At 37.0% G+C, this 61841-nt stretch overlaps 2 protein-coding genes and 1 pseudogene across 2 annotated transcripts; 2 read left to right on the top strand and 1 right to left on the bottom strand.

Moving 5' to 3' along the window:
- Positions 1-2720: 2720 nt before the first annotated feature.
- LOC145776648 (3-galactosyl-N-acetylglucosaminide 4-alpha-L-fucosyltransferase FUT3-like) lies at positions 2721-10175 on the top strand (annotated as a pseudogene).
- Positions 10176-22557: 12382 nt separating this feature from the next.
- On the bottom strand, positions 22558-49098 carry LOC145776647 (4-galactosyl-N-acetylglucosaminide 3-alpha-L-fucosyltransferase FUT6-like). The gene is made up of 3 exons (XM_082587880.1): positions 48839-49098; positions 25483-25599; positions 22558-23335 (listed from the first exon to the last, which is right to left on the bottom strand). Exons 1-3 carry the CDS (start codon positions 49096-49098, stop codon positions 22558-22560), a joined length of 1155 nt encoding a protein of 384 aa, XP_082444006.1.
- A 4193-nt stretch (positions 49099-53291) lies between these two features.
- On the top strand, positions 53292-59194 carry LOC145776646 (3-galactosyl-N-acetylglucosaminide 4-alpha-L-fucosyltransferase FUT3-like). Its single transcript, XM_082587879.1, has 5 exons — positions 53292-53444; positions 53755-53859; positions 54206-54279; positions 56536-56652; positions 58441-59194. The coding sequence occupies exons 1-5, from the start codon at positions 53292-53294 to the stop codon at positions 59192-59194; spliced, it is 1203 nt and encodes a 400-aa protein (XP_082444005.1).
- Positions 59195-61841: the final 2647 nt, after the last annotated feature.

Genomic DNA, 61841 nt, shown 5'->3' with positions numbered 1-61841 from the left:
CGCCGGCGAAAGCTTTATCAATAAATTATTCAAGTTTCCAAAGATGACTGAGTTCCCTTTTAGTTAAGTTAAATAATAACTACACCAAATATATATAAATAAAAAAACATACCGTAGCCTATAGCCTATTCAAGCGGGTGGTAAAAATTTTGGTGTGCAGTGCCTGACTACTGACTATGCAATAATGCAAGTACAGCAAAGAACCCACTTAGCAAGCTCTTTTGTTTGATAAGGTACATGAGGTGTAAGGATGAAGATTTTTATTAAACAATTAATAAATATGGAAAATGCGCAATTAAACACTGCAAATAATGAAATAACCCACCTGAAAAGCACAATGTAGACTTTACTAAAAATAGCACCTAAACGACCGGGCGCCACAATGCTCCGCACCTAAATATCTTGACACCACAGTGTGCGCGCCTATTTGACCGGCGCCTAATTGTCTGCGCCTAAAAGATGTGGACCCACATACAACCAGTTTAACAACTACATAACAGTATAATGTGCTATTACTGTAGAACTCTGATGTAATGGACCAACACTCTGGTCAGTTTTTTTTCTCCAAGGCATTGGGATGTAACAGAGTCTTAAATTCATTTTGAAGTAAATAAGCGTGAAACTACCTTTTTCAAATAATTTTTAAAAAACACAAAAAGCCCAAAAACACCCGGGCTTTTAAAAAAATATTTGGCGGGTTAGGCAATCTCAACCTTGCTTTTGCTACGCTATGCCCCCCCGGACAGGAGAATAACCAACTTTTATGATTTAATTTAGGGTGCTTTTAACAGAACATTTTTAACTTAAAGCATTAAATCACCACTTTGGGCCCGTAGTTTGCACACAATACACTTAGTTACCTTTCCGGGCCCTCTTACTACATTACGGGCCCCTCGCAGGACTAAAGAATAACAACTTTTATGCTTGAATTTAGTCGTTTAGGATGGTTTTAACCAAACATTTTTGCGCGTAAACTATAAAATCACAATTCCGGGCCCCCCAGCAATCACAGGCCTAGGCCCTCAAGGGTACGCCGTACCCTCCGTACCCCCCTCTCATAGGCCCTGCCAGCCACCCGCACTTGCTGTTGTTTCTCTGGGCAAGAAACTTTACGATAATTGCCTCTACCCAGTGATCGATTTCGAGTAATGGGTAGTACCAAAATTAAGTCATAAGTAGAGTAGACAACCAGAAACAGACATTGTCGTCGGCTGCAGCGTGGGTCAGGTCACTCAGGTGTATGTCGGAGGGCGTACACCGATGCATAGCGCTCAAGTCCGCTTTCCCGCAATGCAGGATAAAGATAAACAAACAAACAAACAAACTTTATTAAGAGTCGCGCACTCAATAGGCTGCCAGGATTTTTGAAAATTTATGAAGCGAAATGGAATCTGATTTAAAAACTTTTTTACTGTATTGTGCAGTGAGGTAGCTTTCAAAAGTCAAAGCTTTAAAAAGACTAGCCAACTAACGTTGAAACACGAAATCGTGATTTTTCCAACAGAATAAAATTCAGTCTTGGTCCACCATTTTCGCAATAACATCTAGCTTTTGAAATTATGTCAAATGTCAGATTTGCTTGAAAAACTAAACGAATTTAATTTGCCCCCTCTTAGGAGAAAACATCAATATTTTGCATTGAAATCTAAACTTGATGGATTCCTCAAAATATTGAACATCTGGAAACCAAAATTTCAAAACGATTTATCTAAAATGTTCTCACTTCGCCTACCGTTCCAACCTAAGCAACATTGAAACCGTCTTGAGACCAGCTTTAACCAATATTGAGCAACGGCTGGACTTGCTTTGTGGCAGAAAGCAGTCACACCCATCACACTGAATAAATGTGTTTGCTTTTTTGTTTTGTTTCCAGTAGGCCGCCCATAGGTTTCGTTGTTATGGTCAGAAATAAATTAAAACAAATTGAAATGAGAACGGTAGCCTAAATTGTTTTTGGCTTTCGTTAGATTTAATTTTAAGCTTTTCAATAAATATCACAAATGTATATTTCGCACTGTTCGTCGTTTTAATCGTAAGGGGCCGCGAAACATTTTAGGAGATTAAAATGGGTCGCGAGCAAAAAAGTTTGGGAAGCCCTGGTCTATATATATAGCCTATAAATAAGATAACGACAAACTTCTGAAAGTAAACTCGTGGATTATGCAGCTATTTAATGGTAAACCCACAAAGGAGGAGAATTTATTCGAATTGTGGGCAAATTTAACCAGGAAAAAATTCATTCCAATAAATTGATTGTATAAACCTTTTTCTTCTTTTGAATTTTCAGGCATGGGCTAAAAGAGGAAAAAATCTATGCTACTTTTTCACGGATGCCTAAAAATTCATCTTATGAGAAAAAGTGTTTTCCGATTTAGTTGACATGAAATCTGAAACGAGAAACTCTACACTTATTAATATTACTGATTGTTTAACAATAATGATACAATAATAATGGAAGCAATAAAGAACAGCTAACGTTACTCTATGTTTACACGGCTGAAATTACAGTATATAACAAGAAAAAGCCACACTAAATCAACTTTGCTTTTTTCTTTCATCTTTTGTGTTGTTACCTAAAAATACTTTTTTATCTGCCTTGAAATTATAATTTCAGTAATAATTGTTGCTTGTTGGTAGTGAATATGATTTGTTTCACTCTAAAAGCAAAAAAACCTATTTCATTCCTATGTCTCTGGATTTGCGCGATAACAATCTATTTTATGACATATTCGTATGATGTTGGAGCATTGCGTGAATTCCCAAAGGTTTTAAAATACAAGAATGTCTCATATGCAAGCAAGACATCAACAACTTCAATTAAGTTTGATCCAAAGTTAAAACATCAACTCGAAGAAGCTTTGCACAAAGCTCAAGAAAAGGTGATGATGATTCTTGTGTTGTTATTAGATGTTAGAGCAGGAGTTTTGAAGCTTTTTTTAGCTGCGTACTTTTTCGATTTATCTACATGTACCTCTTAAAAATAATGTAGCAAAACGTGTATATGCAATTGAAAAGACAAAACACAACAAACTATCTGTTTACACTTACGCTACAACCATTATTTCACACATTTGATGCAATGAATGAGCTTGGCGTTTCTCCACGACAAATCTATTGTGGAAAGCGTTTTAGAATGGCACACAAATAAATTTTGTTCAAATGAAAGTCTAGCACGAAATTTGTTCTTCATCATCCGCATGCTTGAAAAATCTTCTTCACAACTGTAAGTTCTAGATATGACTTTATCATGAAAGATTAACACTTTTGCAAGGAAGAGACTTTAAATATATCTTTGGCTGTTTAATTATGCGCTTATGCAATAGCTACAGTAGAAACGATTTTAATTTATCTGCAAATTCTATCATGAAAGCAAAGTTTCTTTGTAGCAATAAATTTATCTCGCTGAGTCGAGAAAAAATATTTTTCAGGTAAGCTAGTTTTGCCAGCCATTTGCAATCACCGAGATTTTAAGTGAGCTAGCACTGTTCTCTGGACACAGCCATCTCACTTCGGTGTGAAGCAGAAGTGTCGTGCAGCAGCACTGACTACTGAGCACTTGGCAGAACAAACGCAATATTCTGATGTTTATCGAATTAGCTTTAACAAAGCTTACCAGGGCTACAACATCATCACAGGGCAAAAACAAAGGAAGTTTTGGTGGAAGGATTTAATGATTTTCTACTTATAATAGCTTTCCAATAACAGTGATTTATTAATGTCTGGCAGCAAATCATGAGCATGCGCAGGGTGGTGCACTTAGAGTTTGTTTGTTTGTTTGTTTGTTTATCTTTGTCCTGCATTGCGGGAAAGCGGACTTGAGCGCTATGCATCGGTGTACGCCTTCCGACATACACCTGACCCACGCTGCAGCCGACAGCAATGTCTGTTTCCGGTTGTCTACTTAACTTATGACTTAAATTTGGTACTACCCATTACTCGAAATCGATCACTAGGTAGAGGCAATTATCGTAAAGTTTCTTGCCCAGAGAAACAACAGCAAGTGCGGGTGGCTGGAGTCGAACATGCAGGCTCTCGACTGCGAGCCCAACGCGCTAACCACTCGGCCACTGCTGCTGCCACTTAAACTTTTTCCTCGCTAGTCGCAAAAACTTTTATGTCGTCAGTTGTGAGAGCAGCAGGCTACGACTACGATACAAGTATAATTAATACGACAAAACTAGCATCATATAGGTAACAAACTAAACTCCACGGCAGACAGGAAGCAAAGAACACTATAGGCTATCGATTCAGCTGCTTCTCGTGTCCAAGACCAATGTCAAGCATCGGCTACCAAAGATATTCCATCTCTCATCTGTGATACCAAAGACACTTGCATACGATACTAAAGACTTCTATCGAACATTTTTGAAGCCAACGTGACCAATTGAATCACCAATTATATTGACTAGCCTATAACTTTTTTATCATGACAAATATTATCTAAGTGACAAATTTCAATGGAAGAAGCAAATCAATGGAAAAAGACATCATGCTTGGTTTGGTGAGCGGAGGAAGAGGAAGGGGGCGCCCGAAAACAAGATGGCTTGACACGATTGTAAATGACAGTGGCATGGGAGTGCATGAATTGAAGGAGGCTGCGTGGGATCGAGAGATGTGGAGAAAGATAACGTATAGAGTGACCGAGAGTCGTAAACGACTGAACGGATGATGATGATGATGATGACAAATTTCAATAAGCTTCACAAATGGCTACCAGACTCCTTTATCTATTTCAGAACCTGGAAATTCATTTTGAACACTCTAAAATGTGTAATTATTAAACGATTCAATTAGATTTGGTCTGTATTTTCAGGTATTCACTATTTTGATATGGGCTCCTATGTTTGGAGATAAAAGTCCTATAGACATCGATACTAATAACTGTGGAAGGTGTCTAATTACGTTTGATAGATCAAAGGTGAGTGATCGTCTGTTAACCAGTATAAAGCTATTGAAAAAAGAATTAATTTTAAAAAAAGAAACCGACAGGTGAAAAAAACAAAGTTAAAAATCAACTTTTTATGCATAGATTCTAGCAAAGAACATTTCCTAAACTTCAATTGTCGGTAAAAAGTAACGCGCTGTACCGCTCTTGCTACTAAAATCAAAAGTAACGCGCGCTCCGGCTACTCAGCTAGCGCTAAGCAACACTTTTGTCTTCAATTGACACTATAAAGCACTATTCAAGTATCTTGTTAAGTCAAAAAAAAACTTTGAAAACAAATGAAATAAACATTATTGCTTTTAATCTTCATCTTCATTAACAAGTTTTGTAAAATTGTAATCTTACAAAACAAAGCCCCGAAAGCCTTCTGTTGTTTCATTAATTTCTTTTTGAGGAAATTGTCCTTCCCATCAGAGTTGTGGAATCGGGCTGTGTAGTAACTTATACGTCTCCGACTCCTCGGTTTATAGCTGACCAACTCCGATTTTTGAAAGTTGCCAGGTTTATTAAAACTTTATCCTTTTGCATAGTTTTTAAATTTAATTTCACTAAAGTTGTGATCAAAACTGAAATGGCGACTTTTACCTAATCTGACACTTCTATTTTCTGGTAAACGTTTGGAGCGCAATATGGAGAACAAGAAACAATATTTTGAAAAAAGTTTACAAACAAAACCTTTATTGTTCATCGTTTTGTATCCTGCCCCCTTTGAGGGGCGTGAAGATTATCCGAGGGAACGCGAAGGTGGTAGACTTTGTACTAGTAGTCTATGCAGCTGTACTGTACAAGTCGTGAACAAAATGTTGGTAACACCTTAATTTAAGTTCTTTAGTTTCCATCCCAGATATTCTCGCGGTTGTTGTTTAGTCTAATGTTTGGTAACAATAGTCTATATACTGTATACTGTAGCTGTTTGTGACAATCTTTTGTGTGAAAGTGGCTGTTTTGGACTTGTAGCCTAATTGTAAGTGTGAAGACACAAGCTCTGAACAAACTTAACTTGACATGCGATGTGTACTGTCTTCAACTAAACTACAAATTAAACTGCTGGCTTCGAAAAAGCAGCTAGGCTAATGATTTATGTATGATGGAAATAAACTTTGTTTTAAAATTCAAGACATGCAAAATTTACGTAGTTTGATTTTAATTTATAACTTACGAGAAAAAAGCGGCACACAGTTTTACAAGTGACGTCAAGGGGGCTTGGCCAAAAAAGCTTAAGAACCCCCTGTCTTAGGCGTTACCAAATGTAACTTTCTAGGTGGCCGAACCTGATACAAAAGCGGTGGTTTTCCATTTCCGCGACTTCACTTTAGCCACAATGCCACCAAATAGGTAAGCCATGTTCATCTGACTGATTTTGCAAAATGTATCAAGGTAATACTGTAACCTACTTGAAAAATACGTACACTAACCCTTTGAGTGCAAATGACACAATGCAAATGATTGCATCTCGTGCAAGCCCGCAACCAGGGGGGGGCATTGGGGGCATTTGCCCCCCCTGAAATTTTTTGAAAAAATGTTAAGCGTTCTATGCAGTATGAAATGTACTAGCCTATCACAGGTACAGCCATACTGTAGAGTGTAGACTATCGAAACCGAAAGTAGGCTACGCTGGTTGGAAGCCATGCTAACGATTTTGTTCGATAAATTAGGCTGGCATCCTCATTATCTGTTTCGTTAGCGTATACATAATGTCAGCATCCATCATCACCACACAAAGCGTTTAAAAACAACTAAATAATTCGAGATCAAAAGCAGCTGCGATAGCGTGGTGAATAAGCTCTGTATACATACCGTAGCCTATGTAGATGGCCTTCTACAAGAATAGCAAGGAACATTTCATGAGCATTTTAAAACAGCTGCCCAAATTCAACTCATTGTGACTAGAAATGTCGCTTCAACGAGGTATAGTGACATTGACAATACAGTACAATTTTACAAAGGATACATTGACTGCGAAGCCATGATAGATGAACTTGCCAGGTTGAAAATTAAGTGGGAACGAATTCTTGAAAGTGAAAGGCTAGCAAGTGCGATTGATGCGGTGTCAGCAATAGAATCCCAAAAAGAGTTTTATCCAAACATTTACAAACTCTTGATAATTTTGGCTACACTTCCAGTCACAACCGCTTCTGCAGAAAGAACATTTAGCTGTCTACGACGCTTGAAAAGTTACCTTAGAAGCACTATGGGGCAGGACAGGCTTTCTGGACTAGCTCTCATGCAAATCCATCGTACTCAAATTCCAAGCGCGGAATTGGTGTTAAACGAACTTGCCAAATCAAGTAAAAAGTTAGACATTATGCTCTAAATTAAAATGTCATATTGCATTTGCAAAGTCAACTTCTTTGGGCCTACAAACATAAAAACTTGTTGAGCCAACAAAATGTTTCAGGATTGTAGTTTGGAATTACCGTGTTGAGTTTATTCATATGTAGGCTATCTGTTTGTTTGATGTAAATATATGTTATTGATAAATTTATGACTCCAGTCGTGCCAATGCTGTTCGTAGCCTACAGATGTTGTATTTTATTTGTAATCGACTGAACACATTACTGTATATCGTAATTTTCTTCCTTGGGTAGTCATAGCTAAATGAGAAAAGGTTACAAAGGCTAGTTTTCTTTAATGCTGTACTAAACAAAAACGTGATTGACATAAGTTATGACCACTGAACCGTAACATGGTAGTGCCACACACTCTTGTCCCTTATCAATAGGCGTAGACATTAACATAAAAATGTCACAATGCATCATTTTAATGTTTGTTATTTGATAAAAATTAAATGCCCCCCCCGAAAATATTTGCTGGTTGCGGGCCTGATCTCGTGCATGGACTAATTCCCAGGCACCAACATTTCAACACAACAATCGGAAACTTTACTCTGTCAATCTCTGTAACCGACACTGCGTCAGTGATTCAAAGCTTCTACAAGTATGCGAATTTGCCAGGAACGAAATATAAAAGGCTTTGTTAGTCAAAGGATAAAGATTCAAAACCAATCAAGTATTAGGCTATACGTGTCTTGAGCAACTGTCTCTTCTTGTGCGAATGACATGACGCACTGCTAAAATACAGGTATGTTTGATGCTGTTCAAATGCTTGATATAATTATAAGAATTATTCTTCTTAAAATTAAATGGTTCAATCCTACATCCTTACATTGCCAATACTTGTATTCTTGCCAAGTGTAACTTTGGAATGGCTCAACAAATTTAGACTATGTAAATTCATAGAGTAAAAGTAAAATGTCTTGAAACAGTTTGTTGAAGTTTTGTCTTTAAATTATTCTAACTGTCCGCTTCATTTAAGCGTCATCTGCACTTGTGTAAAATTGATGGAAATTGCATTTTACAGGAGACCTGACCAGCTGTATACTTGGTGGAGATTAGAAGCTTCTCCTGCTTTGTATACTCTCCGCGGGATGACTTTAAATAATCTGGATCGTGTGTTCTATCTCACCATGACGTATAGGTTAGCAAAAATCATGTTTTAAAATTTTTTTTTGTGTATACGCACGCTATAAGCTATTTGAGTGGGCTAATTTGTTGAAACAACTACTCTTTAACACGTTGCTATAAAATGAATGCCTCACATCTTTTACTTCAACAGCAAACTTGTGTAAAATAAATTATCATACAGCAACTATGTGTAGCCAGATGTATTCGTAGCCAATGTTTTTGTTTTGATGAGCCAAATCAGGTGTTTAATTGTTTAAGATAAATTTTCGTGTAACATGTATTTGTTAAAACATAATCATTTTCGTTTTTCACTATTCTGTTGGATTCCCTACTCCAGTTTCTTGTAGGCCTATTTGACTTCTGAAAAAAGTATTTTGTTGTGATCAGTTTCTCTGATGTTGAAAAACTGACTACACCTTCCACCCTGTGCATTTATCTTGCTAGTTCCATATCCTCTTTTTGTATGTCTGTCATTTTTTTAATGCATTCATTCTTTACATTAACGTCTCCCATTTTTATTATGTAGTGATTTTTATTCTTTTCCGTTACGTTATGTATTTCCTGATATGAATCTTCTACTTTTTCGTCATGGCTTGTGAATGGTGCATATATTAGTATTTTTATTTTGCATTTTTAGTACACACTTAAAGACACAATATATAAAATGCGCCTAAGTTAAATATACTGATTCTCTCAAGCTGCATCAGGCCAATAAATCCATATTTATTAACAACACGCAAAACAGAACATTCATCAATGAATCACAGCAACCAACATCTAAATGAATCTCCGCATCTGAATACACCTATTATGTTGAATGTTGTCATGGAGTTCATCTCGACTGCAACTTTTGAGGTAACACGATTTAACAAAAAAAGCAGAATTTGCTACGTCGTTGGGAAAACATGCAGTATAGGTAAAAAAACAAACTTAAAAATTAAATGAGTAGTCTGTGGATATTAGAATAAATGTTTCTTTATTTTACAGGAACCACTCTGATGTATATTATCCGTTTTTCTTCACTGCGAAATCTGTGATGGATTTTTTACAAAAATCTGGCTCTGGTAATCCACAAAAAGACATTGATGACCTGATGTCAAAGAAGACTCATCTTGCGTTTTTGGGTGGTTTCAAATTGTGCTTCAACTCCGGCTGTGAGAAGGCGGATGCAATATGCCAAAACAATTATAAAAGCTGGTCTGGCGTTAGACACGTTTGGAGGTTGTTTTCATAATCCACTTAAAAGTATGGGTACTGCAAAGCGTTATAAATTCTATTTCACATTCGACAACGGTTATCACTGTAACGACCACATTTCCGAAAAGTTCCACAACGCCATGAGGAATGATGCTGTCCCTGTTATCTTTGGTGCAAAGAAAATCGACTATGAAAAGTTTGGTCCTCCAAATTCTTTCATACACACTGACGATTTTGAAACGCCCACCAAACTTGTGAAATATTTGAATTATCTTAACAAAAATGACACTGCATACAAAGAATACTTCAAATGGAGAACAATGTCACCTGAAGACATGCCTCATCCGCACAGAGCTTGGGGTTTCTGTCACTTATGTCGCATTTTACACGGCATTAATGTGGATAACATTTATAATCCAATGTACAACGAGCTCTACTCCGACATACCTTTGTTTGGATACCCAAAGAAACCTCGCATTGTGGATTCATTGCCTAAGTTTTTTTATGACACAGAAGACAAAGAATGCTTACCAAATTACTTTGAAAAAAAATCATCACTGAAGACATAATTATCCTGCTTATACAGAGACACTCACTGGCATGATGAAGAAATGCTACTGATGTAAAGGCAAACTTGATAGTGAAGAACAAGGCAATGTATTTTGTGGCCTATTTCAATACAAATTAACACTCAAACTGGTATTGGACATGTATTGAACCGAAGATTCTCAACAGGTTCTAAATTTACTCCTGGTAGGCTAAATGTAATACAAAAGGGGGTAAACTTAGTAAAGCAACATTAGTAGAAAGAAAAAGTTTAATAAGAAAAAAAGTAAGCAAATTGGTTAGATTACATCAGAGTGGTCCTAAATTGCAAGCATGGAGTGCCACATTAAGACTTGAGGAACACTTTACAGCAGCCTAGAAAAACGAGTTTCAGTTTATTTGCGACTTAAAACGTGATTGTCAGCTATTAAAAAAATACAATACAAAACGCATGAAGAAAGGTTTTGATCCTGTACGTTATAATATATTTTGACCCCCAAAATAGTTTTTCATCAAGCCGTGGCGTCCAAACGCAACAGAAGTGAAACCCCGAATGAGGGTTTCTGAACATCACTCAGTGGGGAAAGTTTGATAAAACACTTAAAGCTTTTCTTCCTTATGTTGTTACCAATACGTCACCAGCTGCCCGACTATTAATTAAAGGGCGGGGAAACCCAAATTAACTTTGCGAGTTTTTTGTTTCAGCGTGATGTCATTGTGTACAACATGCGTTTTAGCAATAAAAAAATCCAAATTTTGTTGCCCTCGTCTCGCTAAGGCTGCTTTTGTTTGATACCCGTTTGCGAGGTCTCGTTGCGCATCAAGCTGTGATTCTGTTCGCTGTGACGTCACAAGGTACATATAGTTGTGGCCAAAAGTTTAAGACCAGACTTGATTTATGACGATTTTTACATTACTTCAAAATACTGCATCAGATATAAGATGATGCATAAAGATGATGCAACTGAAACAATATATGATGCAGTATTTTGAAGTAATGCAAAAATCGTCATAAATCAAGTCTGGTCTTAAACTTTTGGCCACAACTATATGTACCTTGTGACGTCACAGCGAACAGAATCACAGCTTGATGCGCGGGAGACCTCGCAAACGGGTATCAAACAAAAGCGGCCTTTGCGTGTCGAGGGCAACAAATATTGGATTTTTTTTGCTAAAACGCATGTTGTACACAATGACATCACGCTGAAACAAAAAACTCGCAAAAAGTGAATTTGGGTTTCCCCGCCCTTTAATACGTCTACCGTACGTCCTCTTATCACCCTTTTCAATTGAAATAAACTGCACACTATTACAGCACAAATATCTATCACTTATAAAAGCACTCGTAAACCATAGAACCTGTTGATGCAAACTTTAAAATCAACATCAGCTTATTGCAATCTTGTAATTTTACTCTTTCATCAGTTGTCTATAGTCCTGTAGATTGCTTCATCCAAACTAAAACTTTACTATTTTTTTGTTATGCGCAGCTGCGGTTTGACGTGTTAATCTGTAAATTTTTATGATCCTATTTTACCCTCAGGCTAATGTTAATTGGCATCACATGAAATCATGTTACGTACTACAATGTTATTAGCAATATCGGCATTTGTCCAAGTTTTTACACTATAGGCTATTACGGTGTTTTTTCTACTGCAACGTCGTGTCCACCGTGCAATAATTTGTTTCAGTGGGCCAGAAATAGCTTCAGTTTCAGTTTATTTTTTTGTCTTGTTGGCGAAAAAGAAATACACAAAAAGCAAAAACACAATAAACACAAATAGTTCGCACAACAAGGATGGCAGCGAAAGACCAAAAGGTCACCAAAGTCAGCTGCCACCCAAACATTTAAACAGAAGACCCAAAATTAAGAACATTAACACATATGATATATAATAAAACAATGAAAACTATTAATACTACAAAAAGTGCTCAATGCCAAGCAAAAAGGCAAAGCAGATTCTATTTGAATAAGACCTTCTGATGATCCGTTAGGTGAAACAATTTGTAAAGGCTTCAGATAGTAATAACTATATTTGATTATGATATATAATATATAGCACAATACCAGCACTTTACATAATACATTAACAATGGAATAACACAGGGCAACATAAAAAAAACTGTGTAGAGAAATAAGCGGATGATACGTTTCAGGAGTGATCATTGTACAAATTCTTTAATAAACATTTATATTTAAATTTAAAAACATTATAAGACTTTTCTTTTATTTCTTTTGGTACTTGATTCCATAGTTTCACTCCATTAAAACATAGCATCTTCTTACCAGAGTTTGACGATGTAGAAGGCAAATATAAATCATTCTTTTGATTCTGACGGGTTTTATGATGGTGAATTTCGTTTACAAAAATAAAGCAGCCAGCAAAGGCCCGGGGCAGCATTTTGTGCACATATTTGTACATAAATTTTGCAGTCTCTAATTTAATAATATCGTCAATTCTGAGCACATTAAATTGGTGATAAAGAACAGTTGTGTTTGTTGACCTCGGCAAAAACAAGCAGGATCGAATGAACTTGTTTTGTAACACTTGTAGTGGAGCAAGCAATGTAGAGTTTGCTCTTCCCCAATTTATAATCGAGGAGGCTATTGGATCTTGGATTGAAACAAAGCATAATATAAAGTTTGTAATATTGTTAAAGGGGCAATGTATCTCAGCTTAAATGCTATGCCGCAGACCTTTGCAAGCTGCTTTCTAAGATTAATAATATGACTATCCCATGTCAATCGCTCATCCAAAGTTACACCTAAATAGTTTATACATTTCTTCCTTTCGATGGATCGGCCACTGATGGACAGACTAAAATTTTCTGCTGCACTTTTTTTGTTGCAGAGGATCATATAAATAATTTTACTATAATTTAATGAAAGTTTATTGGATTTCATCCACACATCAATTTTTACTATTTCTCTATTGACATTTTTTTGGAGAGATGACAGGCATTTATCTGACATATGAAAGTTTGAGTCATCAGCAAAAAGTGTAGTTGAAAAAGAAGATGCATTTGGAAGATCATTCACATAAAGAAGAAAAAGCAAGGGACCAAGGATTGACCCCTGTGTGACACCACATTTAACAACATTGAAATTAGAATTCTTACCGTTAATTTTTGTACTTTGCATTCTATTTGTTAGATAAGATGTTAAAACGTTTAAAAACTTGCCACGAAAGCCATAATGGTGAAGTTTTTTTAAAAGTATGCCATGATCAACTGTATCGAAAGCTTTACTTAAATCAACAAAAACTGAGCATGTGTATTTGTGATCATTCAAGTTAGAAAGTAAATCATCATAAATTTTTGTCAATGCTAAGCTTGTTGAATCATTTTCACGAAAACCATGTTGAGCTGGGGTTAAAATATTATATTTATCAATAAAATTCATCATCCGTTTATATAAAAAATTTTCAAAAATTTTGGCAAAAGTTGGCAATAAAGAAATTGGTCGCAAATCTGTAAAGTGTAAAGGTGTTCTTTCTTTTGGTACAGGTATTATCAGACTCTTTTTGAGTACATTAGGAAAGATTTCTTGCAATACACATTTATTCAGTACTTTTGTTAAAAAAGGACATATAATTACATTAGCCATTTTGATAAATTTAGAAGGTATTTCAAAAATGCCTGAAGCTTTATTTGCTTTGAGGCTCCTTATAGCATCAGATACTTCTATCTCATTTATATCAGGAAAGCCAAAAGAAGAACATTTTCTGTTAAACATGAATGATTCAAAATTTACATTTAAATTTGGAATTTTAGCTGCCATTGAAGTTCCAATATTTGTGAAGTAATTATTTAATAAATTAATGAATTCAATAGAATTTGTTTTATAGCTTTTATCATTTATAGTCATAGTTGAAGGAAGCTTTTTATTATTAGAATTTCTTTTCCCCTCTATCATCTCATGAATGATCTTCCATGTTTTCTTGGAGTCACTTTTTGTTTCTTCAAACTTTTTTTTGTAATGTTGATTTTTCAGTGATTGTTTCAAATGATTCAGCTTATTGCAATATGCTTTGTATTTCCTCTTTGCTGATTCATTTTTATTTTTTATCCAATATCTAAATAGTCTGTTTTTTGTTTTAATAGATTTATGAATGCCGTTTGTTATCCATGGTTTGTTAGAGAGCTTAATTTCAGTTCTCGACATGTTTCTAAGTGGTGCATGTTTATCCAGTGTTACTTGAAATCGCATAATAAAAGAGTGCATCAAGTTGTCTGCATCATCACAATCAGTATTTACTTCATTCAAATTAGACTCTAAATCGCATAAGAAGCTGTCAAGACAAAAGTTTTTTTAAGCTTCGAATTTTTTTGGTGGGTGAATTACACACTACCTTTTTATTTTTTACACATAAGAAAATAGGTAAATGATCAGAGATGTCATGTAAGCAAATGCCATAGGCATTTTGGTTACAAGTTATGTTTGTGTAGATGTGATCTAGTAGGCTTGGATTAGATTCTCCACAAAATCTAGTTGCACTTGTTATCAATGACTGGCAGCATGCAGCTTCAAGGGCTTCTTTATAATTTAATACTGCAGGAGACTTTGCAGCCTTTAACAAGTCAATATTTATATCTCCACAAATTATGTATTTACATCGAGAGTTTTCTAATTTGTTTAAAGAATCAATTATTTTGTCTTTGAATGCAGAAAAAGCGTAACTAGGATGACGATATATGACTCCTACAATAATACTTGGTGAGTTTTTTTTGCACAATTTCCACCCAAAGATTTTCACAATTGGGTATATCAATCGAAAGGTCTTTTCGCTCATTAAATATATTGCCTTGTTTTAAGTGAAGTGCAACACCACCAGCACTGCTACAAGAATCCTTATGTAGCATGACATAGCCTGGTAAGGAATAATTAAGGAACGAGTTAGGACCAATTTTTGTTTCTGAAATGGCAAGAATATCAGGAGAATGATTGACAAGTTGATTAAATTCTTCAATGTTTTCTTTGTTTTTCCCTAGACTTCTTGTATTAAAGTGAAACAAAGACAAACTACTTTTGAAACTAACAGTTTCTTGCAATTGTTTATAGTTAAAATATTGTGTATTTGGTTCTGGTTTTAATTGGTTTGTTATATTTTTTGAGCATTTTGGTTGATCATCCTCAACATTTGATTCCAGGCAGTTCCTGTCGTGTGATGTGTTGCACTTTACTTCACAATCAACATCAATATTAATTAGGTTTAGCAAATCATTATCAGAAATTCTTTGAAATGGTAACCCATCCTGTAAACAACTTGCACAAAAAAAAGTTTGGTTACTGTTCACAAGCATAGAAAATTGTTTAGAAGTTAAACCAATGCATTTTAAATGTAGCCAATAATCACAAATCTCACATTGGACAGATCTTTGCTTTGGTTTACATAGTTTGATACAAACTTTACAAGAATTTTTGGATGCAATAGCTATCAGAAAAGGAGATTTCAGGATAGAATCACCAATTTCAAAAAATTTATGAGTTCAAGTTATGTATGAGTGGTTCATAGTTCAACAGTTTGAAATCAACATCAATTTTCATTTTAAACAAATCATCAGGAGTTTCAATAACATACCATCTGTCTTCGCTTTCTTCAAAAACAATTATCTTTCCATTTTTTGTATGACATTTGGAAAATCTTTCATCACAACAATTTTTAACATAATGAAATAATTTAGCACGCAATGGGGTTAAATCTTCTGTGACAAAAGCACTTGGGATCTTGTTAACATTTCCTTGCTTCAGGTTTTTTTTCTTGAAGATAATTTCATTTCTTTTCTTGTATGACACGAAACGTACAATAATTGGTCTTGTTTTTTTTGAAATTTGTTGTTTCCTGCCCAAACGGTGTGCTCTTTGGATATCCTCCTTACAAAGGTTGATGCCCAATTCTTTACTAATTTTTAATATAACTTCCTCCCCATCATCACCTTCTTCATGCGGTTCTTCAACATTAAAAATTCTAAGGTTTTCTCTTCTCCCATACTGATCTAGTGAGTGAAATAAGTGAAATAGCTTGAAAAGCTTGAAAGAGTGAAATAACGACAGTTTTTATGCCAATGTAAATGTGCCTGATGTAGCTAACCAATCCAAGCAAATAGATTGGTTTTTGAATTAATAACTACATTTTTGCAAGAATAATACTTACTATTGTACAAATTATCACTTTTTGAACTAAATGCACTACAGAATCAACTATAACGTTAATCCGAACCGAAACAGCAATGTTCGCTGTTAAGGTCATGCATGTTAAGGTCATGTAAGCTACTGCATATTTTGCAATATTTCTGCTATTCGATTTTTACCTAATTATAATCTTTCATTTTTGCCTTAAAAAAATAGGCCTATTCACGACACAAAATTCTGTAGGCTAGGTTACATCATTATAACATAGTTTGATGCCCTTCCGTTCCAATGTTCTTTGTATAACGGACACTTGTATCATTACTCGATAATGAGCTGATAGATGAGCATTATAGCTGTAACTTATTTTATCTTAAAACTTAAAAAAATGGCCTTTCAGCAATAAAAGTGCCCTTTTTTTATAATCTTGCCCCCCCCAGTCAAAAGTCGTTCCGACGCCCCTGCTTGCAAATATAATTGCAAATATATTTGCTTTTCATCAAATATAGTTACTATAGTCTCTAAAACCCTTACAGCCTGTTTCACCCTAAAAGGCGATCATCAAAATGTCCTTTTCTAATAGAAATACAATTCTATTTGAATAAGAACCTTCTCATGATCTCCTTTTTAGGGTAAAACAGGCTGTAAGGGTTTTATAGACTGGTAACTGGCCTGTATTTGATGTAATTCGCTCTGCTTGGCTTTGAGCACTTTTTGTAGTATTTATTGTTTTATATTTGCTTTTCGTAATTAATCGTTTTTGTTGGAGGGGCGGTAAAATGTTGCCAGTTCATGAAGGGGGCGTTGGGCCAAAAAAGGTTGAAAAACACTGGTCTATGTGGTTTACAATATACCTCACCAAGAAACTATCTTCTTTCATTGAACAGCATTAGCCTGATTACGAAGCATTTCCATCGGGCACTTCCATCTGTGACTTTTGTCAATGCCAGCAAAGTTTTGGAATATTTGTCATGTTCGTCTGACATTTTTTCCAAACTTTTGTAAAACAAACACAAACAAAGAGGCTAAAAGCGGATTGCTAAAAACAATTTACACCCGAAAACTTCATTTTTGTACCATAGCCTAAGTTCCTCACAGCTTCATCATCATTCACAATTAAATGAAATTTAATGCAATATTGGCGTTATCAAATAGTTTTATTCCATGCATCCTCACCATCTATTGGTATTGGTGGTACAATGTCTTGTGCTTGTGTCTAATGCAAAATGCAAGGCAATGAGAATTTTTTTCTTGGATTGGCAGAACCGCTGATACTCATAGTAAAGTGTTACCATCATGATTCATGTGGGTTCATAGCTTTTACAATGTTCGCTAAACTACCTGTAGCCTATATAGAGTCCACGCGTACGTAGAGCATAATTTCTTTCAACATTTTCTAACATTTTCACAAAATATTGCATCAACAACACAAAGTAGATTTAATAAATTCTTACATTTTGTTAGAATGTAGCTTAATATTTTTTCAAAAACAAGCTCATTTTTTGTTATAGCAATGCAACGAGGTCATTTTCTTTCGCAGATAAATTTTAGTCACCTTCATAATTCATACCTTCTTCTGTTACACGATATTGATTTCATTCGTACAAAGGACAGAATAGTTGCTAAACTGTTAGTGGATTCAAGTGGAAGACAAAACAGTGGCTTTGATTTTCAAAATGACAACATTTATTTCAAATAATTGTAAATGGGTCGCATCCCATTGAGATAAAACACCACAAAGTATAGTCCAGATCTACTCAACTGGCGGACCGCGGTCCGAATCTGGACCTGCTGGGTGTTGATCATGGACCTTGAGCTTTTGGAAGAATAACCTCATTACCACGTTTCAGGGCTTCTTTAAACAGGTTTCTACTAGGAGGAAGCAATTTTTACTGTGATTATCCTAGTTGCTGGAGGCTTCGACTTCCAGACTCCCCGACACTTTCTCAGAAATCCAATTCGAGTTACATTTTACCTAAAAAAGTGGTTTGGTACAGATAATTTAACTTTCATGGCTGCGTGTGAAATAACTTATTCATCGGACCGCTAAAAATATTCAGCTTGTCAAACTGGACCTTTGTAATATTAGTTGAGTAACCCTGGTATAGTCGTAGTATCAGGCCCGCAACCAGGGGGGTTATTGGGGGCATTTGCCCCCCCAAAATTTGAAAAAATTTTAAGCGTTCTATGCAGTATGAAATGTACTATGAATAGAAGTAGGCTACGTCGTACACGGACAGCCATACTGTAGAGTGTAGACTATCGAAACCGAAAGTAGGCTACGCTGGTTGGAAGCCATGCTAACGATTTTGTTCGATAAATTAGGCTGGCATCCTCATTATCTGTTACTCAAATTCCAAGCGCGGAATTGGTGTTAAACGAACTTGCCAAATCAAGTAGAAAGTTAGACATTATGCTCTACATTAAAATGTCATTTTACATTTGCAAAGTCAACTTCTTTGGGCCTACAAACATAAAAGCTTGTTGAGCCAACAAAATGTTTCAGGATTGTAATTTGTAATTACCGTGTTGAGTTTATTCATATGTATCTGTTTGTTTATGTTGATGTAAATATATGTTATTGATTAATTTATGACTCCAGTCGTGCCAATGCAGTTCGTAGCCTACAGATGTTGTATTTTATTTGTAATCAACTGAACACATTACTGTATTATCGTAATTTTCTTCCTCGGTTAGTCACAGCTAAATGAGAAAAGGTTACAAAGGCTAGTTTAGTTTCCTTTAATGCTGTACTAAACAAAAACGTGATTGCCATAAGTTATGACCACTGAACCGTAATATGGTAGTGCCACACACTCTTGTCTCTTATCAATGGGCGTGGGCATTAACATAAAAATGTCACAATGCATCATTTTAATGTTTGTTCTTTGATAAAAATTAAATGCCCCCCCCCGAAAATACTTGCTGGTTGCGGGCCTGCGTAGTATAACATTGAAATATGATACTCTTTTATACTGTAGCCTACATATTAAGGCAAATACTCTAACACTAAATAGGCCTCTAATATCACAAACATTATTTGCAGATCAATTTTTAAGGCATAATTCACAGGCAAAACATTTCAACAGCAAGAACAAACTTCACTTAACCAAACTCTGTAATCGGCACTGCGTCAGTGGTTCAAATCCTCTTCCAGTCAACGCTTTGTTAGTTCGTGGATAAAGATTCAAAATCAAACCACATGTAAGACGAAATTTTATTTTCGTATTTGCCTACAGAGAATCTATGAATCTAAGGGTGCGAAAGAATATAACATAGCAATATAATAACCATAGGCCTACTGTAAATATAACAATATTCTTTAACGTAGCAAGAGTAAAACGTTTTCATTCTGTCGCACCTTCATCGATTTTTAGCTGTATATGATTGAACTGACTCGTGTGAAAATACATTCGTTTGTATTACAAGACATGTAACCGGGTCGTTTATATCAAGCATTGTTGTGGGTTTGACACCTGTCAGAAGATATTTCATTTTCTTGATTGCCTACAGAAAATCTATGAATCTGAGGGTTTTGACAAGTAAGCTGAAGAGCTACGTCATTAGTTTAATCAAAGCCTCAGACTGAGTGGTTTGATCGTTACAGCAACGTTCGGTTCAGTTTATTTCATTTTGTTGGAGAATTATGGGCTACAACCAACGCAAAGACGAATAAAAGAAATTCAATGTCCATAACATAGACGGCACCGAAATGAGAAAGCACAGAGCATGATCTATTGTTGTCTAGACTCTAGAGCAGGGGTTCTTAACCGGGGGCAAATTTACCCTCTGGGGGTAAATTTACTGAATCATAAATTAAGGCTATAAGACAAAATTAGATCTGTGGAGTAGAAGAGTTCAAAAAGGAATTTAGACAAATTTTCCAACATTTGATAATTGGAAAGTCAGTAGAAGTCGCAACGAGATTTTTGACCTCGAAGTCGAAATATGCCAGCACCTTGACGCCTTAACCCTTAGAAGGTTGGACTCCTGGAGTCTTGCTCAGTTTGGAGAAGCGGGGGCTGTCGATTCTTCTTATGCTTTAGGAGTGATACCTCTGTTATTTTTTAAGGCACGGTTTCAAAATTTAAGTTTCACTTTGTAAAAGTATTCACGCTGAGCATATCCGAAAATTAAAACTTTGTGCATTTTAAAACTGCTCATATACGTTGAAATGTTGAGGTGACTTATGACTGTAATTGTAGCGTGAGTTTACACATTATTTTTTGGTAGATTAATGAAGAACATGCATTGCAATGTTGTGATTAAATTTTTTTTACATAATTTTACATACAGCCAATTCCCTTTACGCTGTGAAACAGTTAGGAGGTCCAAATCAATTACTTTCATCCAGCTGGTGGGAAAATTTTGAACAATAGAAAATGAAATACTTCAGAAGATGTGCTGAGAAATGCCTTATATCTCTCAATTTATAACCTTTATTTGCTCAAAATTTCAGCTCAAGAAAGGTGAATAAAAGTTAGGAAAAGTCAAAAAATCTCGTAGTCGCAGCCTCAGTGGTTTTAGAGATACAACTGTTGATACAAAAAAGTTGAATTGACAGCCCCCCCCCCAACCTTCAAAGGGTTAAAAAAGAATTTTGACGGTTACTTCGAAGGTGAAAGTTTTAACAGTACGGCTCTTTGGATAACTCATCCCTTCGAAGCCAAGTTAGAAAGTTTTGCTGACGATGGTCTTTGCAAAGATGAATTGATTGATTTTCAATGTTCAACAACGCTTTGTTCTGAATTCTTATTGTGCTATGGTGACTTTTCCAAGTTTTGGTGTGGATTAGTCAAAGAATTTCTTACGCTGACTAAGCGTGCATTGGAAGTTATTATACCTTTTCCAACTACTTATCTGTGTGAAGCAGAGTTCTCTTATTGTTGACTATTGAAACAAAACATCGATCTCGCTTAGTTCCCAAAAACGACATGCGAGTAGCTCTTTCAACAACTGTTCCAGACATTATTGTTCACAATCACAGGACCCTGTCAAGAACAATCGTGTTCTCGGCAAATAAAGAGCTTGTTTTTGATATTTGCCAAGGTAAATCCAGACAAAAAAGGATGTTTTGCATTTCTTCGCATGGTTGATTGGACACGATGACATCACAAGGGGCCACCAAAACTGTGGGGGTAAATTTTCATTTTTTAATTCGGCAAGATGTAAACGAGACAAAAAAGGTTAAGAACCCCTGCTCTAGAGTTATCATATTTTTATCACTAAAAAGAGAGGCACATTCTTTATAAAACTTATGAACAACTGGCTTGATATTGTTCTTCTGCATCGTCAGTGCTCTGTTTATAGATTGCAAGACAAAGGCAATTGGACCAACCGGGGACATAGTGAGTAGGCTATCCGGGACCAACTAACAGTGTAGCAGAATTTCACGCACTGAATTAATGAGTAAAATTCAATGAAAATGAAGTTTTAGCAGCAAACAAAACACAAAAATTATTCTTTGAAATAGCCCATTAATACTTTGTCGTTTCCTTGCCTTTTTTCAAAAGTATATAATCGTTTTTTTATAAAGTAGATATTTGTGCTGTAACAGTGTGCAGTTTATTTCAATTGAAAAGGATGATATTTGGAAACATAAGAGGATGTATGGTAGACCTATTAATAGACCGGCAGCTCGTGACTTCTTGGTAACAACATAAGAAAGAAAAGCTTTAAATATTTTATCAAACTTTCCGCACTGAGAGATATTCAGAAACCCTCATTCGGGGTTTAACTGCTGGGGCATTTGGACGCTACGGCCTATAGTGAAAAACTATTTTGGGGGTCAAAAAATATTATAACGTACAAGAACAAAACCTTTTCTTCATGAGTTTTGTACTGTATTTTCTTTACTAGCCGGCAATCACATTTTAAGTCGCAAATAAGCTGAAGCTCGTTTTTCTAGGCTGCTGTAAAGTGATCCTCAAGTCTTAATGTGGCACTCCATGCTTGCAATTTAGGACCACTCTGATGTAACCTAACCAACTTTTTTACTTTTTATCTTATTAAACTTTTTCTTGCTACTATCTTTGCTTTACTTAGTTTAGCCTACCCCCTTTTGTATTACATTTAGCCTAACCCAGGAGTAAATTTAGAACCTGTTGAGAATCTTCGGTTCAATACATGTCCATTGTCCAATACCAGTTTAAGTGTTAATCTGCATTGAAATAGGCCACAAAATAAATTGCCTTTGTTCTTCATTATCAAGTTTGTCTTTACATCAGTAGCATTTCTTCATCATGCCAATGAGTGCCTCTTTATAAGCAGGATAATTATGTTTTCAGTGATGATTTTTTTTCAAAGTAATTTGGTAAGCATTCTTTGTCTTCTGTGTCGTACAAAAACTTAGGCAATGAATCCACAATGCGAGGTTTCTTTGGGTATCCAAACAAAGGTATGTCGGAGTAGAGCTCATTGTACATTGGATTATAAATGTTATCCACATTAATGCCGTGTAAAATGCGACATAAGTGACAGAAACCCCAACGTCTGTGCGGATGAGGCATGTCTTCAGGTGACATTGTTCTCCATTTGAAGTATTCTTTGTATGCAGTATCATTTTGGTCAAGATAATTCAAATATTCCACAAGTTTGGCGGGCGTTTCAAAATCGTCAGTGTGTATGAAAGAATTTGGAGGACCAAACTTTTCATAGTCGATTTTCTTTGCACCAAAGATAACAGGGACAGCATCATTCCTCATGGCGTTGCGAAACTTTTCAGAAATGTGGTCATTACAGTGATAACCGTTGTCGAATGTGAAATAGAATTTATAACGCTTTGCAGTGTCCATACTTTTGAGGGGATTACGAAAACAACCTCCAAACGTGTCTAACGCCAGACCAGCTTTTATAACTTGTTTGGCATATCTCATCCGCCTTCTCACAGCCGGAGTTGAAGCACAATTTGAAACCACCCAAAACGCAAGATGAGTCTTCTTTGACATCAAGTCATCAATGTCTTTTTGTGGATTACCAGAGCCAGATTTTAGTATAGATTCCAGCGCAGATTTTGCAGTAAAGGAAAACGGATAATATACATCAGAGTGGTTCCTGTAAAATAAAGAAACATTTATTCTAATATCCACAGACTACTCATTTAATTTTTAAGTTTGTTTTTTTACCTATATTGCATGTTTTCCTAATGACGTAGCAAATTCTGCTTTTTTTGCTAAATTGTCTTACCTCAAAAGTTGCAGTCGAGATGGACTTCCTGACAACACTCAACATAATGGGTGTGTTCAGGTGCGGAGATTCATTTAGATGTTGGATGCTGTGATTCATTTATGAATGTTGTGTTTTGCGTGTTGTGAGTAAATATGGAGTTATTGGCCTGATGCAGGTTGTCAAAATCAGTATATTTAGCGTAGGCGCATTCTATGTTTTGTGTTTTTAGGTGTGTGCTAAAAATGCAAACTACAAATACAAAAATACTGATATAGGCTATGCACCAACTACAAGCCATGATGAAGAAGTAAAAGAGTTATGTGAAGAAATACATAGCCTAACGTAATGGAAAAGAATAAAAATCACTACATAATAATAATTGGAGACACAAATGCAATGAGGAAAGGCATCAAACAAATGACAGAATAACAAGAAGAGGATATAAAACTAGCAAGATAGGAAGGGTGCAGGCGCGGATTTATGGGGGGGCCCAGGGGGCCCGGGCCCCCCCCGAAATATTGTGAGGAATTATTGTTGAAATTCTATGTATCCGCATCAAATCGTTTGATGTACGTCTAAACAGCTGATATTTGTCCCAAGGCGGACTTAACTTATCTGGGGGGGGGGGGGGGGGGGGTAATTTTTTGTTATTTTTATGGTTAAAATCATGCATCGATCAGACTCCTTTATTCCGTTATACAACTGTAAATGCATTTTAATAGCAACATTTGTTGGTGCTGACTCAGCTGAAACCAATGCTGAACCAAATGACGTCAGTTGAAACAATCTGAAACCTTGAATGGCTGTTTTATAGTTTTTAGCCTTCATTATAATTTCAATCAATTGCCGTCTATGCTTGCAAACATACAAACATCCAATTGGTCATGGACACTGCATACAGGGTTTTAAACCAGATTTCAAGTTTACTTTGCATGCTTAGCAGTTTTTATTCAAGCAAAATGTATTTTTCAAACATTCACAATTGATGAAATGGCTGTTTCTTTTAATGTCTATTTTATTTTATGGCATATCGTAGCCTATATGTCGTAGTATAGTGGTATAGTGGCTTAGCCAAGGGGAGGGGGGGGGTTACAACCCTCCCCCCTTGGCACGCGTGTGACATCACGATATTGAGAATGAAGCTTTCAGTATCTATGTCTCTTAAACAAAGTTTTCCTAATTTTAAACGAAACTGCATTAAAAGAGCGAGTTTTGCCAATACTAAACATTCAAATATCTCAGCCAGGAATTAGCAACAAGAAAACATAGAGACTTAGGTTTATTACCGAAAAATCCGAAGAAAACATGATCTTATCCTTTTGCTATGCCACCAGACAGCACCATTTTATAAGAATATTTATACCCACATTTTTGTTGAAAATGCTCTCAGAATGCACTAAATTCAAAGTAATTTTTCAAAATTTTCTGGGGGCTGCCCCCCAGACCCCCCACCGGCCGTCAAAACCCCCCCTTTCAAAATTCCTGGCTACGCTACTGTCGTAGTATCATTGTTCATATCTGCTTTATCTTTTTCTTTCTGTTTAATTGCTTTTCAAATTTTCTGGCCCCCCCCGAAAAAAACTCCTAGATCCGCGCCTGGAAGGGTGGATGATCCAGTTTGCAACATCAGAGAAAATGCTGATCAAAACAAAATACTTTTTTGAGAAGTACAAAAAATACAAGAAACTGGACTTGGGAAAGTCCAAATGGAATAGTGAAAAACGAAAATGATTATATTTTAATAAATACATCTACTGTACAGGAAAAATTATCTTTAACAACTGGACATCTGATTTGGCTCATCAAAACAAAAAGATTGGCTACGAATACATTTGGCTACTCACATTTTAATAATAAATAATTACTGTGTGACAATTTATTTTAAGCAAGTTTGCTGTTGAAGTAAAATATGTGAGGCATTCATTTTATAGCAACGTGTTAAAGAGTAGTTGTTTCAGCATATTAGCCAACTCACATAGCTTGTAGCGTGCGTATACACAAAAAAATATGTTTAAAACATGATGTTTGCTAACCTATACGTCATGGTGAGATTGAACACACGATCAAGATTATTTAAAGTCATCCCGCGGAGAGTATACAAAGCAGGAGACGCTTCTATTGTCCACCAAGTATACAGCTGGTCATGTCTCCTGTAAAATGCAATTTCCATCAATTTTACACAAGTGCAGATGACGCTCAAATGAAGCGGACAGTTAGAATAATTTAAAGACAAAACTTTAACAAACTGTTTCAAGATATTTTACTTTTACTCTATGAATTTACATAGTCTAAGTTTGTTCAGCCATTCCAAAGTTACACTTAAATAGAAAATGCATTTTTTTAATTTCATTAAATAGCATCACCACAGGCAAACTGTAAAGTTTGATCAACGGTGGCTTTATGTGTTCCTAAACGTATTTTGACAGTTTTGTCAAAATTGTGTTTGTTTGTTTCTACCACTAATAGTATAGGTTCAGATGTCTACGTGTTTTGGTAGCTATGACCTATAAAAGATTACGCAGTACGGATGTCCCTATTAGTTTTTTATTGTTTTATAACATTGTTACAGCACCCAAGTATTGCGATCAATCGATCAGCGATGCTGTGAAAAAGCACTCTATAAGGTATTTTGAAAAAGCAAAGTAAAACAAAGCTTTGCTCAATTAACAAAAATTAAAATTTTGGTAGAGGGTTTGCTTTGTTAAACCATAGACAAACAAAACAAAGTAACTTTAGCAGGTTTAACATGTTTTATTACAACGAGATAAAACATAGGCCTACTGTAATTAAAAAATCAACTCAAACGTTTTCGACACGTGTGTGTGTACTCATCAGGAATTACTTCAATCTGCAATATACATCAAATGTAAATTATACGATAAATCTGACTATGCACTATAACTGTAACGACACTTTGGACTGAAAAGCACAAACTGAACATGTGATTCAAGAATGATTACGAGTAAATTATACGGCTGGAAACGGATCACATGAGGTGTAAAGTACAGGCATGAGACAAACAATTAGAACATACAGAGAAAGGAACGATGAGCCAAAGGCGAATAACACTACCTGTTTAGAAACGGATTGTTACGTTTGATTCTTAAGGCTTCCGTAATCTTAGTTAATTCAAATCTGCCTCGAGATGTGAGCTTAAATTGGTCGATTGAGGCATTATCAGTGCACGTTACATAGGGCTACCATACGTCCTCTTTTAAGAGGATTTGTCCTCTTTTTTCAAAAAAAATAAAGTGTCCTCCGAGGACACTAAAAAATGCTCAAATGTCCTATTTTTTGAGAGTTTGGGTTTTCATGCTTATATTTTCAACGGGATTATACTGCTTGATGACGTTTCAGCGACGGCTTGAAGGCTATTTGTTTTCTAAACATTTTGTATACCAATGTAACATGCTGATTTATAAATTCTACAAGAAATTGGCGCATTTTATGGAACTGTTGTTGAACGTTCATTGCCTGATTCACTGTAAGATATTAAACGACATTTTAAAGGCCATGCTCACACTTTCACAAAAAAATATTCTTTTACCTTCATACATTTTATATTGATACAACGCTTGTAGACGTTGCTGGTTACCAACTCAGTTTGGTTCGTTTGTTACTTGAAACAAATCGAAACGAATGTCTAAAAGTGCAATGTGTATAACGCCTAACCACGGAGACAAGAAATCGTGGCATGGATAGGCCTACAGCTTTGCAAGGAAAGGAACAGTTTTTTAGTTCACACCGTTTTTAGCATCTTAACGGTAATGCGCAGCCTACTGTTTTAGTCCTATTTCTTGCAAATAATTTAACAATTTCGTCAAGACCATTCAAAATAATGGGAGCAGCTGACTCGAAGACTGTATGTCACTTCGCTGCTTCCTGTCGTCTGTTGTATCGCATCTGTGATCGCAGTGTATGTTATCGCAATAGGCGCAAATAAAAACACGATTATTATAATTATTATTATTCATTCCTTGTTGAAAATAGTTAAAGGGATACTAAGGGTCGAATGCAGAAAGGTAGCTCAAAACTAGTTTTAAGCAAGCCGGGCTTAGATAGTGGCTTGAGCCGAGTTTTGCGCTGCAGAAACTATTCTTACTTTAAGCCAAGCTTAAAACTCGTTTCATTCCAGGTTTTGAGCCACCAATTTAAGTCGCCAAAAAAGGCGACTTAACAGCGGCGGATCTTGACTTAAGCATTTTTGCAAACTGGATTTTAAAGGATTGTGGTGAAGTTGTGTAATTAGTCCATCGTGCAGGGCACTTTTTGAAGCTTGCTAAAATGTGCTTGTGCATTCTCCGTAGAACACTGTAGGCCTTTCTGGAAATGCTGAAGCTTACTAGCAGCATTTCATACGACCAGGTTAAATACGGCAATAATAATAATAACAATATTTATATAGCGCCACATCCACAGTCAAACTATGCTCCTGGGCGCTGCACATGACAATGGTGATAATTAATACGGTACTTTCAGTCATAATGTTCATTGAAATAGAACATTTTCAAGCGAGCTTTGAATTCATTTAAATTTTCAGCTTCTTTCACACAAATAGGCAAACAGTTCCAGCAACTGGCAGCAACAACTGGGAAGGTACGATTTCCATATTGTGTCTTACATGAAGGGTTGCACAGAGCAATTGATGTTGAGAACGCAAAGTTCTGGCAGGTTTATAATGAACAAGCAAAGTGTCCAGATAGTTCGGAGCAAAACCATGGAAAACTTTATAAATTAATAGATATATTTTTAAAGAGAAAATTCTGACCAGATTTATTTGAGTTACAGGTGGAATGTCCCTATTTAGCCCCTTGACAAACCTCCAGATATTTTTGATTCACTGCTATTTTTCAGTTACAAAGTTGTTAAAAAACGACTGCTACTTGCAGGGGCGCCGGAACGAGTTTTCAATGGGGGGGGGGGGCAGGATTATGAAAAAAGGGCACTTTTGTTGCTGAAAGGCCCATTTTTTTATAGTTTTAAAACAACGTATAGCGATAATGCTCATCTTTCAGCTCATTATCGAGTAATGATACAAGTGTCAGGTATACAAAGAACAATGGAACGGAAGGGCATCATGCTATGTTATAATGATGTAACCTACAGTGATACAGACTTTTGTGTCGTGAATATTATGTTGAGGCAAAAAGAAAAGATTATAATTAGGCTGAAAGGAAATAGCAGAAATTGCTATTGTTGTCTACTACATGCTTGCTAGTTGCTGTCAACATGCTTTGTCTTACAACAGGCTACTATTACTAACTTGCTACCACCAACTGGAAACTGCGTTTCAAATTCAATTGTGATGTAACAAAAGGTATTATGATGTCATTAATAAAGCATCCCTAATTACACGAACAACTTCTAAACTTACAATTACTTTATTTGTCGGGTAGGTTTCAAGGGTGCACGGTCGTTTGGTCGACAGACATTTGGTCGACAGGACGTTTGGTCGACAGGACGTTTGGTCGACAGGACGTTAGGTCGACAGAACGATTTATTTTAGGGTTAGGGTTAGGGTTAGAGTCAGGGTTAGATTAGGGTTATGGTTAGTTAACTAACCCTAACCCTAAAATAAATCGTTCTGTCGACCTAACGTCCTGTCGACCAAACGTCCTGTCGACCAAATGTCTGTCGACCAAACGTCCTGTCGACCAAATGACCGGGTACCGGTTTCAAGAATCACCATCGCAAGTCGAGTGACGTCACACTTTGCGTCAAAAACGTGGCTTAAAATCAGTTTTATTATGAAGCGCAGCTCAAAGAGTGGCTTGTCCAAGCGACCTTGCAAATTAGTTTCTGCATCGCGCTTAAGTTTTAAACCGAGCTTGACTAAAACTCCGCTTGCCTGAGAAGAGCTTGGCGTTAAGCTAGGCTTATTTTGAGCTACCTTTCTGCATTCGACCCTAAAGGAAAAACCTGACTTGGCAATTGTACACGTTCTTTATGTTTAACATGCCACCATAAAACAATTTTCAATAAAAATTTTCCCCATTGCGGTCTGATTAGCTTTCCGCGCGTGATTTTGTCAGAGATTTCAAAACGGAAATGGGAGTGAGCAGCGAAGCGTGCGACTGTACAGTCTACGTCACTATAGACTAGCAATCAGCTGATCGCGCAATAGTTGTTACTGCGGGCAATTTAACTGTAGACTATGTATGTATGTAGAATGTAGATCAAAACATCAGATTTCAACGTCAAAACATCAGACAGTTTGCTCAAAACATCAGATCTGATGTTAAAACATCAGATGTGATAACGTGGCTTTTGTTATTGCTGTCGATAGTGACGTATTCTCGAGTAGGCTAGTATTTCCACTTTTTGATCAATTTGAAAAAATAAAAATAAATGAAACATTGGACTTTGGGCCTTGCCAGTGCCATTGAAAACAATTTTTTTTCGGTAATTTTTTTTTAAATGTATTCTTGAATGTTCAGTTTAAGCATTTTAATGCTTAATTCCCGTTTGAAAATTTCATTTAGTATGCCTTTAAGGCTTAACCTGGAAGTCGTGCCTGATTTGTTACGTTTTGCAGATTTTTGCGATCATTGCTGTCTGACTGAAACTGTCTAAAAATTAGGTATTTTTTCATCTTTTGCTGACTCTTAAAAATATAAAATCATTTGTTGTCTCAAGGAAGCACTAGAAATGAGAAAAAAAATAAGTTAAACGCTCAATCAATCTGTTTTCTTGTTTTTTTTGGTAACTTTTGCTGCGTAGGCCTATACTGTAATGATCTAAAATGATGTAAAAGATTCTTAAAGCGTAAAATTGCTGGCGAAACGTGTCCTCTTTTTGGCGATGAAAATATGGTATGCCTAACGTTACAAAAGAGGCGATGTGATATTTAACTGCACTTTTGGTTGTTAAGTTTGGGTTGAAGTGCCCCCGGCCCTTGTCAACAAATGTCTGGTTGACATACCAATGTACGAGTATGTCGTATGTATCTCGTATGTCTGGTTTGCGTCACGCAAACAGCTAAATTTATACACATTATTCGAAAAAAGAGCAAAGGGGTAGGCGACCTCAGTGGAAAATATTGGTGCATTTTAAATGTTTTATAATTATACTGCATGAATGTCACCAACAAAAGGACACGCCTGAAGAAGTAGATTTTATTTATTTTATTAGTGTAACCTTTTTAGGAAAAGATTCAACAAGTTTTGCAAAAAAATCTAGCTAAACTTACAAAAATGAAATTTTTATGTGACATTCATCCTACAGTAAACGCTAAAGTTATTTTGTTTTGTTTGTCTATGATTTAAGAAATATTACTGAATACATAAAACATTAATAAAAAATCATTGCGTGTCCGAAATCCAGATTTTAGAAAACTTTATTCAGTGACAAGAAATTGATGGAGATTGTAGATGGAACGATATGCCAATATTGAGGACACAATTTAAACCTCATTGACATTATTTTGTGTCAACAATAAGATAGCGTGCGCTCTTTGATCACCAATTGGCAAGAATACAAGTATTGAAAATAATTATAAGGCAGCAGGATTGAACTTAAACCATTTAATTTTAGGAAGAATGGGCTAATTCTGATAGTTATATCAAGCATTTGAACAGCAACCCAAATATCTGTATTTTAGCAGTGCGTCATGTCATTCGCACAAGAAGAGACAGTTGCTCAAGACAGGTACCCTGATAGTTGGTTGGTCTTAAATCTTTATCCTTTGACTAACAAAGTCTTTTTTATGCTGTTCCTGGCAGATTCGCATACTTGCAGAGGATTTGAATCACTGACGCAGATCCGGTTAGCGAGATTGATAGATTGAAGTTTCCGATTGTTGTGTTGAAATGTTGTTGCCTGGGAATTATTCCATCCACGAGATGCAATCATTTGCATTTTGTCATTTGCACTGAACGGGTTAAAGTAATGTATTTTTCAAGTTCAGTATTACCTTGATACATTTTGCAAAATCAGTCAGATCAATATGGCTTACCTATTTGGTGGCATTGAGGCTAAAGTGAAGTCGGCGAAATGGAAAACCACCGCTTTTGTATCAGGTTCGGCCACCTAGAAAGTTACATTTGGTAACGCTTAAGACAGGGGGTTCTTAAGCTTTTTTGGCTACGCCCTCATGACGTCACTTGTAAAACTGTGTGGCGCTTTTTTCTCGTAAGTTAAAAATTAAAGTCAAACTACGTAAATTTTACATGTTTTGAACTTTAAAACCAATTTTATTTCTATCATACATAAATCATTAGCCTAGCTGCTTTTTTGAAGCCAGCAGTTTAATTTGTGGCTTAGTTGAAGACAATACACATCGCATGTCAAGTTCAAAGTTAAGTTTGTTCAGAGCTTGAGTCTTCACACTTACAATTAGGCTACAAGTCCAAAACAGCCACTTTCACACAAAAAGTCGTTCAAACAGTCATAGACTCATAGACTGTTGTCACCAAACATTGGACTAAACAACAACTGCAAGAATTAGGGCTGGGATGGAAACTAAACAACACACAGTAAGGTGTTACCAACATTTTGTTCACGACTTGTACAATAGGCTACAGTAGCCTAACATAGACTATTAGTTCAAAGCCTACCACCTTCACGCTCCCAACGGATAATCTTCACGCTCTTTCAAGAGGAAGACGCTGCAGTTTAAAATCTACTGGCCTAAGAAATTAAACGGCCATCATGTGAACTAGAATTGCCTAACTGAGTGATTTCATTAACAATAGTATTGAGTGCACTTAGCTTACTTTATCTGTCGATACTGTGTGTGATTACGATTTTAAAGTAACTTACTGGCTTCTAGTTCTGATCACAAAATTCACAAAAAAAAAGCAAAGTAGGCTAGTATGCATTAATAGCTCAGTTGGTTAGCGTGTGACTTCGTGAACGAAGAAAGCTTCACGATCAAGTGGCGCTGGTTCGACTCTCGGGTAGGGTGCATCATCTGCCCCTCATTTTTTTGTTTGGTTTTCTGCAGTGGATAAAAATGTTCCTTTTTATGATTGTTGAAGAATGAAGATGTGCAACTTTTCAGAAGAATTCATTAACATCTAGGGGTACCACAATTGGATTAAATTATGTCATTTTTTGCTATTTTGGGGTCATTCCATGGCTACTGGTACAGTTGTGGAACCATATGTCGTAGATTTTTATGAAACTTCATATGTAGAACTTCTGTGCAATTTTGAGAAAAGTGATACCAATTTCACCAAAATCGGCCCAGTATTTTTTGAGATATCGGCAATTGAAAATTGGCCCTTTTCGTGATCGCTCATGCGTAGAAATTAACTGCAAATTTTGTTTGACCTATTATGAAGGTGTTTCAAATGGTAACTTAAAAATTCCAATGCATATGAGTTATCCAAAGTATGGAGATTCTGAAAAGATATATTGTTTGTTTGTTTTTATATCACTACAGGCCACCAAGTGGCTAGTTTCACACATGACTATTTGTGATCAGTCATGCATGACAAAACTTTGATCGCTTATAGCAGAAAACACTCTACTTCGATTTTTCTGCAACTTGGCTTCAATGAAAGGTAATTTTCTTGGCTTTCTAGCCTCCAAATGGGATACTTGAGTAGAAATGAGGTAGTTTGCTGTAGTAAGTGTACCATGTATTTTTTAAAGTGAAGGAAGGATGGGTAGCACAGTTTAAACAACTGACTGAGGGGAGATGTTAAAACCAATTCCGTGACCGGTCACAACGTCTTATACAACGGTTACAACGTTAAATTGGGATTCTCATGAATTAGACAAACACAAACTGAATGGGTTCCGGAAGTTCCTGCCAAAACGCACCATTTTGGCCTTAATGTGCAAAATTTTGGCAAACCAATCTTCATATCTGGTTGTCTCTTTTTAAACTCCTGATACAACTCATTTTGTGTCACCAAAACCGATCTTCCAAAACCTCACCCACGTCAACAAAGGGCTTTCCCTCAAGAGATTATTAATTCTGTTTTGAAGTTCTATGCAGATGATGAATTTAGTAGGTTACTTCAAAGCAAGGTCAAAAGGATAAAGTGTCTGTGTGCAAAAAATGCTATCAACAAAAAAGATTGGTTTTGGTGACACTAAATGAGTTGTATCAGGAGTTTAAAAAGAGACAACCAGATATGAAGCTTGGTTTGTCAAAATTTTGCACATTAAGGCCAAAGTGGTGCGTTTTGGCAGGAGCTTCCGGAACCCATTCAGTTTGTGTTTGTCTAATTCATGAGAATCCCAAGTTACTGATAGAGGTGGGAAACTTGGCAGAATCTTACAAAGACTTGCTTTCTTTAATGGTCTGTGATATTGCCTCAAGAGAATGCATGTTTTGCAAGTGTGACCAATGTCCGTCTTTAGAAGTTTTGAGAAGCCACCTTAACTCGCTGTTTGAGGATCATGATAAAGACATCACTTTTAAACAGTGGACGACAGTTGATGGAGCAGAAAATGTTACGATGATCACGAGTGTTTCAGATTTCATAGAAACCTTGATTGAGAAGCTGGTCTAACTTCTTCCTCATAGTTATGTGTCCAAAGCACAATCAAATTATTACAAGTCCAGAAAAGAAAATTTGCAATCTAAGGTAAAGTTTTGATTGCAATGGACTTTTCAGAGAATTATTCCTTTCATGTGCAAAGTGATATTCAGGGCTTTCACTGGACACACGTCCAAGCAACTGTGCATCCAGTACTTTGCTATTACAAAAACACCGACTCTGACATGGTTGAACACTTATCCCTTTGCTTTCTATCAGACATACTGGTTTATGACCTGCAAATGGTGTGTATTACATTCAAATTGCAAAGTTTAAACGTCCTGTCAAATTTATCTTGTCGTGCTATGGCTGGTACTGGTTTTTAGCACCGTGCCAAGGCAATGCACCAACAAACGACTTGCGCTTTATTGAAGTCTTACACCAATACAAAGAAGAAGACAAGCTGGTAGCAGAGGTAGCGTTCAAGTATTTCATGCTACACACATGGTACTTCTCTGGGGAACTTGCTCCCTTTGCCCTTTTTAGCACCAAGACACTGCCAGCTGAGAAAGCAGCAAAGGCAAGAGCAATACTAAACAAAATGAAAAGTTTCAGACAGCCATTAAAAAGATTTGGAGAAGGTTTTGGAAAACCAAGGTTGATTCCAATGTTGTCAACCACCAAGTTGGCTGATCTAATCAATGAAGATTCCTGGTTCCTTTTTGAAGAAGCTTGGCCATTGCCCATTGTACAAGTTTCATGGACGAAGATGTTCTTCATTGGAACAGCTGTCCTTCATATGCAGCTTGCTGCAGAGTTGTAAGGCAGCTGAGAGTAGTAAATGATGCAGCTGAACGGGGCGTCAAGCTTGGATGCGACTATCTTTCATCGGCAAAGTCAGAACAGAGATTCCAAACTGTTCTGCAGACTGTTGAAGGCAGCTATCAGCAGTGAGCGAATTTACGGAAAAAGGAAATGAACAACACTGTTCAATGGATACTGCATATTTAGTTGAACAGGAAACTGTGCCTTTTCTAACTGTGTTATTTCAATTCGGAAAATACAGACTTTTGCACATTCGGCAAAACAATGCGCATTTATTGGTGTTTTGTGACCAAAACAGGGAATGTTAAAGATTAGATAAAATTCAGCGAATATCTTTTTGCAATAAAATGATCAAAAGGTGTGCAGTTTAGAGAGAAAAACCCTAAAATAAATGATTTAACGCTTTTGGACTATAACAGAACATATGTGTGCCACAGACATGCCATCTGAAACCAGGCTTTTCGCATTTTTCGCTCGACGTCTATATGTCAAAAATTCATTTGCGATGTGGTACCCCTAGATCCAAATCATTTCGCATAAAACTTTACAGGTGTGTTTACTTTGACAAAAGGAACACTTCTGACAACTGCAGAACAAAATTTAAATGAAAAAGGGCAGATGATGCACCCTACTCTCGGGGTATGCGCTTGAATGACGCATTTTAAGGAGTGTTCTCCATTCAACGGCACCTAATGGAAGGAATAATCCATTGGCAATAAGACTTTAACAATCGGCAATTTCACTCTGTCAATTTCGGTAGCGGGCCCTGCGTCAAAAGCTTCTACAAAAATGCGAAACTACCAGGAATAACCTATCAAGGCTTTGTCAGTCCGAGGATAAAGATTCAAAACCTTCAACCAACCCACTATTTATATGCTACCACCACTTTACGTGTTTGCAGTAGCCTCGGTAGCTTATGTTTAAGTAATTTGTTGTTTGCATTTCGTCATGAGTGTTTGGAGTGCTATATTGCAGATGAAACATGTAGAACAAAATAAAGAAAGTGTTTTTAGCTAGCTGTCTGTGTCAAGAATCAGCGTTTAAAAGATTTGTTACATTTAGGATACTGCGCAAGAGGCTTTGAAATCATATGTCTGAAAGGTGACATCCTTCGAGGTTTTTCTTACTCCAAATTAATAATATTATGATAAACCTTGAGAAGACAAAAAAAAATTTTTTTGAATGAGAAGCTGATTTGTAAGCCGTTTCTCTTAAATAAATTAGGCTATAAAGTAATCAAAAACCTGGTTATGATCTACTGTAGCCTCCTAAGTTATTCAAGGATCAAGGGGGCACTTGATTACGTGCCCACATGAAATCGAGGCAATAAATATTTTTTATGAAACAATTTTGCTTTGATGGTTCAGTCACATTACATCAACACAGGTAACCTTATGGCAAACAAAAATAAGCTTACATATCTATCAAAATATGAATAAATAAACCAAGAAATAATTTTTATCAGCCATATTAAATAGATCGTGGCCAACCAGTTGATGAGAACCAAGGCAGTGGAGTCAAAAAGATTTTGGCGTGTCTGAGTCGGAGTCGTTATAAGAAGGCCGACTCCGACTTGATACAAAACGATGAACAATAAGAGTTTTGTTTGCAAACTTTTTTCAAAATATTGTTTCTTGTTCTCCATATTGCGCTCCAAACGTTAACCGGAAAATGGAAGTGTTAGTTCTTGTCAGACTTGCTAAAAGTCGCCATTTCAGTTTTGATCACAACTTTAGTGAAATTGAATTTAAAAACTATGAAAAAGGATAAAATTTAAATAAATCTGGCAACTCTCAAAAATTGGAGTTGGTCAGCTATAAACCGAGGAGTCGGAGGCGTATACTCCACAGCCCGACTCCACAACCCTGATGGGAAGGACAATTTCCTCAAAAAGAAAATAATGAAACAACAGAAGGATTTCGGGGCTTTGTTTTGTTGGATTAAAATGTTGCGATTTGAAATATTCTAGAGATTGGAGATTTGGGTTTTAGCGATTAGAAGGGCTGTCTTTAAATGTAGCAAACCTAGCAAACCTCGCAAACCTAGCAAACGTAGCAAACCTAGCAAACCTCGCAAACGTCGCAAACCTAGCAAACGTAGCAAACCTAGCAAACCTCGCAAACCACAAGGTTGCCAGATGGTATTTTTTATTGTAGCCTATTCTTTTAAATTTCTTGGCTTTTTATTTATCGGGTGCATGTTTTTTAAAACCCTTTTGAACAAGTTACTTGTTTAGTGTTGTTGTTGCAGAAGTTCTATTCTCATCTATAAAAAGATATCAAAATCTCTGCTTTGTTGGTTATGGTTAGTTTTGATATAAATACGTTTAAAGCAATGCCTTTGCGATCAACATTTGTGAGATAGCCTATTGCAAGTTAATATTAACGCAATATTTGGTAGTCAGACATTCGGGAATCAGTACTCCATCCCTTAGTTGGACCATGCTTGGGTGAGTTCACTAATTACTGGTTTTCTAAAAACCGGGCTGCAGACGATAAATAAAACTTAACTTTTGCAGACGACCGTAGCTCCAGCCCTGGGCTACGCAGTGTGACACAAAACGAATAAGTGCCTAATGACAAGTTTTTGTGTGTGTTTAGAAAGTAAAGGATATTTTGTGAACGAAACCGGTTTTTCCAAGGTTTGGTCATTTGGAGTGTGTTTAAAATGCCTATATGCTTTGGCTCTTTTTTGAGCTACTTGCAATAAAATGATTTGTTTTTGGGATTGGTTTGAAACGTGTTTTGGTTGGGTAATTTTGTGGAATCTGGCAACTCTGCAAAGTTTGCTTCTTTAAATGTAGCAAACCTAGCAAACCTCGCAAACCTCACAAGGTTTGTACATTTGTACAATTACGGGAAAATATTTTTTGTGTTATGAGGTTTTCTCAGCGGGCGTCTTTAAATGTCGCAAACTCCGAATTCCTCACAAAGCTTGAGAAGGTTTCTGCATTTGAAAGCCTACCGCAATAGGTTTTCATAGTCTCCCTAAAGAAGATAGATTTAGATTAGCAGCAAGTAATGATAAGGTTGTCTGTAGTCTAGACCAGGGGTGTGCAACGTGCGGCCCGCGGGCCAAATGTGGCCCGCAAAGAAAAATTGTGAGGCCCGCGAAGATGTGTCAATTTTGAATTGTGTGCGGCCCGCGAAACGTGTTTATAATTTAGTTTAGTCTGGTACGTGTGAACTATTTATTGTGGAGTGGATTATTGTAGATTTCGCACCTTCTGTTAATCATTTTAAAACTCCCACCGGCCACCACCAATCCATTGTATTTAATTATTTGGAACGTAAAATGTATGGTTATAAAAGGCATTATGAACAAATTACGACTTTGGAAAGCTCACGTACAGACAGGAAATCTTTTCCACTTCCAACTTTAAGAGACTATGGAATGCATCCAGAGAAGAAAACTGAAGTTGCTGACCAACTTGAAAAATTGTTGTATGAATTTTTGGCTCGTTTCAAGGACTTCAAATCTCATGAACATTTGTTTGGTATATTCACTTCGCCATTCAACACGGACATTGACAAAGCACCAGCTTATATCTAACTTCAACTGATTGATCCTCAAGAGAAAACAGATTTGAAAGTAAAGTATTTAAAAATGAATCCTGGCGATTTTTATCAAAAACATCTCAACTAAGATGACTTTCCACATTTCAAAAAATCCATGGCTTCAAAAATGGCTCTTTTTGGCTCATAGTATTTGTGCGAATAATTTATTTCTAAAATGGGCGTCATGAAATCCCCCTATCGATCGGTTCTGACAGACGAACACTTGGAAAATGGACTTCGAATTGCGAGCACTACCATTAAAGTAAATTTGGAAAAAGTCGTCGGGAAAAGAAACCAGTTGCAAATTTCGCACTGAACTCGTTTAAAGATGGTGTGATGATAAATTTGAATAACAGTTTTCTTCAGAAATTTATGCGTCTTAACTTATTATTTCTGCAAGGAGATAACCCCTAATAATGCCATAAAAATAACATGAGTAACAAAAAACTACTTTTTGTGCCTGCAACTACTAGAAATCATATGTTAAATAAACGTGCGGCCCGCGGTTTCACCCAGTTGTTAATATCTGGCCCTTCTGTAATAAAGGTTGCACACCCCTGGTCTAGACCTATCTATTTGGTGCAAACTATGAACAGTTGAAAACCTCATCGGCCATCAATTGTAGAAACCTTTCTCAAGATTTGCGGGTTTGCTAGGTTTGCTATATTTAAAGAAGCAAACTTTGTAAAGTTGCCAGATTCCACAAAATTACCCAGCTAAAAACACATTTCAAACCAATTTTTTTTGCAAGTACCGTAGCCCAAAAAGGAGCCAAAGCATATAGGCATTTTAAACACACTTCAAATGACCAAAACTTTTGGAAAAACCGGTTTCGTTTACAAAATATTCCTTACATTGTAAACACACACAAAAACTTGTCATTAGGAACTTCTTCCTTTTGTGTCACACGGCGTAGCCCAGGAACTACGGTCACCTGCAAAAGTTAAGTTTTATTTATCGTCTGCAGCCCGGTTTTTAGAGAACCACTGATTAGTGAACTCACCCAACCATGGTCTAAGGGATTAAGTACTGATTCTCGAATGTCTGACTACCAAATATAAATTGCGTTAATATTACCTTTCAAGTTTCAACATCTCACAAATGTTGATCGCAAAGGCATTGCTTTAAACGTATTTATATCAAAACTAACCATAACCAACAAAGCAGAGATTTTGATATCTTTTTACTGATAAAAATAAGACATCAACACTAAACAAATAACATAATCAAAAGGGTTTTAAAAAAAAATGCACTCGATAAATAAAACGCCAAGAAATAAAGAAAAAAAAATTAAAAAAAATACCATCTGGCAACCTTGTGGTTTGCGAGGTTTGCTAGGTTTGCGAGGTTTGCTACGTTTGCTAGGTTTGCGAGGTTTGCTACGTTTGCTAGGTTTGCGAGGTTTGCTAGGTTTGCTACATTTAAAGACAGCCATTAGAAGTAGCCTAATTGAAGAATTGGAGTTTGGAAGGACGAAGAATTATCGCTCCAAATATCAGTCCTTAAAATGTGGTTTTAAATGAATCGTTTTTAGAGACTTTTGATCGAAACACTTGTGTGGTCAAACTAGCTATTTAAAGTTTTAGAAATCTCTTTTCTCGTGTAATGCAAACTATAGACATAAAATCAATAATGTTTATTTCATTTGTATTCAAAGTTTTTTTTTTTACTTAACAAGGTACTTGAATAGTGCTTTATAGTGTTAACTCAAGACAAAAGTAGCGCGTAAAAGTAGTGGCGCGCTACTTTTGATCTGAGTAGCAGGAGCGATGGACACAGCGCGTTAATTTTCATCAACATCGAAGTTTTTGGAAATGTTCGTTACTGGAATCTATGAGATTTTTTTGTGTTTTTGCAAAGGAAAGTATGTTTTTCAAGGTGAAAAGTTAATTTTTAACTTTGTTTTTTTCTACAGTTTTTTCACCTGTCGTCTTTTTTTTTCAAAACTTTTTGTTTATTATAATTGTTTATTCATGGACAAATGAAATTGCAATGAGTTAAATGTTCGTATTTAATCGATCATTGGACTAGCCCATGAAATCCAAGAACTATCATGCATTAGACCAGCGTGACACCCCCTTGTTCAACCAACAGACCAGCACTAGTTAATTATTTTAATAACATCTTCCATTTTGTATTTAGATTAAAGATGCCAACATGTAAAACAAATAACAACAAAATGTTATGAAACAGGTTATTTCTGTTCGAAAGTCGGCGAAGAAGTCTTGTTATGTTGGAGAATATTGAAGAACTAATAGCCCATTGTTTGGGTGTTGTGATGTCTGTATGTTGTTTAATTCATTAGAAGTCCAAATTGAACTTCAACGCATTAGCTTATTACTACCGTATGTAATAAGTGGCTGATTGGTCCAATAGCAGTGGCCCGTTGGTTCTAGTGGGGTTGGGCCAACGGGTCACTTTTTGCATTAATTTAATAGTTCATTTTCGGCAGTTTTTAGTTTGGAAATAAAATAAAAATACTGAATCCACTGGGATATGATCTACTATTGTGCCGGAAAGGAGGACGCACAAACTTTGCATTAAGAGAAAGTAAAAAAATATTTAAAAAATGGCCCATTGGTGCAACATCTCTCAAGCGGATGTAGCCTACACCTCTCGAAAGTCTCCTGGTCATGAATATCGTGCATCCTTCTTTGATACATACAATTCTACAGAGGCAAAAGTAGTTCATATTTGAATGCTTCTATTCTCCTACGTGTAATGGCTATAGGCTACACTGATTTAAGAAACTATACCACTCACCTTTGATCTATCAAACGTAATTTGACACTTTCCACAGTTATCGGTATCGAGACCTATCGGACGTGTCCTCCCAAACATAGGAGCCCATATCAAAATAGTGAATACCTGAAAATACAGACTAAATCCAATTTAATCATTTAATTATTAAACATTCAGCGTGTTCGAAATTTCCAAGTTCTGAAATATATCAAGGAGTCTGGTAGCTACTTGTGAAGCTTAGTGAAATTTTGTCACACAGATAATTGTCATGATAAAAAAAGTTATGGTCAATGTAGGCTACGTTGAATAGGCTCCAGCGACACCTCAACTCTAACGACACAGAGTCATAAACTTTGCATGATAAGCTATAGCCTACAGTTTTTTAACCGATTTGAACTCAAGGAATTAAAAAAAATTCGATAGAAGTCTCTAGTATCGTATGCAAGTGTCTTTGGTCTCACAGGTAAGAGATGGAATCTCGTGTCCAAGACCAATGTCAAGCATCGGCTACCAAAGATAAGCAGCTCAATCAAGCAGCTCAGATAAGCAGCTCAATCGATAGCATATAGTGTTCTTTGCTTCCTGTCTGCCGTGGAGTTTAGTTTGTTACCTATTATGATGCTAGTTTTGTAGTATTTATTATACTTGTATCGTAGCCTGCTACTCTCACAACAGATGACATAAAAGTTTTTCTTTCCATGGTCGTTGAAAGCTCAAGATGTCGTGTGATGTTTGAACGGTCTTTTGTGACGCGCATGTAGAGAGTGTCTCTCCGTCAGAAGGTTGATAAAGCCACTTAGAAAAAGGGCACGGATTTTAAATGCAGTATACAATTATTTTTATATAACATTTCGTAAAATTATGGAAAGAGTCCAAACATTTCTTCATTATGTTCGACTGGATGAGATGTGATTTGTTTTTTTATTCTGCTAAAAAACTACTTTTATAACAAAAGTAACAAAATGTTAAGTGTTCGTGACCAAAAATAAAAATGAATTTATTTCTACTTTCCCCACGCTATATCTGTTGTACGATTTTCACAATTTGTTAATTTGATAATTTCTAATTGTTCAACCTTGTCCACATTCTTCGGACTCAAAAGCGTAGGTTGCGCGATCAACTCAGTTCCTTCAAAGCAGAGGTTCCCAAACTGTGTATAGTGTGTAAGGCGGCACACTGGTATCGCGGGGGGCTTGCAAGTGAATGCTCAACATCATCGGCTGCTAGTGGTTATAACTCAGGGGTTCTCAACTGGGGTACGCTCAGGAGTGGGCAACAGAAGTTTTTGCGGTACGCGTACTGACACTGTGATCATTTTCGCAATAGTGAATTGGGAAATGATTGCTAAAGTTTATGCGACAGGGGAGGAAAAGAATCGCCAAGTCCAACGTTTGAGCTAAAACCACCACCCTGCGCTTGCTTATGATTTTCTGCTAGACATTAATAAATCGCTGTTATTGGAAAGCTATTATAAGTAAAAAACTGTTAAATCTTTCCACCAAAACTATCGCTTTGTTTTAGCTATGATGTTGTAGCCCTGGCAAGCTTTGAAGATAATTCACTAAGCATCAGAATACTGCGTGTGTTCTGCCAAGTGCTCAGTGCTGACCTTTAAGACACTTCTGCTTCACACCAAAGTGAGATGGCTGTCCAGGGGAACAGTGCTAGCTCGAGTTACATGCAGGAAGACAGGATTGAAAATTTGTTTTCTTAAATCTCACAGGCAAACTAAAAAGATTTACTCAAAATCTCGGCGATTGCAAATCGCTGGCCAAACTAGCCTACCTGAAAAATGTTTTTTCTCGGCTCAGCGAGGTAAATTTATCGCTACAAGAAAACTTTGCTTTCATGATAGACTTTGCAGATAAATTAAAATCGTTCATACTTTAGCTGCTGCAACTCTTTCCACAATAGATTTATCGTGCAGAAACGCCAAGCTCATTCATTGCATCAAATGTGTGAAATGATGGTTGTAGCAAAAGTGTAAACAGATAGTTTGTTGTGTTTTGTTTTTTGAATTGCATATACACTTTTTGCTACATTATTTTTAAGGGGTACATGTAGATAAATCGAAAAGATACGCAGCTAAGAAAGCTTCAAAACTCCTGTTCTAACATCTAATAATAGCACAAAATCATCATTACCTTTTCTTGAGCTTTGTGCAAAGCTTCTTCGAGTTGATGTTTTAACTTTGGATCAAACTTAATTGAAGTTGTTGATGTCTTGCTTGCATATGAGACTTTCTTGTATTTTAAAACCTTCGGGAATTCACGCAATGCTCCAACATCATACGAATATGTCATAAAATAGATTGTTATCGCGCAAGTCCAGAGACATAGAAATGAAATACGTTTTATCGTTTTTGAAATGAAACTGGTCATATCCACTACCAACTAGCAACAATCATTAATGAAATTATAATTTCAAGGCAGATAAAACTCTTTTGTGTAACAACACAAAAGAATAAAGGTTAAAATAAAGTTGATTTAGTATGGCTTTTTTCTTGTTGTATAGTTTCAGACGTTTGAACATAGTGTGTTGTTAGCTGTTGCTTCCATTATTATTTTATCATTATTGTTAAACTATCAATATAATCATAAGTGTAGAGTTTCTCGTTTCAGATTTGGTGTCAACTAAATCGGAAAATCCCTTTTCACATAAGATGAATAATAATTTGTAGGCATCCGTGTTAAAGCAGCAAAGATGTTTTATTTGGTCTTTTTAGCCTATGTTCGGAAGTTCCACAAAAAAAGGTTTAAACAATCGATTTGTTGGAATGAATTTTTTCTTAATTGAATTTGCCCAGAATTCGAATAAATTCTCCTCCTTTGTGGGTTTACCATTAAATAGAAGAAGACGAAGACGAAGACGAAGCTCAGGCTATGACGAAAGACAAAATATCGAAAGGAACATCACACGTATAGAAATCACACGTATAAAAAGAACACAAGGTTATCATACTAAGCCTTCCACACTAACGAGAGTAGGATGGTCAGTTCTCTTTTCTCGGCCGCCTTTCCTTCAGCAACTACGCCCCACCCAGTTTATTACACCCTGGGTAGGGGGAGCTTAACCAGGGGTGCACGCACCACCAAGGGGTGCGAGACCTGTGCCTAGGCGGTGCGGGGATGCTAAACTATCAAGGTTTGTTACAATACGACGTAAGAAGCAAAGTTGTTTTTACCAGGTTTCAACAAAATTTCGAACTGTAGGCGACTATTACTTTTCTTAGGTAGGTAGAGGTAAGCAGTGTTTTTTAGCAACCAGCTTATGCTGAGGGTCGAACCAGGATTGTACGGCTCATAAGTGGGGCAAGAAAGCAGTCGGTTTCGGCCGTAAACTATTTCAATACTTTGAAATAATAAATTTTATCAGTCTGTTTAGCAAAGTTCACATTCTCGAAAAAACGTAGGTAATGTGCAAACAATGCAAAAGCCTATAGTAGGCCATAATTTGCATAAAGCTTTGTTAAATATAGCCTGTTTTATTTTATCACTTTTGCCTAATTTTGTAAGGTAATTTATAGCACTTAGGTTGACCTTTACACACGGGTTGCAAATTTCGATTGAAACATTCGACTTTGACTCAATAATCCTTTAGAAGTCCCAAATAAATGTCTTTAGATACCATATTGTAGGCTAAAGAGCTGTGCAGGTTAACCAAAAAAAAAATGAAAACCTACTCCTGTTGTGAACATATGAAAATTGTTTCGATTCACTAGCGATGCTTTTCACTGTGCGTCCACGACAGGACGTGTTTGACAGGCACAATTATTGAATTTTCATTTTCATTATTTCCAATAATCCATGCATGGTGCAGACTTATGTGTTTTGTCTGTTGTTTCGACAAAATATTAACCAATGAGAGGTGAGATGTTGTCGAATTGTGAACTTAAAGGTTGGGAAAGAAGAATTGCCTTTCACAAATCAAACTTAACTTTCTCAATATCCTTAAGAATTTTTCGCAACGTTTGGCAGGTGTTGCACAAAGTATCTTCTTTCACTTTCATAAACCTCTTTTAATTAAAAAAGAATTTAAAAATATTTTTCACATTATTTGCCTTGTCAAAACGACATTCTAAAGTTCAATTGCCTCAACTACTAACGGCAAAAATAGAGTTAGTCTTAAATCTTATCTCTTCAGAAACATGACAGTGCTTTCGTCGTACCGTATTCATCAAACATTCATTTTTATCTGTGACTGGTTTCAGCATGGTGCTGACAAATGGCAACAAAGCGGTTTACAGGATAATCTGGACCTGGTAGCAATGAAAAATCCGGCTCCAAAACTTGTAATTGCACCACATTTGAACAACACAAACTAAGGATAAGCTGAAAGAAATAGTGTGACGTAATGTTTGTATTACAAAAAATTAGGGCGCTGTAATAGACGCAAAAGCACTGCTTTAAAATATCAAGTTTGCTGTAAAAAATTGGCGTTGTCGAGCTCATTTCGGTTGCAGGCTCTCTAAAACGATTTTGGGCCCACAAAATCGGGTCCAAACATATAACCTGGACCACTTCCGTCAACATTACTGGCCTTTAATATCTAACATCTTTTCCATTTTACGAAAGTTTAATGTTAGAAAAGGCCTATTTTACCATTTAGGCTACATAGGCTAACATTTACATAACATAACATTTTAAAGACATTTTTCAAGAAACCGAGAGAACAACATAATTTCCTTTTCTGTAAATGTTAGCAAAACAGCATATCCACGTATCTAGTGGTTTCATTAATTGAAATAGCCATAATCTACCAAACAAAACTCGACAATATATAAATCTATGATGTATTATAAAAGGCGATTGCATATCAAGCGTTTGTAGCTCTATTTTCACATTTTTCATTTTAAAGAGCATAAAAACGGTAAACAGACTAAAAATGGGTCGCCCCCAGCCTAGGGTGTAAAAAACAGTTAAAACAACCTTGCGCAATGTGCTAGCTTCCCTATTGAATTCGAGGTTCTGAAGCAGTAGGCAATCCTCACTGCGAGAGGCAATTAACTTACCTGAATAATGAGGCTAGTATGGTTGCATTGCTTTGGTTTAATAGATATAGAGAATACGTTAACATGGCAATTAGGACGCCTATCCAATCTCAGTTGTTTGAATTGTGGTGATTTCCGGAAAACAAAGAACAATTGCAAATTGATTATATTCAATAGGACGAGCATCGGAATGTTTATTGAATGGATTCTGTTCAGCAGACATGTCATTTAATACACAATTCGTCTTTCAGTTTTATATGCGTTATCCATGAGCATACAATTTATTTCAGGCATACTGAAACCATGAAACTTCAATCTGAGTTTTTTTAAAGTGATTTCGGAGTGCAGCTTTGTGAACAATGAATGATAAACATTATCCTTGGTAAATAACAATGTAAAATATGACCAAGTGTCTGCTTCGTCCTCTCCGATCACTAAGTCGGTATGGACGACAAGCGGCTCCTCGTGCCCCATCCTGTGAGTAACATCTGCACCCAAGCAGATGCCAAACGAAACTTGTCAACCAAGAGCCTCCGCCCTCCACCAGGACGGAACAGCTGCAAGGGGCAATGGACAAGTTCAGACGCCCACCATTCTGCAGCTCAACATAGAAGGCTACACAACAAGCAAGATCAAAGTTGTGGTGCAGCTTGCCCATACCAACAAGCACTCGTCATCCTCCTCCAAGAGACCCACTGCATCTATGCAGATAGGCTAGCTATTCCCAATTACACGCTAGCCGGGTCTGCCTAAAGATCTCGATCAATCTCAAACTGATGCCGAGATTGAGTGGGTGTGCATTTGCATCTCAGAGTACAACATTGTCAACATCTACAAGCCCCTACCCTCGGGAATGTTGCCACCATCCCTTCCAACGTTCCCCTCCCCCAGTCTATACGCTGGCGATTTCAACTGCCAGCACATTGACTGGGGCTACAACAACACAAGCAGCGACGGAGAATTGCTGGCTGACTGGGCCTCTACAAACCATCTTGCCCTCCTATTCAATCCAAAGGAACCAGAAAGTTTCTATTCCGGCCGCTGGGGAACAGGGACAAACCCTGACTTGGTCTTCGCAAGTGTCGACAGCTTTCTTCCAGACAGACGTGTGCTGGAGAAATTCCTACGGTCCCAAAACCGGCCGTCCCTCATCATCGCCCCAAAACTTGTGGCTCCTCGGTGAAGCGATGGCACTTTAAAACAACTGATTGAAAACAATACAGATTCCTGACCAATGAGTCTGCTGCAAAGTTACCATCGATTGGACCATGCAACGCAGACAAGGCATACCAGGACTTCTGCAATGCCATAATAACTTCGGCAAAGGCCACAATACCACGTGGCCATCAAACCAGCTATGCACCATGCTGGGACTCTGAGTGTGAGGCTCTCTATCGCTCCTGCCTAGGCGCCACACGTGGTGCTGCTTCTAATACCGCGGTCACCAGACTACTTAAGCCGCTAGACACAAAGAAGCTTGAGCAATGAAACGAAGCTGTCCAAACCATCGACTTCTCACACTCAAGCCGCAAAGCATGGAGCATCATCAACTACCTCACTGGGCGCTCAGTCGTCAGTGCCCCGTTTCTGCTAATGCCATCGCTTCCCAGCTCGTGCAGAACGGGGTCTACAAGACAAAAGACTGCAAGGCACCCTGCCTTGTTGCCAAGGAAGCATCTGCCCTGTGGCGAGTGGAAACATCACAAGAAGAAACAATCTTTGGAGATTTTACTCCAGAAGAATTCTCCACCGCCATCACCCTAGTGAAACCACACAAGTCTCCAGGGCCGGATAAGATCTGCCTTGAGCTTGTGCTCCATGCTGGCCATGCCCTAAAGTCCTGGTTACGTAGATTCCTCTCTTCCTGCTGGCACCACCTCACAATCCCAAAAATCTGGAGAAGAGCTTTAGTAGTTGCGATCCCTAAGCCTCACAAGCCACCAGAGGGTCCAAGGAGTTATCGTCCGATATCCCTCCTCTGTTTTCCTTTCAAAATCCTCGAAAGACTGATCTATGCCCGCATCAACCCAATCATCCTTCCAGACCAGCTCCTTCCAAAATGGCAAGCTGGGTTTCAGCGAGGAAAATCCACTGTAGGTCAGGTCACACTCTTAACCCAAGACATCGAGGATTGCTTTGAGGCAAAAAAGAAGACCGGCGCTGTCTTTCTAGATCTTACAGCTGCTTATGACACCGTATGGCATCGCAGCCTTACTTGCAAGCAAGCTGCTTTGCCTGCTTCCTGACGACATATGGTTCATGTGATTATGGAACTTGTCAGGAATCGAAGCTTCACCCTCGACACCGGCAACTCACGGCGAAGCAGACTGAGACGTCTGAAAAACGGCGTCCCACAGGGATCGGTTCTGGCTCCACCTCTTTTTAACATCTACACTCACGACCTGCCAACTACGATCTCCGCAAAATACGCTTACGCGGACGACCTGGCAATTCTCCACTCCGCAAATTCGTGGGAAAATCTAGAAGACACCTTGAGCCAGGACATGAAACTCTCTCAGCCTATCTTCAGAACTGGCGACTGAAACTCAGCGAAACCAAAACTGTGGCAGCAGCTTTCCACCTCCACAACCGGGAAGCTGATCGTGAGCAACACGTCCAGAACGGAAAATCTCTGTCCTTCTGCCCCGAACCAAAGTACCTTGGGGTGACACTGGACAGATCGCTCACATGCCGCCACCATTTGGTGTTACTGAGCAAGAAACTCACATCCCGCGCTGCGTTACTCAAGCGCCTGGCAGGCTCTAGCTGGGGGGGGGCGAGAGCTGACACTTTGCGTGTAGCAGCTTTAGCCTTGTCTACTCTTCAGCAGAGTACTGTGCACCTGTTTGTTGCCGCAGTGTTCACTGCCATACCACCATCGACACTTCCATAAACAGCGCCTTGAGCACATTGACCGGATGCCTGGGTCCCACACCATAGGACAATCTCCCCATTCTCGCTGGCATCCAACCCACTGAGCTTCGTTGCGAAGAAGCCACTCTGTACCTCGGTCGACGGGTACTGGAGCCTAACCATCTTCGCCACCACAAAATCTCTGCTCTCCCAAACGAGCACCCGGTCGAATGAAATCAAGATACCCATTCGTGCCAGTCGCTCAACTTCTCATAAACAAAGTTGATGAACAAGACATCTCTGCGGCTGCTTGGGCGGACCACAAATGAAATTCTGAATGGAAGTCAAGCACCACCAGACTCTATTCGTTCATCCCCGACTCCGACAACCGCCCCATTGGCCTGACACTATACCAAAACAGGCATGGGTGCACCTCAACCGTCTTTTTACGGGCGTCGGGTTTTTCCGCTCAACCATGCACCAATGGGGAATGGCCTCTTCCTATTCCTGTGAATGTGGTACCGAGGAACAGACCGCAGACCACATCATCAATGCCTGTACCATCTTCAAGCCACCTAACGGAGTGGAAGGTCTGCGTGTCATGGATGATGAAACCAAAGACTGGCTGCTCTCTAGTAGCCTTCCAGTGTAGTTCGGAACATCGTGAATCTGAGGTGGTAAAAGGATAGAGCCTCGGCCCCGTATGCTCACACGACGACGACGACGACGACAAAGTCGGTTAAGCACTCGATTTTGTGAATCAAAAACAGTAAGATCAGGAAGCGATGTTTTCACTCTTCGGATGTTACTTTGAGTAAAGCACTGCGAGAACAACTCTTCATTCAACTGCAACTAGTACATGAAATACTTTACAGATAAAACACTACAACAAGCGAAAGCTTTGCTTTGTCAAATTCGGTGACCGGGTCTGTTCAAAGCCTATACAAGTATATTATGCAAAACTGCTAGAATTGTGATTTCAAAAAAGCTTTCTCAGCCTGAGCATAAAGATTGTCATTATTAACCACTCAGTGACAAAATTCTGAAGATTTGTGTGGTTTAGACATGTCTTCAAGCCATGTTGTTTTTCATTTAAAATATTTTTATATTCAGTACAAATCAAGCTATTTTTATCAAACAGTTTATACTTTACAAAAATCGGATTTGAAAACCATCATGACATAGTTTGTCCCTTGTCTTACCATACATTGCCATTTTCGTCGTAATTAGTAGACCAGTATGTCCGGTGATTTAACGTCTTTAGCATGTGTGCAAGAGTTTGGACAAGTAAATGCTTCGTAGTTGATCTTCGTACCTCAGGAGTGATTTTAAAACTTTGGCCTTGCCGGCACCACTTTAAAGTCACCACCCAGTTCTTGCTCACCATTCAGTTCAGTTTATTTTTGTTTCTGACCATCACAGCGAAAACAAAACATTCCAGTACGGTACAAGTGACAAAAAGGTACATTTGTCTCGCTTTTGCCTTCGTATTTACAAATCGACCCCAAAACCTTAAATATTGTCGTCTCAAAATCCATCGAAGACACCCAAATGGTTTGCTTTTTTGGTATACATATAAATTATCAAGCGTCAAATAAATATATCTTCCTGGGAATTTGAATTTTCAGGTGCTTTCTTAGAGCGCAATAAAATTTTTTGTGTTTTTTGAGCTTGTACATTTTTAATTCTCATATATTTGTAACTTGTGTTGGATGAGATATTTAGAAAGACATTTTTTGGTTTTCAGCAATTGGAAATTTACAGTGTTTGCACCTTTTTCTCGCGAGTTATAAACACTATTGCAAACCACAGTGTAAAAAAATCAAATAGTAGTGCATCCTTAAAAGAAATTTTTAACACAGTAGACACTTGTTTATATCAAAAACACTTGTTCATATCCCAAAATATAATCATTCGCTATCTCAACTTGCCGCAGATTGCGCATCAACATGGGTTACTTGACAGGGTTCCATGTGATTTTACATCTCAAAAACTAAATTAATTTGAAGAAAAAGATGTTAATTTCGAACTCAGCAACCTAAAATTACCTGAAAGTCATCAACCATTCGTTGGTATTAAAAAACTTGTTTTTGTCGGCCAGTGAGATCACACATTCTGACATGTTTCAAGAACTACCTTTTTGCAATGTCCACTCACAGCAGTACAATCAAAACTGAACTCGTGCTGAGAATGGCATATCACGACATCGCCTATACTCGGATAACTTACAGGCATTCAGCAAAGAACCGGAGGCTACTATATTTGCTTGACCGACCAGCTTGAGAGGAGAAATAAATAGATACGAAAAGAAAACCTATCGCTGGCTTTACTTGTTTTAGATTTGTAAATTGTCGTTTGTTTTAAGGTAGTCAGAGGGTACTATGAATTAAACCTTGGCCTACAAGTAATGAGCTTGCTTATGGGTTATAGTTAAATGCTGTTAAATACAGAGGCTGCGTAACTATAAGCTACGATGTGACAGGTTGTGGAAAAACTTGATGATTTCCATCGATTACAGTGAAAACTCTTTTAAAAGCGAGTTTTGTACTCAAAGAAGCCCAAGTTTTTGACATTCCTCAAAAAAAAACAAATTGCGCATTTTGATAGGTTCTTTTAAAAACATATCCTCAATTCCTCATTGTAAACGAAATTGGAAACATGTTACAATAGAACCTTGTAAATAGACTACCGTACTACAACGATTTATCTCGCTCCGATTGCTTAGAACATATAGTTTGTAGGCTATTCAGTCCCCATAATGAAAACCAAGACAATACCTTAGCCTACATCCAGTTACAGCTTAGTTCAGCTGCTTTTGATTTTTTGTAGACTACTATAAAAGTAAATTGTTCTTTTCTCGGAGCAAACTTTCTCTCAATATGAAAACAATCCAAATGATCAGACTGCGCACCATGCTATGAGAGCAGGTAGAAATAGTTTACCAACTCAGAAACACATTCCTCCTGAAGCAAAGCATTTATATGTCGAATAGGTTACATAAGGTTTATTGTGAAAAAGTTTTAGGGAACCAAGTTTCCACCATAACTCATACAACAGTTGAGATTTTCTTAAATCCGTTATAGGAAAATAAGTCAATCATTTAACACGTTGTCAATGACAAAATATGCAGATTTTATTTACGTTCAGAGAGTTTTCTAGTATTCAACGAATGTATGAGGAAATGCTTCAAATTGGTTGCGCCTTGCATTTTCAATTGTAGGACACACATATCGTGACGTGATAACTGTGATTTTTTCATTGCAATGGTCTGTCAAGATTTGGAATAATCAATTGGTTTTAATCATGCTTTCATAGCATGACGCGCACGTTTCCGCAAAACTAAAGCTTTAAGTGTTGCTTCAGACAACAAAACAGTACGAGGCATACCATCTTTTCTGAAATGTTTTAAATCAAAAAAGAAAATACTGAGTAAAGATTCGGAAGGACATCAATCATGCAAGTCATATCTACTGTAGGAAGAGACAAATAACGATTTGTAATCATTCTGACACTGCATCATACTGTAGGCTACGTAACGAGAAACTGGAACAAGTAGTGTTTTGCATATCTCACTGAACCATAGCAGAGTTAAAACTATAAGTTAGGTTGATCTACGACAGGGGTGGGCAACGTGCGGCCCGAGGACAGTGGAGCCGCATGCGGCCATTTTCCATTTTTTGTGTGCCTTCATCTTCTTCCATCTATTCTTCCCCAAATAAGGTTATTTAAATTAAGGCTATTTTCATCTCGATTTACACAATTTCGAAGCTTAAAAAGTGATATGACCGTCTTTTCACTCTCCTGTACCTGAGAAATAAGTTTTACGCCTGTAGAAATCCAGCTTGAATTGAATTCACTGCAGGAGCATGACATTCTTGTACAAAATTTCAATAAGATAAACTCCATTGGTGAAAATATGAATTAGTGTTTATTTGATGTGTGGCCCTCCTGTAACTGTGTAAGCATTACATTTTCCTAACTGGCCCTTGTGTTGGAAAGGTTGCCCACCCTTGATCTGCGACATATATTTCAAGTGTTACAGCACATGCATGTAGCAGTGCAATTTGTCGATCTTAAATCCTGTTTTCATAGGGCAACACACAAGTTTTTGGTAAATCCAATAGTCCAACACTCTAACGTTACAATATAGGCGACTGTAAATGCATTTCTTGCGTTTGGCAAAAATCATTACTTTTTTAATAGTTTCATCTATTTAAAAATGGGAAATGTTTTTGTTTATACTGCTATCAGTAAAAATTAAACATTGTTTCAATACTTTATTGTGTTTTAACTGCGATTTGCCTCTGAAATGTGATTTGATGGATTGCAATTTGCCTAAGCTTATTATTCTGATATGTGTATGGAGTTGCGTTTTTTCGATATGTTCATACTATTTCATCACACTTCCTACTCCGACATTACTAGACAAAAGCAACTTGCCCATGGAACTTTCAACTGAGCAGAATAGACTTGCATCAACCTGGAAAGACAACGACTCTCTTCTTTATGAGCCCACAAATATATATACACCGGTTGATTTCAATGCAACGTTGACGATGCAACTGAAAGAAGCTTTGAACAGATCTCAAAAGAAGGTAAAATTGGTGCTGTTTGTCTTTATTTTCAACAGCTACACTCTATGAATTCAGGTAACCAGCTGTTTGTTGTAAAGGTAGGCCTTCTTGATCAAGCATAGACTACAACCCTACGTTGCTTACAACCAAACAGGAATAGATGGCTTAGATATGCAAGTTGTTTATCATTGTGACAATAACGTAACTTATTTCTATGTAGATCTAATAGTTTAGGCTGTAGCCAATATATGTCATCCTGTGAAACTTAGATAAAAAATCTTTATTTGTGAGCTTACTGGTGTCATAATTTACTCTTATTGAACATTTTAAGGAGTTTACTATCCTGATATGGGCGGCTATGTACGGAAGACAAACTCCTCACACTGTTGATCCTAGTGCTTGTGGAAGATGTCGGATTACATATGACAGATCAACGGTAAGTGCATTATGATCATTTGAAAAATAAACAAACTCGGGCGAAGTTTCTTTTAAAAATTCGCACTAAATTTAAACAGCAAGTAGTGCTCGAAATTCAATAAAACTTAATGGACATCAATTTGCACTATTAGTGTGTGTAGTCTTTCAAATATTGCAGTAAGAGCTTGAAAGCATTGCAGCATGTGCACTGTGCAGCACGATTCACAATCCTCATCGATTTTGGTCATTAGGTGTTTTGATAACTACAGTAGCCAGTTATAGCCTAAGCTGATGAGATGCTACGTAAATTCCTGCTGTTGAAAATTATATTATTCATGGGTTTCATTAACTATTATCTAATACAGGTGTCGGAACCCAATACCAAAGCAGTGATTTTTCATTTCAGTGATTTTAGTTTGAACAAAATGCCACCGAATAGGTGAGTCATGCAAATCAACTTCACAGCCATTAATACCAACTGCTGTAAAGTAAAATTTTTTCTATGATCTTCGACCAAGCTTTTTACATTTTAGGAAAATCAGAAGCACGTTAATTGACACATAAAAATGTAGACATAAAGAAGCATGAAAAGTTTGGGGATATGTAATAGCTATGTAAAAAAAATATGTTTGTATATTTAGTTAAAAGAAAAGTTATGTAAAATGTAATAGTGTAAAAATATCAAAATAGTCTGCAATCTATGCATACATTACTGTAGTGTAGGCTACAGTATATAGAAGCGTGTTTTGAAGTAAAAACAACATTAATACTGCTTAACAACATATGGTGGTTCATAACATTAATAACGTTAATTAACATTAATAACTTACGCCAAGTAAAGTAACAATGGTAGTTAATAACATTAATAACCTATATAACATTAATATCTATAGTTTTATCTTTTTCGTCCCGGACGCGTTAATGACGAAAAATAAAATGATTGATTGATATGGCTTACTTCAAGTAAGGTAGGCTACGGTACTCCAGAACCGCAGGGTACTCCAGATCCTTATCCGTATCGATGAATGATGTATCAATATGCGGTATCCACAGTGGTTACTGGTATCATTTGTGTACTTGTAATATTTCAACTTCAAACGACATAGTCAAGGAATTGAAAAGTCTCTCAATTGCGCAAATCACAGCATACCATACTCAAATTACCATAAGCTCACCGTGCGGGCGTCCTTTTCTTCGTATAATTCTCTGGGAGCCGGAATCTAGAAAAAATAATACAGTCATTGATGACTGCGTTCTTTTTCAACGACACACTAACAGATAAAGGAAGTTTTCTATCTTGATTGGTGCGTAGTTGAGCGGGAAAGCACGGCCCGCAAGCAAAAACCATAGACATTTTTCATGATTGCCTCAACAGGGACATGCCAGTGAGACAGGTGCCGGTGTCAGAAAAACAAATCCGATACTGGTTGCATTTATTCTCGATCCACCGTTTCTGCAACATTACACAACAAATGAACAAAAAATGTTCTTCAAGCAGCTTTGTGATTTCAGAAATTTTCTGTTGTAAAAACACAACCACTTTTAAGAATTGTTGTCAATGCAAAACTATTCTGTCGAATGAAAGCGACTGTGCGCGTTAATTGGCGTGTTCGGTCATACCAAGTTGTTACGGCCAATCTCTATACAAATCAAACGTCATATAAAAACCGTTCAGGTCTACTGAATCTTAGCGTATTACGTCATGGAATTTTTCCTAAAAATGAGCCAAAATTGCACCATCGTTCGTAAGACTTGTGTCAAACCTGTTTAAACATGAAACATTGGATCACCACCTTTGAACACCTGTTAGAATTGCGTGACAATGTCTTTCATTATTGCGTCACAGTTACTGTTTACGTGAGTTTGAGATATCGCAAATTATTCTAGTCATTTTAAAATTGTTGCTTGAAGAGGTTGGTCGCATGTTTAACTGTTTTGCTTAGTGCTTGTCAGCTGGACGAAAATTTCCGTCTTTTATCCAAGTAATCTGTTCTGTAGTGACAAGTTTTTAGTGGTGTATCGCGTTGCACTCCATTTTCGACAGCTTTGAGGCTATTTTTACAGAAATACAATTCTCGAATAGACGTTTCCTGAAGAGTGTTTTATTTCGGTCATTACATACAGACGAACGGATCTGGGAATCTTATGTTACAATTTTCCCACGAAGAGATTATGGTTTACCGCTGTGACCACAAGTATAATTTATTACTGACTTCGTTGTTTTAGTTGTAAAATCGAAAAAAGAAAAAAGTATTAAAAAGTCTCTAATTTAGCGTCGTCAAAAACATTTATTGTTAAGAAGATTAGTGAACAGTATTGATGTTCTGCGGCATTGTAAAATTAAAAATCTTGAACGCTTCAATTGAGGCGCTTAGCCGTTTTAGACAGTAAATTGAGGTTGAACACCCATTTTTGAAGACATCATTTACTTTAATCTAATAAAAAATAAAGAGCCCAAAATGTAGATACTAAACTCATGTTCACCAAACGTTTCGACAATTAGACCTTTTTTTTCTTCAACGCTATAACATAGCAAATACAGTACAACTGAAGATCAAAATAGTTTTTGAAACGTTTCCTGAGCATGAGTTTAGTGTCCACTCCACATTTTGGACTCTTAGTTTTTTTATTAAGATTGGCCAAGTGTTCCACCCATGTTGGTTTATTTTAATTTGATAAATATTATATTTTACAGGAGAACTGACCAGTTGTATGGATGGTGGACAATAGAGGCTTCTTCTTCTTTGCGAACTCTCCGACGAATCACCTTAGATAATCTTGATGGTTTTTTCAACATCACAGTGACGTATAGGTTGACAAAAAATTACATAGCTTATTGTTTGTTATTCAGTTGATTTAAAAATATTTGATATACTTGAAATCATGTAATGTAGCTGCTATTGGCAATTGGCATTCCAAAGTTTGTCTACTTACTATTAATAGTCTGGGTCCCAGGAATATAAAGCTGCACTAGGCGTATGACACTTAGGTCACTTTGTCCTTACCAAATGTTTTGTAGATGAATACCCGATTTTTTAACCAAGAATCGGTAATTTTCGAGTTCTGGTGGTTCAGCTATCGAAGTGTGCGATTGAAGAATATACTTAATGGACTGGGCTACATTCAGCATAACTTGCTACAGTACAGGTTACTTCAACAGCTAGCAGAAGCTTGCTTCGGCCGTTCGGCTAATCGATGAATTCCAAACAACTTTCTCAGTCATATATTACAATTTTTTACGATCGACCACTTCAACATATTTTAATGGGTCACAAACAGTTTTCGTTTATTTGTGCACTAGACGCGAAAGCTTTAGGTATGGCATTTTAAAATTTCTCTTCAATTGATAGCTAATAGTTCAGCGTGTGAATGAGTGTTACACATTTCAGAAAGCTGACATGCACAAATACACATTGTTGAATAAATATATTGGTTTACAAATTTATTTATTATTGAAACTTATTTATTATTACCATGTCATCGAGGTCACAAAATTGAATATTTGTTGGCATTTGGCTATTTTATGTCCCAGTCTTTACATTCCAATGGTTTCACTACTTGTCACAAAATGTCTGTAGTAGGGCTTGTACCGTATGTTTATTCAAACAAACTAAGTAATTATCAAAATAAAACACGTTTTAGAAGATTTCAAAAAACTGCAGGAAGAACAAATTCTGTCATGTATCAGATACAGTTAATATGAAACTTAGTAGGCTATATAGGCTACGCATTAACAGTTTAACTCAGTGGTTCTCAACGGGGGCGGTACCGCCCCCCTGGGGGCGTTTTGGTTTTTCAGGGGGGCGGTATGGTTACTTCGGATTAAGGGGGGCGTTTTGATTATTAGGGTGCATTCTGGTTTAACCTATCTATAACCCAGCGTAACGATTTCGTCAAAGAGCTCGTATCGTCGTGGTAGCATTTCCTACCTCATACCTGGTGGAAAAGGGATTCAGCTGTGTTGTTCTGCTACATACTAACCCACTTGACATATCCATAAGAGGTGATCTTCGAATGTTTCTCACTGGTTTTACACCGGATGTGGAGAAACTGGCACTTTCTCACCAAACCCAAGGTTCACACTGACTACCAGTAGGCCTATAGTCCTACTGTTTTCATGCTCGCAAATATATATTTGCTTTTCATCAAAATAGTTACTAGTCTCTAAAACCCTTACAGCCTGTTTCACCCTAAAAGGGAATCATCAAAAGGCCCTTATTTTAATAGAAATAGAATTCTATCTGAATAGGCTAAGGACCTTCTGATGGTCCCCTTTTTAGGGTAAAACAGGCTGTAAGGGTTTTAGAGACTGATAACTAGCCTATATTTAATGTAATTTGCTCTGCTTGGCTTTTTGCTTGGCATAGAGCACTTTTTGTAGTATTAGTAGCACTTTTTGTTTTATTTTCGCTTTTCATAATTAATCGTTTTTGTTGGGGGGCGGTAAAATTTTGCCAGTTCATGAAGGGGGCGTTGGGCCAAAAAAAATTGAGAAACACTGGTTTAACTTATGTTTCAATTTAAAAAACACTCTATCTTAGTTTTATTTTGAATCGAGTTTCTTAATAGATCTTTAAAGTAGTGAATTCTTCTTTTGCAGGAGTCATTCTGATGTATACTTTCCTTATTTTACTGCAAAAGATGTTCTGAAATCTTTGCAAAAATCCAACTCTGGCGATCCACAAAAAGACATTGATGATTTAATGTCACAGAAGACAGGCCTTGCGCTTTGGGCGGTTTCAAATTGTGGTATAACGTCATTTGCTCAAAAGCGAATGGAATATTCTAGTCAACTTTTAAAAGCCGGTCTGATATTAGACAGAGTTGGAAAATGCTTTTTCAAAAAGCGGCTTAGAAATGTCAAAATGGCAAAAAACTACAAGTTTTATATGTCTTTTGAAAATGGTTATCATTGTAAGGATTACATTACTGAAAAGTTCTTTGAAAACGCTTTACTCTTTGGTGCTGTACCTGTTGTTTTTGGTGCAAAAAAAATCGACTATCAAACGTTTGCTCCTCCGAATTCTTTCATATTCGCAGAGGATTTTGAAACGCCCGCCAAACTTGTGGAATATTTGAACTATCTTGACAAAAATGACACTGCATACAAAGAATATTTCAAATGGAGAACAATGTCACCTGAAGACATGCCTCAACCATATAGATCTTCTGGTTTCTGTCACTTATGTCGCATTTTACACGGCATTAATGTGGATAATATTTATAATCCAATGTACAACGAGTTCTACTCCGACATACCTTTGTTTGGATACCCACAGATACCACGCATTGTGGATTCATTGACTAAGTTTTTCTATGAAAGTGAAGACAGAGAATGCTTGCCAAACTACTAATCTAGTAAATTAGACGGAGAAATTGAATAAATATAAAACATTTAGGTAAGTCGGTAATTAAGCGTGTAGCGCAAGATACGGCTGGTTTGTCATTGAGACCTGATTTTGTCTTGACAGATTGTTATGCTAGATCTTTATACGGTATTCTGGACTTGTGGCATTTACTGAAGTTTATAATAATAACCTACTGTAAGTAAAAATTACCGAAAAATTTATTGTTAAACTGAAACAATGTTGAACTAAATTAGAAATATGTAGCAATTCTAAATCATTTTTCCAACCTTGTAAAACCGTTTCGATTTCACAAGGAGTGGTTTTGAAATGATGTTAGATGAATATAAGCTTTCTGTCTAGGGTATTGTACAGTAGGCCTATATTAGCGACCAAGCTAGGAAACTGCAGTGTCTCTTTATCTGCTGTATATGTAATGCGGGCCCCTTTGCACTGGGGCCCCAGTGAATTGCCACATTTTATTATAAAATACCTGTACCACGTAACCTATTAGTTTTTTCATGCAGGGTTTTTGTGTATTACTTGAGATTTTTGTTGTAGCTAGATTAGGGCCCCGATGTAGTCATTTAATGTTGGCTCATTTTGCTCTCATTAATAAACTTATAAGTTGGTAGCGAATCAAATATAATTTTCATTCTTTCCTAGTAAGCAAAATTTGTCTTTTTTACATTGATTCCACTGTTCTAGGACAATTGCCCCCCCCCGGACAAGTTCTTCCATCGAAAAGTGCGACAAAGTGTTTTTCTTTATTAGCCCTAACAGTTTGATTCTTATTTGCGACAGAAAGATATACATGGTGTTTCAAAAAATTTGACATCATTTGAGACTTAAATGTGTCAAAAAATATGTAGCCTACTTCAAGCAAATGAAACTTGACAGGTAGGCTACAAGGGTAAACCTGGGGTAAACATATTAAATTTCATGTCAAATTATCAAACAAACACTGTGCCTTCCCTTTACCACTTGTGTGAAAAATGGCCTCATCACTGAAAACCAGTTTTTCGTGAAACTGGTCTTTTTCCAGTTTCTGTTGCATCTCAATGCAGAACTGCTTACGTACGTTTTACCTTGTCGTCTGCTTTTAACGCTTGGACGAGTTGCAGTTTGTAGGTCTCATGTGCAATCGTTCCCTTAGAACACGCCAAACTGTCGTTGCAGGAATTCGAACTTCAAAACTCGTTCTTCTTAAAGACTTTGTTGGACTGTTCACAAGTTTTCTGCGAATCTTCTCTACTGGCGTTGACTTCCGTTTAGATTCTTTTACTCTGCGCAAGCAATCTTCTTGTTCGAACTTTTTATGACATGTCCAAATTTGCTTTCCATGATTGGTCCTTTTCTTCCAAATTCTTGCGCAAATGCACGCTGCACATCACTCTTATTCGACTGTGTTCTAGCATACTCCAGTAGGTAGCCTACACAAAATGCTTTTCTACGCTAATGTATGGCATTTCTACATCTAAAAAGAAAAACACCTGAAAATTAAAAGATAAAATTTTATGTTGTATCTGTGCATAGCCTACTATTAAAATTTAAGATTGTAAGTTATAAACGATAATTGGTAAAGTTACAAGACTATGGCCTATAATGATGTTAAATTTTTTGAAACATCCTGTATAAACATCGCCACTAGAAATGTAAATTATGAGCAATTTCTCTTAAAAAGTCAACTATATTGCGATTTTCATAGTCTGCTACAATGGTTGCAATGAGAGCTGTCCTGGGGCAATTGTTCGGATACCGATTCTACGTCTACAGAACAGACGTCTGAAGACTTTAAATCAAGAAAGATGCCCAGGTTGCAAATATTACTTTGTAAAGTAATAATTCTTCTTGCAATAAAATTAATTTGCGTTCTTCTGGTGACTATTTACTAGGTTACCTCGTGATGTTAAAGATGATAACTAGCTTTTTTTTCCGACGTTTCGTCAGTCAGCACGACTGACTTTATCAAGGTGGCTAAAACAGCCACCATTCTTAAAACTGAAAAGGATTATACAAAAAGATTGTTCACAGAAAAATGGTACATAAACCAGAAGGCACAACATGCTCTTAACCAAAAAGATGGTCAGAATTTCCCCTCTGTGTACAACAAATTACTTTAACTTTAGCTTCACCTTTTCCATTCTCAGTGCGTCTTCTCTACCATTGTTATTGCTAATCCCATTGCTTTCTGTCTTGTCTGATGTCTTTTCAACGTTTCTTGACAGTGGCCCAATAGATAGATAAATTTACGCTGCGGGAAGTAGCCTACTGGTTTTAGGCATTCACTGCATTTAGTTTAACCTCTAGGTATCTTGTTGCGTGTTTTAATTCTGATTCTTGCTGCTTTACTTTACTCATTTTATCAGTATGTTTTTGTGTTGTGCCATCGTTGCTGAACAGGTTGTATTAACCTGTTTTAGCCACCTTGATAAAGTCAGTCGTGCTGACTGACGAAACGTCGAAAAAAAAAGCTAGTTATCATCTTTAACATCACGAGGTAACCTAGTAAATAGTCACCAGAAGAACGCAAATTAATTTTATTACCAAATGCCTGGTGAACAGTCTCTCTCTGTTTTTTTAATTCTTCTTGCAACACTCAAGCTTTTATTTTGTATTTGGCGGCTGCGCAGCTAACACCAAGGCGATATGGAGA

The sequence above is a fragment of the Aplidium turbinatum genome, chromosome 9 (genome assembly GCF_918807975.1).
Source record: "Aplidium turbinatum chromosome 9, kaAplTurb1.1, whole genome shotgun sequence".
Classification (NCBI taxonomy): domain Eukaryota; kingdom Metazoa; phylum Chordata; class Ascidiacea; order Aplousobranchia; family Polyclinidae; genus Aplidium; species Aplidium turbinatum.
Note: the sequence above shows the minus strand (reverse complement) of the source record. Positions and strands in the feature narration are given on the sequence as shown.

Coding starts and splice junctions, on each gene's coding strand:
- LOC145776647 (XM_082587880.1), bottom strand. CDS start 49,098: ATGGGTATCTTGATTTCATTCGACCGGGTGCTCGTTTGGGAGAGCAGA. Junction 25,600..48,838: donor AACACTGCGGCAACAAACAG/GTGCACAGTACT, acceptor TGCATTTTACAG/GAGACATGACCAGCTGTATA. Junction 23,336..25,482: donor AATCTCACCATGACGTATAG/GTTAGCAAACAT, acceptor TTTATTTTACAG/GAACCACTCTGATGTATATT.
- LOC145776646 (XM_082587879.1), top strand. CDS start 53,292: ATGGAACTTTCAACTGAGCAGAATAGACTTGCATCAACCTGGAAAGAC. Junction 53,860..54,205: donor TTACATATGACAGATCAACG/GTAAGTGCATTA, acceptor TATCTAATACAG/GTGTCGGAACCCAATACCAA. Junction 54,280..56,535: donor AACAAAATGCCACCGAATAG/GTGAGTCATGCA, acceptor TATATTTTACAG/GAGAACTGACCAGTTGTATG.